Source organism: Nycticebus coucang, chromosome 2, assembly GCF_027406575.1.
Source record: "Nycticebus coucang isolate mNycCou1 chromosome 2, mNycCou1.pri, whole genome shotgun sequence".
In the NCBI taxonomy this organism is placed as follows: Eukaryota; Metazoa; Chordata; class Mammalia; order Primates; family Lorisidae; genus Nycticebus; species Nycticebus coucang.
The window spans coordinates 166,815,452-166,876,399 of NC_069781.1; the positions used below are offsets into that span (position 1 = coordinate 166,815,452).

Consider the following 60,948-nt stretch of genomic DNA (forward strand, 5'->3'; position numbering starts at 1 on the left):
AAGTATTATAAGAATGGAAATGCAAGTATCCAATGTACTCAATACTAATATGAAGCTGGTATATGATCTAATATACACCCACGAAGGAGAAAAACTCAATTCCCCTCAAATTGGGGTGGTGGCAGGAGGGGGATTGGTGTGCTCCCACCTAATGGCACAATGTAAGGGTATATGGCACACCTCCTGGGTGCAGACACAACTACAACAAAAACTTTACCTAACAAATGCAAACACTGTGATCTAATCATTTGTACCCTCATATTAATCTGGTAAAATAAATGTAAAATAATAATAACAACAATAGACTTGGCACCTGTAGCACAGTGGTAATGGCCCCAACCACATGCACTAAGGGTGGTGGGTTCAAACCCGGCCCACGCCTGCTAAACAACAATGACAACTGCAACAAAAGATAGCTGGGCGTTGTGGCGGGCACCTGTAGTCCCAGCTACTTGGGAGGCTGAGGCAAGAGAATGGCTTAAGCCCAAGAGTTTGAGGTTGCTGTGAGCTGTGATGCCACAGCACTCTACAGAAGGCGATATAGTGAGACTCCGTCCCAAAAAATAATAATAAATAATAGTAATAAAAAGAAAGCATTTAGCACAGCACAGGCAGTTTATCCTGGTTCTATCACTGCCAACTGATACTATTGCTTTTTTCCCTAATTAATTGATCAGAGGGGATGTCACCTGAGATCAGGTGTCCAGGACTCAGTTTACCACCCTGTCTCCATCCTGCTTTAACAGCATCCTGGGCAACCCAGCAGCCTCCCTAACCCTTAGTGTGTTTACCCATTAAACACAGGAGATGAACTTGAGAGTCACTGAGGATTCTTCCCAGGGTGTGTGATTTATTCGGCCCAGTGCCTACAAAGACGACCTTCAAAGAAAATGATGCCACATGTGTATTTGCCCTCCAGACATGTCGCTGAGCAAAGCCCACATGTGTGCTGGCCACACAGCCTTCCCAGAGAGAAGCCTGGGTTGGAAACTTCATTTGTACCATGATGGGCAGAACTTGCATACCTACAGCTGGGACTCACTTGGCATGTAGATTGTCTTAACCTAGGTGTTGTTGGGAGGACGACAAGATGGTTGATGTCCTTGTGTTTTAGGAGTTAGGAGCTGGCCCTGGAGATGACTGTGCCTTGGAGAAATGGAGATTGTTCCCAGGAAAGCCTTTCCCTTGAGGAGAGGCAAAGGGTTGCTTCTTCTCATGGGGTAGGTGCAATCTAAGGAGTTTTAACTCGTTTTGTAGGCTGTACCCCAACATTAAAATTTCAAGTCAAGCCAAGCGTCTCAGTACGAAATAACTGGAACTCCCTCCCAGGTTTGGGGTTTGAAAGGCCAGGCATGGTGGCTCATGCCTGTAATCCTAGTTCTCTGGGAGGCTGAGGTGGGTGGATTGCTTGAGCTCAGGAGTTCAAGACCAGCCTGAGCAAGAGTGAGACCCCATCTCTAAAAAATAAAAGTAAAATATAAACGTAATTTAGGTTTTGCAAGTCCCCAAGAAGAAGTAACTGGATTATGGAGGTTCCCACTGGGTGGCTACGGTTGACTGGGAGGGGTTGGTCGTAGCACTCAGGAGTAGTTACAGGAGAGGCCAGGGCAGTGGCCAAAGGCAAACTATTTCTGGACTAGATGACTTTTAGAAGCCCTGACACCAGGCAATGAGCCTTGTCAGGACATATCTCTTGGCCCTAAGCAGAAAGAATCCCTCTGGAAGCCAGAAAGGGGTCTCAGGGATGGCTAGGGAGGCTGGCAGTGCTGGGCTGAGCAGCCATCTTCGGGTCACAGGCCACAGAGACAGCATCACAGCCAAAGAAATAGTAGATGTGTCTGAGCTCAGGTGAGTCCCCCAGGAAGGTCCTGGGCAATGCTGGGCGTGCATCTGGATGGGGAGCTAACCCCTGCCGCTGGGTGCTTATACCTCTGAAATAGGGCACAGAGGTTAAAGCAAGATATAAACCAGTTTTCAAAAATGTGAAGCAACAGTTTTTTTAGTGAAGAAAAAATTTACTCCACTTACTAAGAAGATTTCTCCAGGAAGACCATTATGAACGAGGTACCAGCTTTTTTAGAAGGAAAATTAGGAGAGGCTCTTTCCTCTAAGACTTAGCATCTAAGGTTGAAACACGCGGGTTTGGATTGATTTGTCACAGATTTTATATTTATAAAGTGTCCAGCACACCTTGAAGCTATGTGAGGACACCCAGCGGTGCGTCTGGTTGCTGAGAGGTTGATGGTGATGCCAAGGGGGCGGTCATGGGGCTCCTCCCACCTCTGATGACAGGGTTCCTGTTGTTTTCATCCTGGCTTTGTCGTGACCTGACTTCATCAGGTGTGTCCGTGCAGGCAGGGACTAGCTGTGCCTTGTCCACTTGTGGGCTCTGCAGCGCCCATTCCTGGGCGTAGCATGCTCCTCAAATTATTCCACAATCTCACTGAATTGTCCCTGCAGCTTTGTGTAGGGAAACACTCAGGTGACAGGCACCGCAGCTGCATTGGTACCAGCTCTCCCTCCTCCCAGCCACCTCAAAGTGAGGCCTAGTGAGGACATATGCCACTCTGTCCTTGTCCCCTTGTCCGCCTGGCTCCATGGATCCCAGGACTGTCTGCATCAGTCACCTCACCCAGAGCCTTGCCTGTGGTCTAGCTGGCTTTCCCATTTCTCTCTCCCCTGGGTTCCTTCTTTCCACTCACATTGGTGGAGCAGGCAATTGGTCAACCAGTATCCTAGGTACTAGGGACAGAGCAAGTACGCAAGACAGGCAAGGACAGCACTCAAAAAGCTCTTCCTCGAGGTGTACAGAGGAAGACTGTGGTGTTTGCTTCTCAGAGAGTGAAGGTAAAGAAACTCAATTGCAAATTACCCAAAAGAAGTGGACACTCACTGCTGGGGTCCTCTGCCATCTATTCCTGCTTCCCAATAGTCCACATTTTCTTTCAGTGACTATCCTTTGCCCACACAGCCCAAGGACTTCTCATCCTCCCCCAGCTGTGGGGACAGCCCTTGATAGATTGACACTCATCAGTCCCAGCCACCAGGGCACAGTGATTGGCTAAGGGATAGGCACCAAATCCAATCAGGATCAACCAGACCAAAGGGGCTTTTGATGAGCCCCTGGGAAGAAACTTTCTTGATTATCTGTGACCTGCTGACTCTTCTGGGTGTTCAGAATGTGGACCTGGGTTTGGGGCACCTTTGACCCCTTTGCTGTGTTGAGCATGGCCAGACCGGGATGAACCCATAGCCAGAGGCTGGCAAGTGGAGCGAAGTCCAGAGCAGCAGATTCGTGCTCTGCCTGCATTGTGGCTGGGGCCTCAACCACCTCTGGACTTTTCAATTACCTGAGCCAACCCACTCCCTTTATTGTTCGTGGTAGTTTGGGTTGGGTGTTCTGTAAGATGTAATTGGGAGGATGCTACCTGACCTCACTAAAGAGAAATTTGCTTTCAGGTCCCAGGGCCAAGACTGAGGCAGCCTGGGTTCACAGGAAGAACCAGGCAGTTGGTTGGTGACCCAATTAGAAACTAACAGCCTTGCGTCCCCAGCCCAAGGGCAGTGGGAAGAGGACCTCAATGGGGACAGGAGAGCAGCAGGTCTGGCAAGAGAAGGAATGAAGCCTTGGGACCCTTATCCCCAGCCTGGGCAGGAGGCTGTCTGAATCCAACTCCCTCTGCCTGGGAAATGCAGCGTGAGGTCCACTTAAAGAAATCACAGCAGCTGCCACTTCAGTACAGGAAAGATGTGTGTAGGTGGGTGGGGAGGAGGCGGGTAATTATGCAGGAAAAGTCGTTTTCTTGCTATTCTTCTGGAAATGTGCATGGTGCAGAGAGAGGCGACAGGAAGGGGAAATGTGTGAATAGAAGGTATGCACTGTGCCTCTCCAAAGGTGGACAGGGAGAGGGCACAGGGCTCTGCACTCTTTTTTGATCACAACATCCTTCTAGAGGAGCATCTGGGACTCCATGGGACGCCCCAGCAGAGACTCGTCAATGTGGGACCTCATCCACGGGTTGATGGAGGATCACTGGGGATGGCTGAGCCCTCTTCTACAGTCTGGACATTTTAAGCTCTGGAGAAGGGAAAGGGGACATATGCCCAGCAGGGGAGGAGGGTGCAATGTGTCCCAGAGAGGGTGCTGGAATCTCTGCACGCCATCTCTTTGCCCCCTTGGGAATCCGTCCACGGATCCCACACACGCTGCCCCCAACTCTGAGAAGCAGCTCCGAGGTCGTGAACGTTGGATGTGGATAATCACGCAGCTATGAGTAAGCTGAACATTTCTCAGGGCTATTTCTGCATAATTATAAATATTTGAGAATATTAAACTCCCAGGTTACACAAGGAGGGTATTATTTGAACAATAGTTGGCAGCAGAGCTGGAAACGCAAATGTCTTTTCACGGCTCCCTTCCGCTGTACTGAGAATATTTTATAGGATTCAAAAGAAAGAAAAGTTTCAGTTGGGGAGGGGGGAGGAAAGTAACAACCTGGAAGCGAAGTCAATTGCTAATAGTTTCAAATAGCTTTAAACCAAGAAAGAGGAATGTGACCACTTTAGTTGATTGTGGTGAGTTTATGATGCATTTTTCTCTATGATTAGGAAAGCAATTACCACCCAACAACCTACCTGTGCCTCTGCTGTGATAAAATGTTCTTCTGATGGAGCTGACATGCCAGCGTGCTCCAAGCCTCTGGAAGCATTCTCATGTGTGGAGCTAGCTCCCTGGAGTGCAGTGGCAGCCCATGACTCACTCTCTCTAAGCCCTGTCTTGACGCAGGGGGGTCTTCATAGGGGACCAGTCCTTTTGAGCAGGGGCCCTGGCTCCACCCACACGATGCTCTGGGTGCACCTGTCCAACCTCCCACTCTCACATCTTTGGTCACCCCATCCTGTCCTCTCATCTACTGAAGTCCCATATCCCCTCACCTACTCCCCATTTGCTGTCCTCCCACCCAGAAGACAGGGCTGTCTGCCACATAGACACATCCTCATCCTCTCCTGTCCCCTTCTGCTTTGGTGCTGCTCCCTGTTGGCCACAGCTTCCCCGCAGCCCGTGGGGGTGCAGCCCATTCTCCAGACACCCCAGTATCCCTGGAGACCATTGCTCCTGTGCCTTTGAACAGTGCCCCACCGCCTGCCCTGCATGGTGTTCCCCTTCTGGCCCTTGCTCTCCAGGTCTTTCTCAGCTCACCCTTTCTTCAAAGATCTGCCCTAATTTCTGGCACTTCTGAAGGGTGAGAAAGACCGTCTCACTGTCCAGGTCACAAGCTTCCTTGGTGCTGTTCCATCCCCTGACACATCCAGTCTTCCACATGTAGCACTACACAGTCTGGGCCATAAGGGTGACACTGCTGACACACCTAGCACGTGTGTCTCCCTCACCCTTGGCCCCCGGAAGCCTCTGGTCTGAAGACCCAAAGATTTTATGTCCTTTCATTCCCGCTGGGACCCTACAGCCATCCCACTGCTTCCCTCTCCAGCCCCTGAACCCTGGCCATGGTCCCCATCACTCTCCAAGAGGCTGCCTGGTCATCCCTCCCCACAACTCCTGTTCCCTGACCTCCACCCCTGTCCTATGTCCCCAGTTCCTAGGGTCACAGTGAGATGCCACTGGTGAAGACGGGTGAATGTGTAAAGCCAGACTTCATTCCTCACCCCAACCCCCAACGCCTGAGAGGCAGGCGTCTGGCAGGTGGGGGCACCTCCTCTGAGCCCCTCCTGATAGCTGGCGCTCCACCTTCTCAGTGGATGGTGAAAGTTTCTGAGCACCAGGATCCAACATTGAGTTAGAAGCCCAAAATCTCATAAAAAGGTGGGACGAAAAGGGGATCCATTGGGAAGGCTGCCCTCCCTGTACGACGCGTCCCGCTGCCGCCTATCCAGTTCGCTGAACTTGGGTAGGGGGGCGGACAGAGGATCAGAAATCCAGTGGACAAACCCAGGGGTACCGGTTAGGTCTGGAGTTCTCCCGCCAGACGCCCATGGGCTGCCTCAGTGGGGCAGCACGGGCCCCGGGCGCCCCCTGGAGGCAGCACAGACCGAGGAAGGCGCTGGCATTAAGAACTTCTGCTGGTCAGCTAGAAAAATTATCCCCCATAAAAATGGCCGGAGGGAAAGAACAGAACATTCTAAATGAAACACAAATGCACAATAAAACGTCCTGCTGATGTTTATACAAGCTGTTGCAAGCCTGTTACATGCAGCAGCCCCTATAAATCAAACAGGGCTACTGGGGAGGAGCAGATTGTTCCCATTCTACAGATAAGTAAACTGAGGTGCAGAGTGCCTAAGTGACTTGTTCAAGGCCACACAGTAAGTGGTAGGGCCAGTATCTGACCCAGCAGCCTTGACCAGGGTCTTTGGTCTTCTTTACCACACAAGACCAGTTCTCAGCATATGAAAAATATACACTCGGGTTAAAACCCAAAGTATAAATTACAACACTTCATTCAGTAAATGGAGGGAATCCCGGGTGAGTGCTTTCTGTATCCACTGATGAGCTAAGCAGGATCCTGGGTGCTCTTCCATTCCTGTTTCCTTCCAGGTCTGGGGTCTCACTGTCTCTATGGACTGAAGAGGTACTCAGAATTTGAAGCAAGTGCTTTTGTGGCCCTGTCTGTTGGCCAGGGTAGCAGTTTACATGGCCTCCTTTCCTCCAGAGACGGAAGCCCAGGTCAGAGGGAGGTGGCCCCAGGGAGGCAAACCCGATTCTCCCCAGTGCCTGTTTCTGTCCTTCTTGCTATGGCCCAAAGGTCATTCCCTTCCCCACTGGTCTGGTCTCATGACATCTCTTGGAAGTCAGGTAACTCACTCTGAAAACCTCTTGTGTTTACATGGTGGTGAGCTGCTGTTCTGTGCTGAAAAACTTCTGTTGATTCTTGTGTCCAGCTGGGCTCCTTTGAGTTCACCTTAAGAGGGGCTCAACTTGATTTTGAGATGAGTAAAAACTGGAACAGAGCCTGGAACAGAAGGTCGGCTGAGAATAGGGCCCACTCCAGGGGCCAGCTGGTCACTCCAGGGCTCTCCCAGAGTCACATGGTCTCTCCCTGACCTTGATCTTTCCTCCTTTCAGACCAGACCAGCTGCTAACTGTCTCATCACCGGAGTTCTTCATTCATGTTCCCAAGGCAGCTCATCTATTTTTGCCCAGGGCACATGATATATCTCTGGATTGTCTGCCTTGGGTCCTAGTTCCCTCATGGTCTGATCAGTGGGGACAAGAAGGGAAGACACCAAGGTGGCGGGCACAAGGCTGTCCCTTCCACCAGTGCCATGGGTGATGCACATACCACTATTAGACTGTCTACTACAGTCCCAGATTCTTTCTTCCTGCTTATTCATGCTTGAGTTTTATTTGTTGACCTTTGTTATTGTTGCCTAGAGGTTTTTAACCAGCCTGGTTCATTATGGAAGCCCCTACCCACAAGTTAAGCATTTAAGAGCATAAATTATTTGGAAAATAATAAAGATAATACATTGTCTGATTTAGATGCAATTGGAGATCATAGAAAATATATCTGAACATAGACTGGCAGGGGAGGGTCACTCAAATAAACTATCATTTCTTCCTCCCTCGTTAGACTCACCTTTCATTTTTAAAAATGGCAGGGGGGACCCTATTTAATAAACACCATCCATTAGATTAGATCAGCATTCTCCAAATATTGCATTTCTTCTAGAAACAGTATCTCCTCCTGTCATAGGAGAGTGTGTGGTCAGAAGAAAATTGAATAAAGCCCTTTAATCAGCCGCAGTAGTATTCGAATCATTTAATTTAGGATCTGACAACCACAGATTACTGTATTTTCAGGCCAATTTTAGCCGACCAGGACAGCTGGGTCAGTCCAACTCATGCTTAATAAATCACCCCGTTGCCTGTCCGTGGCAAGTTTGGAGAAGAGGTTTTTCTAGGACTTTTCAAAAATAATCAAAAACAATGTCCCACATTGTGTGTGTGTGACATGAATTCGTTGACATGCTCCCTTTCCATGTCTGTGTGGCTATGGAGTAAAGCCTTGGGCTGGACACAGCCAGGACACAAGGCAGGGAGCTGTCACTTCCACAGGCTTGCTCTTTATTCCTGGCTGCAAGTTCTCATGGCCAAGAAAGCAAGTCAAATCAAATTAGATACCAGACATGCACTGTCTTCTGGCAGCTCATGCTCTGCTGCCTCAGACTGTTCAACACTTGCTGAAACCCTTTCACTGGAAAGAAAGAAAGAGCAGCTTCAAAAAATAACACCCACTGCACACCCCTGATGTGGCCTCTATCAGACTCACATTAAATTACCACTGAAGGCTCAGTAAAGAGCAAAATGCAAGACTCTTCTTTCAGAAACAGTCTAACATCAGCTGCATCTGAGCCGCTTGCAGACATCTCCTTCGACCTCCAGCATGTGTGGCTAGGCTGAGAAAAACCCAGGGGACTTCATTTTATCCCTCCTGCAAATGACAGTCATGTGTTTGTACCAGGGGGGATGCTGTTAGGCTGCCTGTCCATTTTCCTCCATCTAGTCCAAGGAAACAAAATGGCAGGAAGGCGGATAGGGGTACAGCTGTGCCCATGAGCTTTTGGAGGGCATGTTGCATTCTTGGAGTACCCCATATGTGAGTGGCATTAAGAAAGGAAAAATCCAGTTCATGCAAGGAATTATAAATGTTGACAAAATTCAAGTTTTTAGAGTTTCTGTGTTGATGTGAGAATAGAACCATCAATGGTCAAGTTTACAAAGGGGACGGTGTCCTTGCAAGGACCCAGCAAAATCTCTGGGAGGGAGCTAGGTGTGGGAGCCTTGCCAAGTCTCCTGGGAACTGTATAGTCGTGGGCAACTGGGTCTGGGGCTGTTCACTTGTCTCCTGGCTCTGGGCACCCTTCGCTTTGCAAATGGACCCTTGGTTCTTGCTGCCCCCTAAACTTGAGCTCACAAAAACAAGGCCATCTGGTCATAACACTTGACCTAGTAGGTTGAGGGCCATTATCAATGAAGGAGACCCCTTCTGGCTCCTTCACGAGGGTTCTTGAGAGCCGGAGTGGCTCATGCAACCTTGTAGAAATCCTGGTCAGCCACAGGGCCACTGTCCCACAAGTAGGCCACAGACCCTACCCAGCACCTCCTCAGAGGGCATCTGAACAACTCTCCCTACTTAAGAATGGGGGATGGTGGGCGGCGCCTGTGGCTCAAGGAGTAGGGCGCAGGTCCCATATGCCGGAGGTGGAGTTTCAAACCCAGCCCCGGCCAAAAAAAAATCACAAAAAAAAAAAAAAAAAGAATGGGGGATGGTAATGGTGATTTGGGGGAGGGTTCCATCTTAGTCAATTTGGGCTGCTATAACAAAATAGCATTGACTGGGCAGCTTATGCACAACAGAAATTTATTTCTCACAGTTCTAACGGCTGGGAAGGCCATGATCAAGGTATAAGTGGATTTGGTGTCTGGTGAGGACCTGCTTTCTGGTTCACAGATGGTGCCTTCTCTCTGAATCCTCCCATGGTGGAAAGGGCAAGCTGGCTCTCTGGGGTCTCTTTTATAGGCGCTAATCCCATTCATGAGGGCTCCACTCCATGACCTAATCACCTCCCCAAGATCCCCAACTCCTGATACTGCCACAATGGTGATTAGGGTTCAACATGTGAATTTTGCAGGGACACAAACATTCAGTCCATAGCAGCTGCTGAGACCCCTCAACCCCCTCATTGGCACCACCTCCTCACCTTACTCTCAACCCTAAACTTGACTTCTCCAGTGAACCTTGACTCTGCTGCTTAATCCTATGTACTCTTGGGCCCTTTTCTCAATATCTGATCCTTAGACATGGAACAGGGAGAACAAAAGCCCTTCTCTCTCAGGGGTTGTTGTGAAAATTAAATGAGTTAAAGAGTTTAAGAGCAGGCCACGTGGAGACGGAGTTAGAGATTGCGGGGGAAACTTGGAGCCCAGGCACACGGAGGATGACTGCAGATACCAGGTCAGGGAGTAGGCAAACAATTCTTTCACCTTGAAACCTCAGCATTTAAGATCCTTAAAATCGAGGGGAGGCGGAGCAAGATGGCAGCCGAGTAACAGCTTCCTTGCATCTGGGCACCGTGAGTCGGGGGAGATAGGACTCCAGGCATCTCTGGCTGGTGGGAACTGCCTATCATCACTCCTATGAGGCTACAGGGAGTCAGCAAGAGACTTCTGGACCCCAAGAGGAGGACTAAAACAGTGGAAAACCGGCAAGTGGTCGCGTGTGTTCAATCCGTCTAAACCCGCCCACAACTGTAAGTTCAGTAGCAGCGAGACTGCAAACCAGAAAGGCCTTACCTGTGAACTGTTTTGATGTCCTTGGACTTGGCACTGAGTTGAACTGCCTTGGGGAAGGCCTGAGCGGGAGTGCGGAGAACTTTGGCCGTTGTCTAGGGCCCCAGTCTGAGCCGCTGAGCCAGACGGAGCTAATAGTGTTTGGCGGTGGGTCACACGGCTCCATTGTCAGTGATCTGCCCCGGCAAGCTCCGCCCTCAGGGTCGCAGAGCTAGAAACGGGTGGGAGCTGGTAACCCAGCAACCAAGTAGCCTAAGGGTGGGGTCTGAGCCGCCTTGCAGCCCTAACCCTCAGGGGCAGAGTGAGACCTGTTTTGGCACCCTGGGTAAGTGGATAGCCACTTAAGCAGTGATTCCAGCGAGAAAGCTGGGAAAGCTTCTGCTCAGCAAGTTTACAAGTTCAAAGTGCCTTTTAAGTGGGCTGAAGAGAGATTTAGGGTGTCTACCTGCTGGGGTTTGAGAAATCAGCTGCCTCTAGTCGTATCAGAACTGTGACTAACATCTCATACCCCATAAGACCACGTGTTGCCCAGACAATATTCAATAACATATACAAACTGCTTTGTTTTTGGTTGTGTATTTTTTTCTTTTTTTTTTTTTTGTTTGTTTGTTTATTTTGACGTTGTTGATGTTCTTTTGTTTTTTAATTTCAATCTTTTCCGTACAGATCCCTTTTTCTTTCTCAATTTTTCTAGTTTAATTATAATTTCCCATTGCTGCCTTTTTTAATAACTACAACTTCATTTTTGCTAGTGTTTCTACCGCTATCATTTGGTTTTTCACCCCATTGTATCCCCGTAAAGTTTTCTGTTTGCTTGTTTTGGTTTGATTTATAGCATTTTTGTCTTTCCTCTCTACTTGGTGGAGGTGGGGTACTGTGTCTGATCAGGTTAGCAAAGAGCTGCTGACCTCAAGGGAACCACCCAACTGGGGCACCCCCAGAAGGTGGGGTTTTTTAAAGTTGGGTCAAAGTACCCTACTGTACACCTATATTGCCCTGTCTCCCTCTTTCTGTGCCTCTCTTCTTTTTGTCAATATTCCTTATCCCCACCCCCTCTCCTTTCTCTATCTTTCTTTTTTTTTTCTTTCTTATCACTCGGTCCTCCTTTCTTTCATCCCTTTTTTGCTCTTCAATCTTCTCACCCTTCTGGTCCTGTAACCCTTAGTCCACAGGCACAAGATCTTAAAGAGCAAGAGGAAGTGAAAGGAAAATTACGGCAAGGAAACAGATAAAAGAAATCACTCATGAGGAAGAATCAGCAGAAAACTCCAGGCAACATGAAGAACCAGTCCAGAACAACCCCGCCAAGGGACCATGAGGTAGCTACTGCAGAGGATTCCACCTATACAGAAATGTTAGGAATGACAGAAAGGGAATTTAGAATACACATGTTGAAAACAATGAAAGAAATGATGGAAACAATGAAGGAAACTGCTAATAAAGTGGAAAATAACCAAAAGGAAATCCAAAAACAGAATCAAATCAGAGATGAACGATATGAAGAATATAAAAAGGATATAGCAGAGCTGAAGGAAATGAAACAGTCAATCAGGGAACTTAAAGATGCAATGGAAAGTATCAGCAACAGGTTAGACCATGCAGAAGAAAGAATTTCAGAGGTAGAAGACAAAGTTTTTGAGATAACTCAGATAGTAAAAGAGGCAGAAAAGAAGAGAGAGAAAGCAGAACGTTCACTATCAGAATTATGGGACTTTATGAAGCGTTCCAACATACGAGTTATAGGAATTCCAGAAGGGGAAGAAGAATGCCCCAGAGGAATGGAAGCCATACTAGAGAATATTATAAAAGAAAATTTCCCAAACATCACCAAAGATTCTGACACACTGCTTTCAGAGGGATATCGGACCCCAGGTCGCCTCAACTCTAACCGAGCTTCTCCAAGACACATTGTGATGAACCTGTCCAAAGTCAAGACAAAAGAAAAGATTCTGCAAGCTGCCAGGAGTAAGCGCCAGTTGACCTACAGGGGCAAATCCATCAGAGTGACCGCAGACTTCTCTAATGAAACTTTCCAAGCAAGAAGACAATGGTCATCTACCTTTAATCTACTTAAACAGAACAATTTTCAGCCCAGAATTCTGTACCCTGCTAAGCTAAGCTTCAAAATTGATGGAGAAATCAAATCATTTATGGATATACAAACATTGAGGAAATTCGCCACAACAAGACCAGCTCTACAGGAAATACTTCAACCTGTTCTGCACACTGACCACCACAATGGATCAGCAGCAAAGTAAGAACTCAGAAATCAAAGGACAGAGCCTAACCTCCACACTGATGCAAAAGATAAAACTAAGCAATGGACTCTCACCAAATAAGACGAATAGAATACTACCACACTTATCAATTATCTCCATAAATGTTAATGGCTTGAATTCCCCACTGAAGAGACATAGATTGGCTGACTGGATTAAAAAACACAAGCCATCCATTTGCTGTCTGCAAGAAACACACCTGGCTTCAAAAGACAAATTAAAGCTCCGAGTCAAGGGATGGAAGACAATTTTTCAGGCAAATGGAATTCAGAAGAAAAGAGGAGTTGCAATCTTATTTTCAGATACATGTGGATTTAAAGCAACTAAAGTCAAAAAAGACAAAGATGGTCACTTTATATTGGTCAAGGGAAAACTACAACAAGAAGACATTTCAATTCTAAATATTTATGCACCCAATTTAAATGCTCCCAGATTCTTGAAGCAGACCTTACTCAGTCTGAGCAATATGATATCTGATAATACCATCATAACAGGGGACTTTAACACACCTCTTACAGAGTTGGACAGATCCTCTAAACAGAAATTAAACAAAGATATAAGAGATTTAAATGAGACCCTAGAACAACTATGCTTGATAGACGCATATAGAACACTCCACCCTAAAGATAAAGAATATACATTCTTCTCATCACCCCATGGAACATTCTCCAAAACTGATCATATCCTGGGACACAAAACAAATATCAACAGAATCAAAAGAATTGAAATTTTACCTTGTATCTTTTCAGACCATAAGGCACTAAAGGTGGAACTCAACTCTAACAGAAATGCTCGACCCCACCCAAAGGCATGGAAATTAAACAATCTTCTGTTGAATAACAGATGGGTGAAGGAAGAAATAAAACAGGAAATCATTAACTTCCTTGAGCATAACAACAATGAAGACACAAGCTACCAAAACCTGTGGGATACTGCAAAAGCAGTTTTGAGAGGAAAATTCATCGCTTTAGATGCCTACATTCGAAAAACAGAAAGAGAGCACATCAACAGTCTCACAAGAGATCTTATGGAATTGGAAAAAGAAGAACAATCTAAGCCTAAACTCAGTAGAAGAAAAGAAATATCCAAAATCAAATCAGAGATCAATGAAATTGAAAACAAAAGAATCATTCAGAAAATTAATGAAACAAGGAGTTGGTTTTTTGAAAAAATAAATAAAATAGATAAACCATTGGCCAGACTTACTAGAAATAGAAAAGTAAAATCTCTAGTAACCTCAATCAGAAATGATAAAGGGGAAATAACAACTGATCCCACAGAGATACAAGAGATCATCTCTGAATACTACCAGAAACTCTATGCCCAGAAATTTGACAATGTGAAGGAAATGGATCAATATTTGGAATCACATCCTCTCCCTAGACTTAGCCAGGAAGAAATAGAGCTCCTGAACAGACCAATTTCAAGCACTGAGATCGAAGAAACAATAAAAAAGCTTCCAACTAAAAAATGCCCTGGTCCAGATGGCTTCACTCCAGAATTCTATCAAACCTTCAAGGAAGAGCTTATTCCTGTACTGCAGAAATTATTCCAAAAAATTGAGGAAGAAGGAATCTTCCCCAACACATTCTATGAAGCAAACATCACCCTGATACCAAAACCAGGAAAAGACCCAAACAAAAAGGAGAATTTCAGACCAATCTCACTCATGAATATAGATGGAAAAATTCTCAACAAAATCCTAGCCAATAGATTACAGCTTATCATCAAAAAAGTCATTCATCATGATCAAGTAGGCTTCATCCCAGGGATGCAAGGCTGGTTTAACATACGCAAGTCTATAAACGTTATCCACCATATTAACAGAGGCAAAAATAAAGATCACATGATCCTCTCAATAGATGCAGAAAAAGCATTTGATAAAATCCAGCATCCTTTTCTAATTAGAACACTGAAGAGTATAGGCATAGGTGGCACATTTCTAAAACTGATTGAAGCTATCTATGACAAACCCACAGCCAATATTTTACTGAATGGAGTTAAACTGAAAGCTTTTCCTCTTAGAACTGGAACCAGACAAGGTTGTCCTCTGTCACCTTTACTATTCAACATAGTGCTGGAAGTTCTAGCCAATACAATTAGGCAAGACAAGGAAATAAAGGGAATCCAAATGGGAGCAGAGGAGGTCAAACTCTCCCTCTTTGCTGACGACATGATCTTATACTTAGAGAACCCTAAAGACTCAACCACAAGACTCCTAGAAGTCATCAAAAAATACAGTAATGTTTCAGGATATAAAATCAATGTCCACAAGTCAGTAGCCTTTGTATACACCAATAACAGTCAAGATGAGAAGCTAATTAAGGACACAACTCCCTTCACCATAGTTTCAAAGAAAATGAAATACCTAGGAATATACCTAACGAAGGAGGTGAAGGACCTCTATAAAGAAAACTATGAAATCCTCAGAAAGGAAATAGCAGAGGATATTAACAAATGGAAGAACATACCATGCTCATGGATGGGAAAAATCAACATTGTTAAAATGTCTATACTTCCCAAAGCAATCTACCTATTCAATGCCATTCCTATCAAAGTACCTACATCGTACTTTCAAGATTTGGAAAAAATGATTTTGCGTTTTGTATGGAACCAGAAAAAAACCCGTATAGCTAAGGCAGTTCTTTCTAACAAAAATAAAGCTGGGGGCATCAGCATACCAGATTTTAGTCTGTACTACAAAGCCATAGTGGTCAAGACAGCATGGTACTGGCACAAAAACAGAGACATAGACACTTGGAATCAAATTGAACACCAAGAAATGAAACTAACATCTTACAACCACCTAATCTTCGATAAACCAAACAAGAACTTACCTTGGGGGAAAAACTCCCTATTCAATAAATGGTGTTGGGAGAACTGGATGTCTACATGTAAAAGACTGAAACTGGACCCACACCTTTCCCCACTCACAAAAATTGATTCAAGATGGATAAAGGACTTAAATTTAAGGCATGAAACAATAAAAATCCTCAAAGAAAGCATAGGCAAAACACTGGAAGATATTGGCCTGGGGGAAGACTTCATGAAGAGGACTGCCATGGCAATTGCAACAACAACAAAAATAAACAAATGGGACTTCATTAAACTGAAAAGCTTTTGTACAGCTAAGGAGACAATAACCAAAGCAAAGAGACAACCCACACAATGGGAAAGGATATTTGCATATTTTCAATCAGACAAAAGCTTGATAACCAGGATCTATAGAGAACTCAAATTAATCCACATGAAAAAAGCCAACAATCCCTTATATCAATGGGCAAGAGACATGAATAGAACTTTCTCTAAAGACGACAGACGAATGGCTAACAAACACATGAAAAAATGTTCATCATCTCTATATATTAGAGAAATGCAAATCAAAACATCCCTGAGATATCATCTAACCCCAGTGAGAATGGCCCATATCACAAAATCTCAAAACTGCAGATGCTGGCGTGGATGTGGAGAGAAGAGAACACTTTTACACTGCTGGTGGGACTGCAAACTAGTACAACCTTTCTGGAAGGAAGTATGGAGAAACCTCAAAGCACTCAACCTAGACCTCCCATTCGATCCCGCAATCCCATTACTGGGCATCTACCCAGAAGGAAAGAAATCCTTTTATCATAAGGACACTTGTACTAGACTGTTTATTGCAGCTCAATTTACAATCGCCAAAATGTGGCAACAGCCTAAATGCCCACCAACCCAGGAATGGATTAACAAGCTGTGGTATATGTATACCATGGAATACTATTCAGCCATTAAAAAAAAATGAAGACTTTACATCCTTCGTATTAACCTGGATGGAAGTGGAAGACATTATTCTTAGTAAAGCATCACATGAATGGAGAAGCATGAATCCTATGTACTCAATTTTGATATGAGGACAATTAATGACAATTAAGGTCATGGGGGGGAAGCAGAAAGAGGGATGGAGGGAGGGGGTGGGGCCTTAGTGTGTGTCACACTTTATGGGGGCAAGACATGATTGCAAGAGGGACTTTACCTAACAATTGTAATCAGTGTAACTGGCTTATTGTACCCTCAATGAATCCCCAACAATAAAAAAATAATAATAATAAAAAAAAAAAAAAAAAAAGAGTTTAAGAGCATAAATTATTTGGAAAATAATAAAGATAATACATCATTTGACTTAGATGTAATTGGAAATCATAGAAAATATATTTGAACATAGATTGGAGGTATGATCTTGTTCTGGAAAGATGATCATATTTTGAAATGGCACAAGAATAAAGTACGTTTCTCTTTTTTCTTTTCTTTCTTTTTTTTTTTTTTTTTTGAGACAGAGTCTCACTATGTCACCCTTGGTAGAGTGCCGTATTATCACAGCTCACAGCAACCTCAAACTCTTGGGCTTAAGTGATTCTCTAGCCTCAGCCTCCCAAGTAGCTGGGACCACAGGCGCCTGCCACAATGCCCGGCTATTTTTTTTGTTGTAGTTGTCATTGTTGTTTAGCAGGCCTGGACCAGGTTCAAACCTGCCAGCCCCAATGTATGTGGCTGGCGCTCTAACCACGGGGCTACAGGCACTGAGCCGAGAATAAAGTACATTTCTATAAGGAAAAAAAATTAAGGCCGGGTACAGTGGCTCGTGCCTGTAATCCTATCACTCTGTTTGAGCTCAGGAGTTTGAGACCAGCCTGTGCAAGTGAAAGACCCCATCTCTACTTAAAAAAAAAAAAAAAAAAAGGTAGAAAAACTAGCCAGGCACTGTAGCAGATGCCTGTAGTCCCAGCTACTCAGGAGACTGAGGCAAGAGGATCACTTGAGCCTAAGAGTTTGAGGTTGCTATGAGCTACGATGCCACTGCACTCTACCAAGGGCGACAAAGTGAGACTCTGTCTCATAAATTAAAAAAATAAAAATAAAAAGATGAAGATTCACAAAATAAGCTCTATACTTTGGTTACTTATGTACCTGTTACCACTTTTAAAAATCTACAGACAGTCAACATGGATGAGAACTAACTGATGATTGTGAGATACGTCAAATAAAGTTATAAAATTACCAGTAAATAAAGAAAGAAAGAAATTTACCCTGCAGTTACTCTTTCCTCGCCTCTCAATGGAGTGCAAGCTAAGTCCCCTGATGATGACTTCTTCATTCCTTGGCTCAGTGGTAACTTTCGGTTTCTTTTTGCTGATGTCTTTTTATTCCTCCAGAAGGCTTCTCTTTTCCTAAGACAGGGTTTCACTCTGTTGCCCAGGCTAGAGGACAGTGGCATCATCATACCCAGGAGGCTTTCTTGATCAGGCTCTAAGATGATTCCACTCTGCCTCTCTCATGTCATCAGTGGTGTCTTGCCCACTGGAAACATACACGCATCCTTTGCCCTCCTGATCTCTGGGCACACGGGCAAATCCCAGTGTGGCGATCCTCCTTGCTGTACCGCAAAATCATCTAGCCAGCCAGTCTCCCAGCATTAAGATTCCTCTGGCATGAGTCACTCCAGTTCACTGTGTCCCTGAGGCTCCAAAGGACATGGCTTGAGCTTTTTAAGCGGTACCACAGAGGCCTCTCCCCTCCTCTTCTGGGGAGGGGACATTCACAGCACCCACTCTCCAAATATGCCCACACAGCCGAGCATCTGCACATGCCCAGTAAATGCAACACCACAGGTTTCTCATCTTGCCTCCCAGGGCCCAGGCAGAGGCTCTGTGACTACTGAGCCTGGACTCACTGCCCTGCGACAGGGTTAATGAGAGGCCAAACAGGGATTCCACTTCAGAATGTGCCTTTTTGGTCTTTGCCAACTACCTCCAGGGTGACGATGGTCCCCTGCTGAGACGGGTGAGAAATATGCCCCAGTTAGGCCCAGGAATGTGAGGTATGGCAATGTCCCAAGCAGGCACCCAACAACTCCCACACTGGCTACCCTGCTAGATATTTTGCCCCTTGAAGGACTTACTCATTGAATCCATTGAGAGAAGAATTAGAGGCCCCTGGCTCACTGTGACCAAAGGGACGGCGTAAGTGTCAGGTCTAGAGGCAGAATGAAAACCATGTCCCAGGAAATAGAAGAGGGGGCTGGGAGAGGAAGGCCATGGGTATGGTGGGGGAGGGGGACCCTCAAGTCAGAGCTGCCTTGAGGAAGAACCCAGGGTCCAAGGGTAGTCCCGAGCCCCAAAACACTGTCTGCTGGGGGTGGGGCCTGTATCCTATCCTCAGAGTGGCCCAGGAGGAGACAGATGGTGTGGGAAGGCAAGGCAGTGCCCTAGGAACAGCCACACCAGCAAGCCTATCTCAGATGATTAAATGGCAGCAGATAAATTTAACTAAACGTGAGTAATGGGGACACAAAGGGGAAGTGAAGAGAAATAGAATATTTTAGCAACATAAGGAAATGAGAAGAAAATGACTTTGCAAGGAAATGTCAAACTTCTGTGCCTGGAGGAGATGTAATCTGGTCACTGCAGGCTCAGGAGAGCAGGGGAGTCTGCGGTTATTTCAAGCAAATCTTAATTCACTTTAATTTAATAACATAAGACCAAATACCTTTGGGGCAATGGCAAGGGACAGAACTTGGAGTCAGAGAGTACCAGCTGTGTTAATGAAGTATTTCTTGTTTGGTGTGCTTATATCCATCCATCCATCCAATCCATCCATCCATCCATCCATCCATCCATCCATCCATCCATCCATCCATCCAGGGAGTGAATGTTAAGGCCTCCCTTGGCCAACAGGAGATATTAGCCAGTTAGGGAGACAGACAAGGGAACAGAAATCTGCAATGTAGGCCACACCCTGGGCCTAACACTTGCTGGTGTTCAATACAAGTTTGTGGAACAAATGCATGCTAAAAGGGTGGTTCTAGGAAGATGCCAGAGAGGGGTGAACATTAATCTTGGTCTTGAAGGATGAATAAATTCACAATGTAGGCAAGTAGGTTAAGAGCAGTCCAGGCTGGGCCAGGCAGGTGGTTCGTGCCTATAACCCCAGCACTTCTATAGATCAAAGTGGGAGGATCACTTGAGGCCAGTAGTTCCAGTCTGAGCAACATAGCAAGACCCTGTTTCTACAAAAAAAAAAAAAAAATAGTGGGGCATGGTAACATGGTCTTGTCATCCCAGCTACTTGGGAGGCTGAAGGAGAAGCCTTGCTTGAGCCCAAGATTTCAAGGCTACAGGAAGCTGTGATTGTGCCACTGCACTTCAGCCTGGGCAACAGAGTAAGAGCAAGACCCTGTCACTTAAACAAACAAAAAAGAGCAGTCCATGTAAAAGAGACTGCATGTGACAAGGACAATACAGAATAATAGGAAGGCAGGAAGTCTGCCTAGACTGTGAAGAAAAGCACCCCACACACATTCACCTAAAGTAATCGCTAAAGTCTCTAAACCAGCCTGGTGCCTACTCAGTCTCCAAGGCTCACCTCCAGGCAAACTTTTGGCTAGCTTCGGCTGGGTGGATCACCCCATGTGGTTCTCCAATATGGTTCTGCCACCGATCTTGTCACTGACCAACCCCAGACCCATGCTGGGTTGGCTTGTTGGCATGCAGGCGCATCTCCCACTGAGGCTGAGATGGCCCTATGATGCCCCGGCTTCCCACACTAGAGGCTGTGCTGCCTAAGGGATTGCATTCCAAGGAGGGGCAAAGCCTATCCAGAGAAGTGCCTCCAGAAGCTGAGGTCTAAATCAACATTTGCTGGGGGGTTCTGGCCCAGTGAAGGGTGTTTCAGTCCATATCACATTGGAGTTTTGAGTTCTAGCAGGACTCTGGAATTGCCCTGAGGGACAGTCAGCCCCTCTAAGTACCCACGACCCTAGCTGGAAGGGTTGGGACGGTTGGTGTTGAACCAGGGCAACAAAGCCAGAGAAGCGGGACCCAGGCGGAGAAAGCAGAATGGCTGGAGAGGTGAAGCGGGGTCCAGGCTCAGGATAGTGACAAGCAGTACAGGGGCCCCCGCCCTTAAGTCACCTCTCAGGACCCACCTGAGAGCCGAATACACCGCCCCGGGAAATGACGGAACTGCAGGTTCTCTGAATGTCCGCTAGAGGGCAACAGAGGCCACACCAGCCGGCGGGTCGCCATGGTAACCGTGGAGCCGTTGCTGCGCTGTCCGCAGACCTGGGCAGGGAGGGGCAGAGAACGCCCCAGGAGCGGCGTTTCGGATGCTGGCGGGTCTGTGGCTATCAGCTCCTGGCAGGCGGCGAGCCCGGGCAAAGGTCCAGTTAGAGACGAAGAACACAGCTGACTTTACCTTCGCATTTTCTCACCTCTGCGCAGGTCACATCTTCACAAGTTAAACCAGGCTTAGCAGTTGTGGGAGAAAAATAAAATGGTGCTTTGGATCAGCCTGAACAGCTCTTTCTTTTCACAGATGAAATAGAATCCAGAGAGGGAGAGACATTTGTCGGAGATCACACAACAGCAGACCTGGAAATACAGCTGAAGAGAAAGTGGGAAAGGAAGGCTGAAAACAATACAAATGACCAGAGCCCAGTGTAGCAATTTTATTATTTTTTAAATTTCAGATTAATATGAGAGTACAGATGATTAGGTTACATTGTTTGCATTTGTTAGGCAAAGTTACATTGTGCCAACCAGGTGAGAGCTTACTCAAATACAAACATCATTCATTGAATAAATATAATGTGACCTGTAATCCTAGCACTCTGGGAGGCTGAGGCAGGTGGATTGCCTGAGCTCAGAAGTTCGAGACCAGTCTGAGCAAGAGCGAGACCCCATCTCTACTAAAAATGAAAAATGAAGCAAGATTATTTGAGCCCAAGAGTTTGAGGTTGCTGTGAGCTATGATGCTATGACACTCTACCAAGAGCAACAAAGTGAGACTCTTCTAAAAAAAAACAAAAAAAGAAAAGAAAAGAAAAGAAAAATTAGCTGGGTCTTGTACATGGCCTTGCCAGCACCTGTAGTCCCAAATATTTGGGAGGCTGAGGCAGAGGAACACTTGAGCCCAAGAGTTTAAGGTTGCTGTGAGCTATGATGCTACAGCACTCTACCCAGAGCAACAGAGTTAAGATTCTGTTTCAAAATAAAAAGTTCTGGAGCCAGATAGTGGTGATGGTTGGGCAACATCATGAATGGGTTTAATGCCACTGAATTTTACACTTTCAAGTGATTAAAATGGTAAAAGATACTCTTCCTGGACTGACTCTCCAGCTGGGAAAACTCTAGGGAAAAGTTACAGTGGTTAGATAACTGTTTCTCTGATTAAAAAAGAGAGAGATTGCAGGGCATGGGGGCTCACGTCTGAAATCCTAGCACTCTGGGAGGCGGAGGTGGTTTGATTGCTTGAGTGCAAGAGTTCCAGACCAGCCTGAGCGAGAGTGAGGCCCCATCTCTACTAAAAATGGAAAAACTAGCCAGGCTTTGTGGTCAGTGCCTGTAGTCCCAGCTACTTGGAGGCTGAGACAAGAGGATTGCTCAAATTCAGGAATTTGAAGTTACTGTGAGCCATGATATCATGACACTCTAGATCTTCACAGGGTGACAAGGCGACAGAGTGAGACTTTGTCTCAATTTAAATAAATTAATAAACAACATGTGAGAATAATCTTGTTTAATTTCTAGTCCCTCATTCTTCCTCTGCCCTGTTTCTTTATCTTGTCCTTGGCTCATTTTTGTCTCATTTTGTACACTTTTTGGTCTCTAAGCAGAGTCCTTTGTTTAGCTGCAAAAGCCCCCAGATGTCATTTACATCTTGGAGGGTCTAGTGGGCTCAATATCATCCCCCAAACCGACCACATCCTCATCTCAGAGGCACAGAGGTATCTGGGGAAAGCCTCCCTTGGGTAGACATTTTTTCATGACTCTAAGCTGATGAAGAAAGCCTGAGATAGAAGAGACCAGTCCACAAAGTCCAGGCAAAGATGGGATGGTTGGGTGCTCTGGGGGGCCATTCATCAACTGACAAACAAGGAGATATGAACAAGGGACAAGTGGCTGGCTGGAGGAGGGCCTCTCTGGGACAGCCAGGTGGCTGACCAAGAACCCAAAGTGAAGTCTCCTGACTGCTGGCCATTGTTACCTGCAGGGACTACATTACCCCTGAAGTGATGCCACATGGCTCTGGCCTGAATTGCTGTGGCTGAGATGACTCAAGAGTGTGTGGAGGTCTTCAGTGGCCCAGGGTGGCAGGAGAACACCAGAGACCTTTTGTGAGGAAACCCAGAGCGGCAGGAACTCAGAAAACTTGAGGGTGGCTGGAATGGTGAGTAATGGTCAGGAATCTAATCAAGATCAAACCCAATGTCATCACAAGGTGTCTGTAACGAGCTCCCAGATGCTCACACCTCCCTGTATATGGACGAGAGACTGAGGGTCTAGTTTTGTTTTGTTTTTTAATCTGCCCCCATATATCTGAATGAGAAACTTTCGTTAGACTGAACTAATGGCAAATGGTACAGTTTTCCACACAATACATTGCACATGATAGAATAGTACTCAGCAGTAAAAGGGAATCAACTGGTGATCTACACAGTGACTTAGGTGAACTTCAAGGGCATTATTCTGAGTTTAAAAATAATACAATCTCAAATGCTTAATACTGTATGATTTTACTGTATGATTTTACTCATTCTAGAAATGACAAAAATATAGACATGGAGACTAGATCAATGGTTGTCATTGGCTAGAGAAGGAGGCAGGAAGGGCATCACTATGGGTAGCACAAAGGAATTTCTTTGTGATAATCTAGAAATTTTGTACCTTGAATGTAATATTGGTTATATAAATACATACATGTAATAAGGCACCACAGAATTATACACAAGACTTTTTTGTTTTTGTTTTTGAGACAGAGTCTTACTGTGTCGCCCCGGGTAGAGTGCTGTGGCATCACAGCTCACAGCAACCTCAAACTCTTGGGCTTAAGCCATTCTCTTGCCTCAGCCTCCCAAGTAGCTGGGACTACAGGTGCCTGCCACAATGCCCAGTTATTTTTTGGTTGTAGTTGTCATTGTTGTTTGGCAGGCCTGGGCTGGGTTCGAACCCGCCAGCTCCAGTGTATGTGGCTGGTGCCCTAGCCGCTGAGCTATAAGAACCAAACCATACACAAAGACTTCTTTTAAGATTTTTTTTTTTTGAGATAGAGTCTCACTATGTCACCATAGCATCACAGCTCAAGTAATTCTTTTGCCTCAGCCTCCCAAGTAGCTGAGACTAGAGGCACCCACCACAACGCCTGGCTATTTTTGTTGTTGTTGTTGTTGTTGTTGTTGCAGTTGTCATTGTTGTTTAGCAGGCCTGGGCTGGCCTTGAACTGATCAGCTGCAGTGTATGTGGCTGGCACCCTACTCACTGAGCTACAGCGCACCGAGCCCACAAAGACATTTTTTCAAAAGGCATATTTGCAAAATAGGTAAAAGCTGAATAAGATCTGTAGACTACTTAAGTTATTGTGCCAATGTCGACTTCCTGATTTTGATAATATGCTGGAGTTATATAAGATGTCACCACGGGGGAAGCAGGGTCATGAGTCCATGGGACCTCTCTGTACTTCTTTTGCAGCTTCCCATGAATCTATAATGAACTTAAGATAAAAAGTGTAATTAAACTGTACTTGTGAGCCAGCTTTATTTTGTTGTGATTATTTTGAGTTTGAGTATGGTTAGTATAATGGAAATATCTATCATCCAGTACTCTTTGGTTGCAAGAGCAAGAGAACCCATTCTAAAATGGCATAGAACATGACAGGAAGAAATTATTGGTGCATGTAATTAAACTGAAACATCAGGGCAAGAGCTGCTTGCAGGGCCAGTTAACTCAGGACTGACACAGAGAGAACTCTCTCTCTCCCCCACACTCTTCCCTCCCTTCTTCTCTCTTATCTTTCTTCCATCCACCATCTCTTCCTCCCTTTCCTCTCTCTCAGCTTGCAGTCTGAACTCATCTCTGTGTGTTGGCCTCAAATTCTCACAGCTTTGCTACAAACCAAGGGGAAAAGCTTCCTTTAAGCATCTGCCTAGAGAATCCCAGGGAAGAATCTAATTGTCCTAGATTTGGGTAACATGAAGGGCTGTGACTAGTGGCATCACCAGCACTTCACAGAGGAAGGAGAAGACCGTCCCCAAAGCAAGAGGGTGTATTACTGAGAGGGATCTTGGGAGCACGGGGGAGGGAAGATGCCAAATACAACATATAAAATGGGTAAATGCGTGAATTAATTAAGGGAAAATTAGTTCCTGAATTGTTAGGGTGTAAGTAAACAATATGCAGCTAGGCATGGTGGCTCATGCCTGTAATCCTAGAACTCTGGGAGGCCAAGGGAAGAGGATTGCTTGAGGCCAGGAATTCAAGACTCACCTGAGAAATACTGAGAACCTGTTTCTACCAAAAAAAAACAAAACAAAAAAACAAATTAGCTGGGAGTAGAAGCACCCATCTGTAGTCCCAGAGGAAGAAGGATCATTTGCACACAGGCATTTAAGGTTGCTGTGAGCTGAGATGACACCATTGCTCTAGTCTGGGTGGCAGAGCAAGATTCTGTCTCAAAAAAAGAAAAAGAAAGCAATTTGTTGATGCAATTTAAGGTGCTGGTGTGGTGGCCTGTGGACACAGTGTTGGTCATCAGACAAGCCTCAGAGCCAGCCAGCCAGCCTGTCAACTGAAGGCCTATGGGGGGACTGCAAAAGGACATGAGAGCCCTGGACAAGAACGTGCTGATCCTACAGTCATAGACAGGCCAGAAGGGACCCTGGGAGACCCTCAGGGAGGAGATCACCAGGGACTGAATTGTAACATGGGACAAAGCTCTTGTGGACAAAGGCCAACTGGATCCTGGATCTGATATCTGGTAGCTCATTGACCTTTGGCAAGTTTCTTCAATTCAACCTACTTCCTCACGTGCAAAATAGGGGTGAGAATATCTACCTCACAGGTTGTTAAACGCAGTTGAGATAACGTATGATAATTTCCCAGCCTGGTCTTGGCAGGCAAGAAGTGCCAAATTAAAGTTCCTATTATTTCTGCCACACGGATGACTTTAGAGCAGTAGTGGGTTTCAGAAGACAGCAGGTGGCGCTAGAGCCCAGCGATCTGGAAACCGACGCCCTAGGTCCAGACAAAGCAAGCGCTTGTCTCATTTTTAGGAAGGGTATCCAGGTGCAGGAGCTCGCTTTCCCGGGGTCACCGCGAGGTGGACTCGCAGCTCAGTCACAGACCTACAAGAGAGGGCCAAAGCTACTCAGCCCCGTCTGAGTGCCCGAGTGTTGTTTCCTTGTCCAAGGACCCGGGTTCCCTGATGCTGCAGGAATTGCCGATTCTCTGCCTTAGCACTCAGGATCTGCGCGAGCTACGTTCGCTGGGTCCCATCTTTTCTTGAAAGTTTTCGTGGTGGGGACGACGCCTGTGGCTCAAAGGGATAGGGCACCAACCCCATATGCCGGAAGTGGCGGGTTCAAACCCAGCCCCGGCCAAAAACTGCAAAAAAAAGAAAGTAAGTTTTCGTGGAACCCAGAGGGTGGGACATTTTCATGAACATATTGAATGATTGGAACCTGGATGTTCTTGTGTCAAGGGGGAAGTCCCGGCCAGAAGGCTGGACGGACGCGAACCGAATGGAGAATTGAAGGTCCAGCGCAACAAGAAAGTCATTGGCGTTGATGACAGGTCCATTCGGCTCTGCCTGGCAGGGACAGCGTCCCCCTGAGTCCTCCTCATCCTCTGCTCCACAAGCCGTGTGGCGCCCCATTACCCCCGGGACACCGGGTGTGAAGAGGCTTTGGGGCACCACTGAAGCACCAGAGGCCTCCACCAGTCTCCTTGGTCCAGTCCCTGCGCTCTGGGCCTGGACCGCACTTGCCGAGTTGCTATCTCAGCCTCAGAACTCTCAATCCGGAGCAGACGCCCAGGCCGTTGTCATGGAGACAAGCAAAGAGGTGCGGCGTGTGCTGGAAGATTGTTAGCGCCCCGCCGGGTGCCTGCGGCGTCGCAGGGAACTTGCGCTTGTGCACCCTTGGCAACAGAATGGCCACACACTGTCCCCACCTTCGGGGTCCCGCGTCTAGCGACTCGACAACAACGTCCCGGACAGAGTTGGGCTGACCCTGACCTCTGCCTCCCTGTGGCACAGCCGGGCTAGGCAGCGCCCACTTCCCTGCAACCAGCCAGGTGCTTCTCACCTCTGGCCCAGAGCGGGGACTTGAAGGAGAGAGGGGAGGGCTGTGCCTTGGACCTGGGGACAGCCGTCTGGGAGGCGGGTGTCTGTCCTCTCGAATTCACAAGGACCATGCCCCCATTGCTCAGGGGTGCGGCTTCCTCCCCTTGGCCCAGAGCCTGGGTGCAGTGGACCTCAGAGAGAACCCTAGACCTTAGGGAACTAAGGGTAGTTCAAGTTCAGGGCGGCATTTCAGACCTGTGGAGAGAAACGGATGAATCCCCGAGTGTGTGCATCCATATGTGTCCCCATCTACGCAGAAATCTGAAGTAATCGCTAGAGTACTGTAAATGAAAGAGCACGTAGTAAGAACAAGAGTCAGGCACACTAGGGCAGACAAGATGTGGCTGGTCTGCTTGGTTTAGGTCCTGCCTGACCTTCCCCCGCTGTCTCCCAATCTTTTGTAAATTTAGCTCTCACCCTAAAAGATGCATATCTTGAGTAGTTTAGGTGGATTGATTCAGGAGATTAAGTTTGTTGGTTTTTTTTTTTTTTTTTTTTTGAGACTCAAGCTGTCACCCTGGGTAGAGTGCCTTGACATCACAGCTCACAGCAACCGCCAACTCCTGGGCTTAAGCGAGTCTCTTGCCTCAGCCTCCCAAGTTGCCCAACACCCAGATATTTTTTGATTGTGGTTGTCATTGTTGTTTGGCAGACCCGGGCTGGATTCGAACCTGCCAGCTCTGGTGTATGTGGCTGGTGCCTTAGCTACTTGAACTACAGGTACCTAGCCAGCAGATTAACTTTTGAATTGGAATGTTGTGATAGGTTACTGAGTTATGCTGATTATTATTTGGAATAGGGGTTGGTGTGGTCTTTTCTCTGAACTTTAATGTATAAAAGTGTAATTTTGGAAATGGAAGAACAGAACAGTCTTGGAGAGGCTACTGTCACTGTTCTCCAGAATCCCAGACCTTCTGACAAAGTTTGGGGGACCTATCCCCATCTCTGCATATTGGCTGATAGTGACAGACAGCCAGCCCCTCTGTCCAGTAACAGGAAGAGAGGAGGTATTCCCCTCCTCCAAAACAGTGCAGTTGGTCTCCTGTCCCATAGCAACCCCAGGTTTTAGAAATAATGTCTTTCAACAGCTTGAGGCTGTCTCAAAAAAAAAAAAAAAAAAAAAGAATAAATAGAAATAATGTCTTTGAAATGGACAACTTAATTGCTTTTTCAACCTTATGTAAACAATAAAGTATCTCCCAGGTTTTAGAAATAATGTCTTTGAAATGGACAACTTAATTACTTTTTCAACCTTATATAAACAATAAAGCATCTTCACATCATTTTGCCCTTTTATTGCTCTTGAGTGCTGAAGACTTTGCATACTCAGCTCCAGTCTGATTCACATTTACCTTGTTATAGTGCTCTGCTTTTTTTTTTTTCTTTTCAATTTTTTCTAGACAAGTGTTCCTCAGCTCTACCTTCTGTTCACTGATTTTCTCTTTGGCTATGTCTGATCTACTGTTAACACTCTGCGTTAAGTTTTTTGTTTTGTTTTTACTAAATCATAACTGTGTACATTGATGCATTTATGGAGTTCAGTGTACTGATTTGATATACAATATAAAATGCTTACATTGAACTGATTAACACATCCATCACGATTATACTCTTTTCTTAATAGTTTTGAAATGTACCATTGCATCATGCACATTAGGTGAAGTCCCCCCCAAATACCTTCCCTCCTCACACCTCCCCCTCCCCTTCCCTTCTACTTTCTGGATTGTAGTTATGTTTTACCATTCGTATGAATGCATAGGTGATTATATATTGATTTCATAGTAGTATTGAGTACATTGGATGTTTTTTACCCCATTCTTGAGGTACTTTACTAAGAAGAATTTGTTCCAACTCCTTCCAGGTAAACATAAAAGATGTGAAGTCTCCATCTTTTTACGGCTGCATAGTATTCCATGGTGTACATATACCACGATTTGTTAATCCATTCATGGGTCGATGGGCACTTGGGCTGTTTCCATGTCTTGGCAATTATGAATTGGGCAGCAATATACATTCTGGTACAAATGTCTTTGTTGTAAAATAATTTTTGATCATCTGGGTATATACCTAGTAGAGGAATTGCAGGATTGAACGGTAGGTCTGCTTTTAGTTGCTTGAGTATTCTCCAAACTTCTTTCCAAAAAGGTCATATTAGCTCGCATTCCCACCAGTAGTGAAGAAGGGTTCCCTTCTCTCTGCATCCACGCCATCTGCATTAAGTTTTTAACTTACAGTTTTTCATTTGTTAAAACTCTACTTGATTCTTATTCAATTCTGTTTGATAGCATTTTATTCTTTACTCATTTGTTCAATCCCTACTTTATTCAAATAATTTTTGAAACATTTTAGATATATTATTATAAATTCTGTGTCTGACAACTCCCTGTATTTCAGGTTGTTATAAATCCAATTATGCTATTTTTCTCTACTGTCTTCATTCATGGTTCCTTGTTTTCTACATGTTTAGTGATTCATGACTATGAGCTTGTATTTCTTGGGATCATATTTGGGGAAGTCCTTTGATGCCTAGCTTAAGGTAAGTTCTTCCAGGCAAGATTTGTGTTTGACTCTGCCAGATGCCTTGAAGCACTGTTGGCTTGGAACCAATTTAAACTAAATTTTCAGCTTACGGTTTTTAGACCACCCATGAACTGTGAATACAAGCCGCAATTCCACATAGGAACCAGCTTGTGGTTAAAAATTCTCAGGGAAAATACGCCAGACCCCACCCCGTTGCAATTTTTATCAGGGGCTGGGGAATGTCTCTTATTAGATAACCTAATATGGATGGCACCTGGTTTTACCCCCCGGCTTATGAAAAACAAAGCTCAAGTTTGCCTCATTTGGCAAATGATTTCCAGGTGAAAGCTGGTTTTCAATGTTCCACCTAATACTCTAAGTAAATTACAAATTTTATTTTGGTTTTGATTTCTCTGTATTCCTTATCAGTATTCCAGCTCAACAATGCATGATTCAAACATATTTTATCCAACATTAAAGTTGCTGAGCTACACTACCAGAAGAAGAAATGCATTTGCAAGATCCTTAGAGGAAACCCATGGATACCTGACTTGGGAGATCTGACTGCGTTTTAACTTCTTCCAATCTCTTCAGTTCTCTGGCTGTTGTCAACTGCACAATCTCCCTTGGAGAATGGGAGCTACAGCCTACTCATTTTCCAATGCATCTACTACCTGCACAATTAGTGGAAGTTCAAGTTGTTCTCTTTACACTCAGCATTGTTTTCTAACCCCCTTTTCCCTTGCTATGAGAGGCATTGGGTGGTTTATAAAACCTTCCTCTCTTCTGGGTACTCTCAGTGTCTGAGTGCTTCTCAGGGATGGGTGTGGAACACAACATTCCCTAACAGGTGAAGGGCTTGCGGTTCTAAGAAATTCTTCCCTTTCCCCCCTCACGCTACTCTTCTTATACAACCTGATACAGGGGTGGCTTTGAGGTGATGGTTACTAGCAGTAGGGCAAATTCAGTACCTGGCTTTGTTTTGTAAGATCTGAGGGTGTCTAGCACCAAACGTTTTGAAAGGTTCTGGCATAGAACCGAGGTGAGGAGAGGAGGCCAGTCCAGGGACAAGGACAGACTTTAATAGAGGAGAAAAAGAGAATGGAGACTGACCAGGTGTCAGCTCAGCTCTATACAGTTGTAAAAGGCTTTTATTAACCTCATCAGTATAGCCGAAATGGGGAAGTGAGCCCAGAAATATCACCAGGGGCCTGTCACAAGGCCTGGTTATTTTTTTGTTGTAGTTGTCCTTGTTTAGCTGGCCCAGGCCAGGTTCAAACCTGCCAGCCTCGGTGTATGTGGCTGGTGCCCTAACCATTGAGCTACGTGCGGAGCCTCAAGGAACTTTTTTAATGTAGCTGGAGTGTGGGAGAGGCAGGGAAGTAATCTTTTCTACAGAGTGAAAGATGCTGTGTCTGAGACTGATTTTAGAATTACTGCCTTGCACAAAAGGTGTTAATCTTACAGGAAGGCCTTATCTCTAGTGCCAGCCAGGACCAGGGTAGGAGATCCTGGTGCTTCTCAGAACACTGACCCTAAAGCATTTCAGGAGGGTAGGGAGGGGTTGCTGTGACCATGCCTTGTGGTTTCTGACCTGCTTTTTATCACTAGCTGTCCTCCCAGGATGGCTATACTCTTGTCAGTGTCATGAGGATTTACAAGAGTATGGAAGGGGGTTGCTATAATCATGCAGTCTGGTTGCTAGCCCGCTTTCTTTCTCTACTTGTCTCCCAAATAGCTTTTGTGAGAGTTCTGAGGACTTCTTCCCCACACAAACATCCTTACAATCATAGCGAAACCTTAACTAGATAATCACGGAAGGTGTGTGGGGAAGCTGAGCAGACTAGATCAGCTGTACTGCTTCAGCTTAGCTTTTCTCAGGCCCCATCTTGCAGGCTACTTTTCTAGCTTCAAGAGCATTCTAATTTATATTTCTAAATTACATCCTCTACTAATTCCAGAGCATTATATTCCGGAATCAGTAAAATAAATCATTGTGGCTTTTTTTTTTTTTAACATTCATCCTTTCATACAGCAAAGTAACATTAGGAACATTTAGCTGCAGTCATTTTTTACCATGTCAGTATGGGATACTCTAATGTTAGGACATCAAGTCTAAGTCTAGGAAATTTAGATCGATTATTTGTGATATATAATACATCATTACATAAACCTAATAGCTCTATCTAAAAGTTCATCCTGTCTTTGTGTTGAAATTTTTCATCACTTATGGCTAGTCCTATAACAGAGGGAATGGCCAAAAAAAAAAAAAAAAAGGGTAGAAATGTTCACCGTTTCTTTAAAACTTCCTCCCTCTTTTGGGGAATTGAAACCTGCATCCCAGACTCAGCCAGTTGTTCTGCAGGGGAGGTTCTTTTATTCTTTGTACCACAGAACAAAGTTCAAGGGAAAGGTCTAGCATTGGGGCAGGTGAGGTGGGCAGAGATCATGGTATTGTTCAACTGTGGTTACACAGAAATCCCCCGAAGCAAAAGCTTTTGTGTTTCTGGTTATGATTAGGACAATGGCATTTTAGACTGGGAGTCTCCATCCTTTCCATTTAAACTCCTCTCTTTCCCTTACCTCAACTACTACCTCCGCCTTGTGGTGCGGCCTGGGGACAAATGCCCAGCTTTAGGTAAATCCCAATGACAAAATCCTAAACAATGGGATACCAAGTAATGAAATAATGTGGCAATAGTACAGTTCACTCTTGCACACTGATCTCGAAGCCCCGATTTATCCTACGTTTTTTTCTCTCCTGTAGTATCATTAAATAGTTCTTGGTAGGTGCAGTCTGGAGAGTCACAGTATGTCAAAACCGTTGGTAGTAACCCATGGGTGACAATGGCTTAAAAGAGGCGACAGAGGAAGATTGTCTCTTGAGGAAGATGCAACATTCCCCACTCCCTAACCTTGCCTCACTCCCTTCCTGTCTCATTCCTATAGCTGAAGACAGGACCTGGTATTGTCTTGTTGATATATTTACGTTTTTATTGTCTGGCTTGTCGACAGGAGCATATGCTGGCTCCCCGAAAGTGGGATCTCTTTGAAAGCGATGTCTTTCTTGGCCAATCCACCCGTGTATCCCGCGCCTAGCAACGGCCGGGTCGCAGAGGAGGCGCTCAGGGACTGCACGCGGACCACACGCGCACACGAACACCGAAGGCTCACAGGACTCCGCGCTCACTGCGGACTCCGGCTGCGCCCTCGGAGCCGCCTCTGCAGGGGCGCGCGCGGGGGCCTCTGGGAAGTGTAGTCCGCGCGCCCGCCGCGGCCCCGGGGTTTTGGCAGCGAGGCTCGGTGCGCAGGCGCACTTCCGGCTCTGGCCCGCTGCTGCGGCCATTGTCCGGCCCCCGTGCGGCTGAGACCGCTTTGGGCAGCCCGTCAGCGGGTCAGAATCTGAGAGAACGAAGCCTGCGGCGGGGGCGGGAGTATCCGAAAAGGACCTGAGTGGGCTGGAGGTCGCAAACTCCGGAGCTCCCGGAGGCGGAGATTCGAGTGAGCGGATCCGGGCGGCACCTCCGACGGGTTGGGCTGGTGTTCGCCGGGCCTCGCCCATCTCCCTGCGGGCGGGACTGGGCGTGGTCGAGGGGGTGCCCGGGAGGAGGCCGAGCGGCCGGCCTGGGCGGGGTCCGCGGTGCTTCCCGCCGGTCCCCGCTGGGGCAGCGGTTGAGGGGCGGAGGCGGGGCCGGCGGTCGCTGCCTGTTGAGTGGGCCCTGTCCTCTCTCCCCAGCCCCTGTCCGGGAGCCGGACCCTGGCGGAGCGAGAATGCCTCCGAGGCCTCCGACGGCGGCGCCCCAGGTGAGCAGCGCGTCCCTTCCATCCATCCCACCCACCCCCCGTGGGGGTGTTTGGAGCAGTCATTGTTCTACGCGTGGCGAGTCCAGTTCTTGGCTCCATCGCCTCGGAGCCTCCTAGCCGTGCGAAACCCCGAGGTGTCCAGAGCCGGGGGAGCGAGGTGCCCAAAGGGGGTGCTGCACTGAGGCGTAGACGGGAACTGGGGGCCGTGCGGTCTTGGGAGAGGAGTTAAGGTTAGATGCGTTTGGAAGTTCAGAGTTGCCACGCTGATTCCTTGAACTCTTGTCAATAAGGAATGGAAAGGGTGGGGTGACAGAATGGAAACCTGTGGCGGAGTTGGTAACCTAAGTAAGTGAGGAGAGAGGAGTCCCATCTTCTGGTCCAGGCCCGTAGAGACCGTAAAAGGATGAAGAAACCTGGTCAGAACATGTCAGGGAAGAGGCTGGAGGTGGGTTTTCTGAAGCTAGGAGGCTATAAAACAAAACCAGGGCTGACTTGCCCCAAGCTTTTCACGTCCTTTTTAGCCTTAACAAAGGGATGATGGTGCGCACCACCCCCAGAAGTCTAGTCTTCACTCTAATTAATATGAAGCTCATTTGTGAAGCCATTCTTGTGGCAGAAGGTCCATTTTCTAGAAGCATCACAACTCTAAGGTTATCCTCTGATTTACACTGAGTATATTGGTGAAAATATGTATAACAAGATCCAGAAGGTCTCTGGATCCTTCAATTCACACTCTCTTTAGAATTAAGAAAAATGACAGAATGTAGTTCCTAGTTGTGCGAAATGTTCAAGACTAATTCGTATAAAAACACCAACTAGTAATGTCCTCTAAAAGAATTTCATAGCAAATGAAGCACACAATGTTATAATGCTTTTTTTCTTCTTTTCTGTTTTACAGGAGTGAGCTTTAAAGTAATACAAATAACAATATTACAGGAGTGAGCTTTAAAGTAATACAAGTAACAATACTAGAACAAGACAGTTATTTGCTTTTTGAGGAGAGCCACAGCAAACATACAAAATGTTTCCTCAATAGCCTGGGAGAATTAGTATGACTTAACACCTCATTAAGGTCTATGGTACTTTCCAAAGAGGGGAGGGGTGCCTTTTTAATGGTGACCTTAGATACATGTTCTGAGCAATGAATTTTAGGGACTTCACTTTTACTTTTTATTTATTTTTTATTTTTTTGAGACAGTCTCACTTTGTCACCCTGGGTAGAATGCCATGGCGTCATAGCTCACAGCAACCTCAAACTCTTGGGCTCAAGCAATTCTCTTGCTTCAGCCTCCCAAGTAGCTGGGACTACAAGCACCTGCCACAACACCCGGCTATTTTTAGAGACGAGGTCTTGCTCTGACTCAGGCTGGTCTCAAACCCATCAGCTCAGGCAATCCACCGCCTTGGCCTCCCAAATGCTAGGATTACAGGCATTAAACTTCACTTTGAAAGCTGTATTCTCACAGTACTCTGGCTCAGTTATATTCTCATGGAATGGCCTGACAGTCCACTTGGGTCATCTCAGGGTGTGGATGATGGCCAGGGATGAAGGACAGAACAGAGCATTGGCTCTTTTTAGGCAGAAATTTCCCTTTGTTTCAGTGGTTCCCCTTCTCTGAGCATGGCCTTCGGGGAATGCAAAGATGAGTAATGAGTCACATGACTACTTCTCCAGAAAGTTAATTTGGTGGGGGTAGACAGCTTTATACAGAAGTATAGAGTAAGGTGCTTTCAAGTGTTGTTGCAGAGGTCCAGAAGCTTCTGTGAGTTCAGAGAGGGGCCAGAAAGTTTTTTGCCTTGGGAAATAGTCAGTGGAGATGTCACCTTTGAGGAAGAGTACAGTTTGTTTTTTTTTGTTTGTTTGTTTGTTTTGAGGGGAAGGGTGGGGGAGGGGGGGAGACAAGATTCTCACTCTGTGGCCCTGGGTAGAGTGCCATGGCATCGTCATAGCTCACAGCAACCTCAGACTTTTGGGCTTGAGCAGTCCTCTTACCTCAGCCTCCCAAGTAGCTGAGACTCTAGGTACCCACTACTACAACCAGCCAGCCTTTGGGGTTTTTTGTTTGTTTGTTTGTTTGTTTGTTTTCTATTTGTGGTAGAGATGTGGTCGCTCTTGCCCAGGATGGTCTTAAACTCCTGAGCTCAAGCAGTCTATCCACCTCAGCTTCCCAGAGTGCTAGGATTATAGGCATGAGCCACCTCATCTGGCCTAAGGTGAAAAAGAAGGGGAAAGAGATAGAAGTGATGGACTTTGTAAGTCAAGGGAGTTGGGAGGGGAGAAGATGAGGAGGCCATATTCATTAAAATCATTGTCCTGTGTGATAGCAGCTGGTGGCTGCAGGCATTGCATAGATAAGAATAGAAGGAGTTGGGCGGCGCCTGTGGCTCAGTCGGTAAGGCGCCGGCCCCATATACCGAGGGTGACGGGTTCAAACCCGGCCCCGGCCAAACTGCAACCAAAAAATAGCCGGGCGTTGTGGCGGGCGCCTGTAGTCCCAGCTACTCGGGAGGCTGAGGCAAGAGAATCGCTTAAGCCCAGGAGTTGGAGGTTGCTGTGAGCTGTGTGAGGCCACGGCACTCTACTGAGGGCCATAAAGTGAGACCCTGTCTCTACAAAAAAAAAAAAAAAAGAATAGAAGGAGTTTAGATTTTGTTCTTCTTGACTTTGTAGTTCCTTCATCTGTTCATTCTGCCGATAGTCATTGAGCCCTATGATGTGTTAGGCACTTTCCTAGGCAGTTGGGATACTTTAGTGAACAAAATTTGTAGAGGACTCTACTCTCAAAGACTTTACATTCTGGAAAGGGGAGAAGAATTCAATAAATAAGTAAATTATATGGTATCCTAGAAGGCAGCAGTACCTCAAGAGAGAAAAAAGGCAGAGAAAGGTAAAGGGGATGGAGTGGGGAAGTAGGGACTTGTGATAGGGGAATAGTTTTAAATGTCGCGGTCAGGATAAGCCTTATCCTTATTGAGATGGTGTCATCTGAGCAGACCTGAGAAAGGTGAGGGAGTTAATGCTGAAGATGTGTGGGGGAAACATCTGGATATAGAGGGAACAGTCTAATGCAGGAGGTGTGTCTGCCATATTGAAGAAGCTGCAAGGAGGCCAGTGTAGCTTGAACTAATGATTTTGGGCAGGAAACTAGTGTGACTTCTCAGAATTAAAGATTGCTATGAATGATGAATTGTAGGAGAAAGAGTTTGATAGTTGGAGCTCCTATGGAGAAGTGTTTTGATGGGAGGGGCCTTCTCCCTTTGCATAGTTAAGATATTCTCCAAGTGGCTTCCCCTCAAGTGGGACTGGGAGCAGAAGTGGAAGAGGCAGGCTGCCTCCCCCCTTAGCATTGTTAAGATAGTAAAATTCTTAGTAGTACTTTTATTTGTGTAAACACTCTGCATCCTTGTTCACCTTTTCATGACATATACACTGCATTTTAAGTTGGGGAACAAAAGGTGTTTGCCATTCTTAAAATGGAAACCACCACCTGTGGTGTGGTGGCTCTTTCCTAGCCCTCTGGGAAGCTGAGCTGGGCGAATTGCCTAAGCTTAGGAGTTCAAAACCAGCCTGAGCAAGAGTGAGACCCCGTTTCTACTAAAAACAGAAAAACTAGCTGGGTGTTTTTGTGGGCGCCTATAGTCCCAGCTACTCTGGAGGCTGAGGCAAGAGGATCATTTGAGCCCAGTAGTCTGAAGTTGCTATGAGCTGGGCTGACACCATGGTACTCTACCTAGGGCAACAGAGTGAGACTGTCTCAAAAAAAAAAAAAGTTTAAAATCACCAGAACAATAAGAAATTAAGGGAGCTTTCTGAGAAAAAACCTGCATATAAAGACCAGGTTTCTTGGTGTCTTACCGTGATGGCAAGGAAATGGGGAGGATTCAGGCCTGGTCTTCATTGATTCCAGATCCTGAGAGCTCTGTGGTCAGATCGTCAGGATGAACAGAACCAGCAAAGCCTGGCTTAGGTCACCCAAACTCAGACAAGATGCTCCTGGGCCAGCAGGGGGGAGCCAAGCCACTTGCTGAATCAGGTCGGGATGTTTGTGGTCAAGGATGTTTGCATTTCCTCTTTCTGGAGGTTCCCTTTCTGTGCTGTTTGCTGAGCTGACTGGAGCTGGTCCTTAAGCCTCAGCTCACACCTACCTTCCAACCAGATAAGGTTAGATATCTCTCCTGTGCATTCCCATGGCACCTGTGCACGCCTGTCACAGCACCACTCTTACATAATATGGAGTGGTGTGTTTATCCAGCCATCTCTGTACCAGGCTTATCCTGTAGGGCAAAGCCTCCTTTCAACCCTTTGCTCCAGAGAAATAAAAAGTTAAGCAGGTCTCATATAAATGACCATTCATAGCCACTTAAGCCCAAGCAGTAATTTTATACTTTCTTTCTGCTTCTACTATAGCAAAATTTGTGTTTTCCAGGTACAAGGACCCTAATTTTCTTTTCTTTTTTTTTTTTTAAGAGACAGAGTCTCACATTGTCGCCCTCGGAAGAGTGCCGTGGTGTCATAGCTCACAGCAACCTCCACCTCTTGGGCTTAGGTGATTCTCTTGCCTCAGCCTCCCAAGTAGCTGGGACTACAGGCACCGGCCACAGCATCTGGCTATTTTTTGTTGTTGTTGTTGCAGTTTGTCCAGGGCCGGGTTCAAACCTGACCACCCTCAGTATATGGGGCCGGCGCCCTACTCACTGAGCCACAGGCACTGCCCAGGACCCTAATTTTCTGATAAAATAATTACATGAAACAGTGTGACTTGCACTGAACACCTTTAAGAAATTTATCTTCTTTTTTTTTTTTTTTTAGAGACTTAGTTTGTCACCCTTGGTAGAGTGCTGTAGCGTCACAGATCACAGCAACCTCCAACTCTTGAGCTTAGGCGATTATCTTGCCTCAGCCTCCTGAGTAGCTGGGACTACAGGCACTCGCCACAACTCCTGGCTATTTTTTGGTTGCAGTTTGGCCTGGACCAGGTTCAAACCTGCGGCTGGCACCATAACCACTGTGCTACGGGTGCCAAGCCTAAGAAATTTATCTGTAGGACAATGTTAGGGTGTCAAAACCTGTTCCATTAAGACCTGTTTCAAAACTATGATTCTTTTCCTGACTTTTTGTCTTGTGTTACTCTTATTTTATTAGAATGTATCTTATTAAAGTATGTGAGCATATACATAGTATTACAAACTTTTTAAAGCTATGATATCTTTTTTCAATTTTTAAAAATTGGAGTAAAATACATTTAACATAAAACTTGGACTCTTAACTGCTTTTAAGAGTTGATAGTAATAAATACACTCATAGGTTGTACAGCCACCAGCAGCATCCATCTTCAGAACTCTTTTCATCCTGTAAAACTGAAACTCTAATCCATTAAGCAGTAACTCTCCCATCTCCCCTCCCCCTAGTCCCTGGTAACCACCATTCTACTTTCTGTCTCTGATTTTGACTCATATATCTTATATAAGTAGAATCACACAGTATTTTTCTTTTTGAGACTGGCTTATTTCACTTATCTTCAAGGTTCATCTAAGTTACAGCATTTGGCAGAATTTCCTTTCTTTTTAAGGCTAAATAAAATGCCTTGTAATAAAAGCTTTTTTTTTTTTTTTTTTTTTTTTTTTTTTTTTTTTTTTTTTTTTGTAGAGACAGAGTCTCACTTTATGGCCCTCGGTAGAGTGCCGTGGCCTCACACAGCTCACAGCAACCTCCAACTCCTGGGCTTAAGCGATTCTCTTGCCTCAGCCTCCCGAGTAGCTGGGACTACAGGCGCCCGCCACAACGCCCGGCTATTTTTTGGTTGCAGTTCGGCCGAGGCCGGGTTTGAACCCGCCACCCTCGGTATATGGGGCCGGCGCCTTACCGACTGAGCCACAGGCGCCGCCCAATAAAAGCTTTTTTAAGGCTGAGTTCAAGTCCATTGTATGTATATACCACATTTTGCTTACCCAGTGATCATTGATGAATAATGCTGCTACAATGTTAAACATGAACATGAGGCACCTCTGTGGGACCTTGCTTTCATTTTTTTTTAGGTGTATACTCAAAAGTGAAATTACTGGATCATATGGTAATTCTATTTTTAATTTATTTTGAGGAACTACCGTACTGTTTCCCATAGATACTGTACCATTTTATAGCTCTACTAACAGTGCACAAAGGGTTCCCATGTCTCCACATCCTTACCAACACTTGTTATTTTCTGGATTTTTGATAGTAGCCATCTACTGGGTGTGAGGCAGAATCTCGTTACAGTTTTAATTTTAATTTCTCTAATGACTGGTAATGTTGAGCTTCTTTTCCTGTGCACTTTGGCCATTTGTATGTTTCTGTACAGAATTTTTTTTTTTTTTTTTTTTTAGAGACAGAGTCTCACTTTGTCTCCCTCAGCTGTGGCATCACAGCTCACAGCAAGTTCCATCTCTTGGGCTTATGCGATTCTCTTGCCTCAGCCTCCCATGTAGGTGGGACTACGGGCACCTGCCACAATGCCCAGTTAACTGTACAGAAATTTTTATGCAAGTCTTTTACCCACTTTTGAATTGTTTTTTTGTTGTCGTGTTTTAGGAGTTCTTTTTTTTTTCTGCAGTTTTTGGCCGGGTCTGGTTTTGAACCCGCCACCTCCAGTATATGGGGCTAGCACCCTACTCCTTTGAGCCACAGGCACTGCCCATGTTTTAGGAGTTCTTGATGTATTCTGGAAATTCATCTCATAATATTATAGATTTATTATGATCCATCTGCCTTAGAATCTCTGTATTCATTTTAATGAATTTCCTTTTCTCCCTCTCTATGCATGTTTTGTCCCTTAAACATTTTTAATTATAGTATATTTTAAATTTCATATCATTTTATTAGGATTTTTCTTTTTTAAAAGCAGTTTTAATGACTGTATTATATTGCTTTGCATAAATGTACCAAAATTCACTTAGCCATTTCAACCAATATCCATTGGTTGTTTCTAAATTTTTGCTACCATAAATAATAATAGAATAAAATCCTATTTGGTTACAGTACATAATTCTTTCAAAATATAATTGAACAGGCTGGGTGCCTATAGCTCTGAGGCAAGGGCACCAGCCACATACATTGGAGCTAGCGGGTTTGAACCCAGCCCAGGGCTGCCAAACAACAATGACAATTACAACCAGCCAATTACAAAATAGCCAGGTGTTGTAGCAGGCACCTCTAGTCCCAGTTACTTGGGAGGTTGCTGTGAGCTGTGACGTCACAGCACTCTACCGAGTGTGACATAGATTCTGTCTCGGAAAAAAAAAAAAAAAGGGCAGCACCTGTGGCTCAGTGGGTAGGGCACCAGCCCCATATAACGAGGGTGGTGGGTTCGAACCTGGCCCTGGCCAAACTGCAACAACAACAAAAAAAATTGCTGGGCATTGTGGTGGGTGCCTGTAGTCCCAGCTACTCAGGAGGCTAAGGCAAAAGAATCACCTAAGCCCAGGAGTTGAAGGTTGCTGTACCAAGGGTGATAAAGTAAGACTCTGTCTCAAAAAAACACACAATTGAACATTTTTTAAAGAGATCTCTTTAATAGGTTTTTTTTTTTTTTTTTTTTTTTTTTTTAGAGAGACAGAGTCTCACTGTACCACCCTCGGGTAGAGTGCCATGGCGTCACAGGGCTCACAGCAACCCCCAACTCTTGGGTTTACGTGATTCTCTTCCCTCAGCCTCCCGAGCAGCTAGGACTACAGGTGCCCGCCACAACGCCCGGCTATTTTTTGGTTGTTGTTGCAGTTTGGCCGGGGCTGGGTTTGAACCCGCCACAACGCCCGGCTATTTTTTGGTTGTTGTTGCAGTTTGGCCGGGGCTGGGTTTGAACCCGCCACCCTCGGCATATGGGGCTGGCGCCCTACTCACTGAGCCACAGGCGCCACCCATCTTTAATAGGTTTTAATGTCATGCTTATTACCCTTAATTTGTCAAACATGCAAATTGCTTTTTTTTCTGTCTTTGTAAAGAATTTACCTATAAAATGTTTAGACTCAGAATTTTAACAGAGAGAATGACCTGGGAATAATTTTCTCTATTTTCTGCTCAATTACCAAGATTTTCACTTTTTTGTGTGTCAACATTGTTAATCTCTAATTTTAAAATTATCCTCTCCATTAAGGTTTTTCACATTTCTTAAAACACTGTTATGTACTTTACTGTTTTCTTTATCCCCTTATCCTTAAATTCATTTTTTAAAATTTCTTTTTACTAGATTTATCAGAGATTTTTCTATTTGGCTGATTCCTAAGAGGAACTAGCATTTAGATTTGGCTGTTAATGCCATTGTTTTTTGCTTTATTCCTGCTTTTTCTAATTAAATAATTTAATTCACTAACCCATATTTTTTTTAGCCTCAAAATGACTGCCTAGTTTCCTTCCATAAGAATTACCCAGAATCTATTCAGTCACTTACAGGATATTTTTGGAATGCTTGCCCTGTGCCAGGCCAGGGTTCTTAACCAGGGTCATGCTTCAGAATGAGCAGGAAGTGGTACCTGCTTCCTGTGGGGAGGTGATAAGTGAGGAATGTAGTGAGAGGCTGTACGTAAATGACCCAGGTCTGTGCACAGTTGGCAATGATAATCCAGTAAATCTTAGCTGTTGCTCTTTTATAGTGAATCACTTACGGAGCTTTTATAAGATGGCTTGGCAGAGCCCTGTGTGCACAGGCAATTTAGAAAAGTCTGTCTTCCAGGTAATTCTGGACAATCTTAATGTGCTTTGTGTTGGAGATACTGAAATGAAAAGGAATTTGAGAAATTCTTGAGGAAGAAAAAGATGAATGGATGGCTACAGTTCTGAGAGGGAGATACTGACTATCTGGTAAAAGGGGACAAGGAAGATCTGGAAAAGCTTCAGAACGGGTTGTATAAACACTAGGAAGCGCAAAAGCAAATGATACTATCAGGGCAGAGTCCACCCAAAGCAATGCTGTCCAAAAGAAACACAAGTTACAAACATGTTTAAATTTTCTAGTAGCCACTGCCTAAAAGAAACACAAGTTACAAATATGTTTCAATTTTCTAGGAGTCACTGTCCAAAAGAAACACAAGTTAAAATATGTTTCAGTTTTCTAGTAAAATTAATTTTAAGGGTACATCTATTTAACCCAAGTAGTATCATTTCTACATATAATCAAGATTTTTAAATTACTAATGAGATATTTTACATTCTTTTTTTGATACTGTTTCAAACCTGGTGTGTATTTTATACTTACCACACATGCCAATTTGGACTAGCCCCATTGCAAATTTGTCTCCCTCCCCCCAGTATTTAAAACCAATTTATAATTGAGGAACACCTAAACTCTTAATTAAAAAACACAAGTGGGGTGGTGCCTGTGGCTCAATGGGGTAGGGCGCCTGTCCCATATGCCAGAGGTAGTGGGTTCAAGCCCAGCCCTGGCCAAAAACCACAGGAAAAAAAAAACACAAGTGAATAGCCACAGGTGGCTTGTGGCTGCCACATTCTCTGCATGATCTAGATGGCAATTACCTGGCTTAATGCCATCATAGGCAAGGGAGGATTTGAGTTGATTTAAAGGATGAAGAGGCTGGCCTCAATTCATTAGACATTTCTGAGGCTTTTGGTGACTGCAAGGCATAAAGGGAAAATGAAGATCTACAGATGAGATCCAGGTTTCCAGCTCGGGATGCCGTGGATGGTGTTGGAGTGAGGATGGCTGTGTATGTGTGCAAAAGTTGACAGTAATAACGCTGCCTCCCTGTGTACTGAGTTGTTAGGGATACTGTCAGCTCTCAGCTTGGCAAACTGTTGTTGGTCTGGTCTCAGAGGACACTGAGTATTTGAGTGAAAACATACTGTATATCCCAGTAAACTCCATTTTCCTAATTAGGCAAACTAATTTGGGTTTTAGAGGTAACAGTTTTTACAAATTAGATTTTTTTTTTTCTCAGCAGCTGCCATTCTCTGGTTTTCTGCTTTTGCAGTATCAAAGTTACAAGGTTTCCTGAGTTAAAATTTTAGCCAATTTCTCCTGTGGAATTGGCATATGTTGAGAGTTGGAGGTATTTGCACATGTTCTCCTTTCTTGAAGTTCCCTTTCACCTGGTCTGCTATTAAAAACTCTTACTTTTCCGGGCGGCGCCTGTGGCTCAGTGAGTAGGGCGCCGGCCCCATATACCGAGGGTGGTGGGTTCAAACCCAGCCCCGGCCGAACTGCAACAACAAAAAAATAGCCGGGCGTTGTGGTGGGCGCCTGTAGTCCCAGCTGCTCGGGAGGCTGAGGCAAGAGAATCACATAAGCCCAAGAGCTGGAGGTTGCTGTGAGCCATGTGACGCCACGGCACTCTACCGAGGGCAGTAAAGTAAGACTCTGTCTCTACAAAAAAAAACCTCTTACTTTTCCCGTTCAGGGAAACCCATGTTATTGATGAGTAATTGGACTTCCAGGAGGTGTAAGATTGGCTGAAGGACATTATTTACTCTAGTGGTGGAGATTTTCAGAGGCTCATGGAATTGAGTTTTCTCAACTTAGCACATGCCATTCCTGGTTCCTTGTTTTAGCTCCATCATTTGACTGAGGTCCTTTTTATGTCAGCCTGAGGAAAGGGAACATCCAATACTTCTTGGTAACTTTGCTTGTTTCTAAAAGGGGTCAATGATGAGATCCTGTTTAATCTACAAGAAGGCTAAGCAGCCAGCTAAAAGATGTTACAGGATCAGTTATTACAGTCCAAGGTGGGGCCTGCAGCATGGGGAATGCCCTCATGGGATGTGACTTAGAGTGGCTAACTCATACCACAGAACTGAGAGTGCCTCTTGCCTACGTAATCTTGCACACATTCGTCTTTTATGTACCACACTGGTTCTAAAGACTTGAAGGTGCCTGAGCCAACGTCCTGACCCTCTCGGAGCATAGTTTGGTAGAAGTAATCAAGAGATAACAGGCAGCAAAATGTCATAGAATTTTATGAGCTGTGCTGGAGGAAGGCCCAGGGAGGGGCGCTGCTGGGATGTGAAACTGGGGGTAGGAATGGAGTCCCAGAAGAGAGAGCTTGATTGAGCTTTGGTGAAGAGTGAGCCTGAGCCAGGCAGAAGGGGAAAGGCTGAGCATTTGAAGCACCATGCATAGAGGCAAAAAGAGAATGCTTTGGTTGCTGAAACTTCTAAACAGGCAGATTTTGGTGTACGAGGGGAGGAGAAGCCACAGCTGAGGTTGTGAAGAGTCAGGGGGACTAGGTCATGAAGGGCTATGAAGCTCACACTAAGGAATCTAATTTTTAATCTCAAGACATATTTATGGGCACCCATTATTTACATTCTTTTTTTGATACTGTTTCAAACCTGGTGTGTATTTTATACTTACCACACATGCCAATTTGGAGCGAGTGCAGAGCCTGCCTTGAAGTCTTCCTTCCTCTCCCAGTCTTTCCTGCTTGAGTACCCGCAGCTACCTCACCTTACTGTGTGTTATTTCATGTTGTGTGCTAATAAATAACACTTTTTAAAATAATCTGAAACTTATTCAAGGACTGCCGTGTTTTTCTTTTGCATCTTTAATCTGCCACAGTGTACATAGTAAAGCCAGTCGTCTGATCTAGTTAGTCCGATCCCTGCCCTTGGTGAGAAAAATGGCTTGTTTCAATTCTGCTCGGCACCTGCAGAAACACAGCCGCAGTGCTGAGCGGGAATATGGTACAGGGAAGCCAGTGTATGGATGTGGTCATGTACCTTACTCCCTAAGAGAAGAGGCCACTCCTGTCTTCTCTAAAATTCAAATCTCACCTATCTCTTTAAGGCTTAACTCAGTCAGGAAACATGTTTGGTATGGGTCAGGCATTTGCTGGTCAATGGGTATTTTAGAGTGAAAAAAAATATATCATCCCTGCCTTCATAATGCTTACTGTCTAATGAGGGAAACAAATATTTAGTAGATTATTAGTTTTATTTGAATAATGGTGGGTGTGCAGAAAGGTTTAATATACTTGACAGGGGGATTCACCTTTGATGGGGAATCAGAAAACTTCACTGAAGATCCAACAGCTTAAGTATGCAGTGGAGTTAGCTAAAAGAATTACTGGTGGGGGCTGGGCAGAGAATGGTACCCTTGAGGAAGTTGATGAGTCCAGTTCAGCTGTCCCTAAGCTAGCAGGGATGAAGTAAACCTCTGTGAAACTGTTCCCACTAACTCACCTCTGTTTTCTTTCTTTTTTTCTTTTTTTGAAACAGAGTCTCACTATATTGCCCTCAGTAGACTGATATGGCGTCACAGCTCACAGCAACCTAAAACTCTTGGGCTTAAGCAGTTCTCTTGCCTCAGCCTTCCAAGGAGCTGGGACTACAGGTGCCCGCCACAACACCCGGCTATTTTTTGGTTGTAGTTGTTGTTGTTTGGCAGCCCAGGACTGGGTTCGAACCTGCCAGCTCCGATGTATGTGGCTGGTGCCCTAGCCGCTGAGCTACACAGGCACCAAGCCTCACCTGGGTTTTCAGTGTCTTTTTGCACTAATTTTCATCACCATACTTAATTATATACTTTCTGGGATAGAAGTCTAGCCGAGACCAAAGGAGATATTTCAAGGAAGGCATGGTCATAGGTGTCTCATGACTTAACAAGGCCAAGTCAATCAGCCCACCAGCTCAAATCTGAAAGTTGGGAGGCAGTGGGGCACCTCAGCCTTCCATGGGCTGGAGGCAGAAGTGATTAGAATAGAGCAAAAAACAAGAAAGACCTTTGACCTAGCCATTCCAATTCTAGCTAGCTAGCTAGCCTAGAGAAATCCTAGCCTATTTGCACAAAGCATATTTATTGCAGTAATGTTTATAATAGCAAAACGCTGGAAATAAACTAAATATATATTAATAGGGACTTGTCCATTTATTCATTCACCAAGTATTTTATTTTAAGCATCTACTATGTGCCAGGCATTGTTCTAGGCACTGGCCATGTAACTATGATCAAGATAGGTAAAGTCCCCATTCTCATGGATTTTACAGTAGGGAGACAAAAAGTAAACTAACAAGCTAATCTCAGAAAATTGTTAGAAGTACAAGTGGCTTTGGCTTAGCGCCTATCGCTCAAATGGCTAAGGCGCCAGCCACATACACCAGAGCTGGTGGGTTTGAATCCAGCCTGGACCTGCCAAACAACAATGACAACTACAACCAAAAAATAGCCGGGTATCGTGGTGGGCGCCTGCCTATAGTCCCAAGTACTTGGGAGGCCGAGGCAAGAGAATTGCTTAAGCCCAGGAGTTGGAGGTTGCTGTGAGTTGTGATGCCACGGCACTCTACCCAGGGCGACAGCTTGAAGCTTTGTCTGAAAAAAAAAAAAAAGGAAGTACAAATGGCCTTTCTATCTTAATCTGTTTTGTTCTTGAATTCATGTGGCAAGAATTTGGACATTGGGCGGCGCCTGTGGCTCAGTGAGTAGGGCGCCGGCCCCATATACCGAGGGTGGCGGGTTCAAACCCGGCCCTGGCCAAACTGCAACAAAAAAATAGCCGGGTGCTGTGGCGGGCGCCTGTAGTCCCAGCTGCTCGGGAGGCTGAGGCAAGAGAATTGCGTAAGCCCAAGAGTTAGAGGTTGCTGTGAGCCGTGTGACACCAAAGCCCTCTACTGGAGGGCAGTACAGTGAGACTCTGTCTCTACAAAAAAAAATAAAGAATTTGGACATTAAAAGGTACCTGGGCTAGGAGGAAAATTAAACAAGGTAATGTAATGGAGAGTAAATTAGAGAGAGGTGCTAAGATAACATTTTCAAGAAGGTCATGCTTGGGCGGCACCTGTGGCTCAGTGAGTAGGGCGCCTACCCTATATACCTGGGGGGGGTGGGTTCAAACCCAGTCCTGGCCAAACTGCAACAAAAAATAGCCGGACATTGTGGCGGATGCCTGTGGTCCCAGCTACTGGGGAGGCTGAAGCAAGAGAATCACCTAAGCCCAGGAGCTGGAGGTTGCTGTGAGCTGTGATGGCACAGCACTCTACCAAGGACAATAAAGTGAGACTCTGTCACTACAAAAAAAAAAGAGAGAAGGTCATGCTTGAGATGACAACAGAGTAACTAGTAGCTAGTTGTCAGCCATGAAGAGATCTAGGGGGTTAGAGGATAACAAGAAAAAGAGCCAGGGTGGGAACAGGCTTGATGTAGTCAGAAACACCAAGATAAGCATGCTATAGCCCCGTGAGCAATGGGGGAATTTTAGTTTTATTCTCAATATAGTGGGGTTCTGTTAATTTTATGCAGTAGGTAGGTACCTTATGATAGAACTTTACTATGGATTACCATGAAACAGTTCAAAGCAATAAGATAAAATTATATATATATTATATTATATATATATATAATTATAGAAAAATCTCCAAGATATATAAGTAAATGTAAGAAGTAAGTTGTAGAACAATACGTATGGTATTTCATAAAATAGGATTCTCTGTTGGAGGTGTGGTTTTGTGTGTGTGTGTGTGTGTGTGTTAAACATAGACAAGGGGCTCTGAATGAGAGATTATTTCCGGGGAATAAAGTGGGATTGGTTATGGTGGTAAAGAGGGCCATCACTTTTTACTGCCCCAATGTATTTGGATTTTGTAATAAAGGAAATGAACAAGCCCGAAGGAATTGGTGATTGTATAAAATGGCTTGGCTTTGAAGGAATCCCAGAACATAACTAAGTGGGAATATAGCTTTGCAGAACAGATTACCCCCCATAACTTTCCTGCCTGACACACTAGATCCATTAAAAAATTATGTAAATATGGCCAGGCGCAGTGGCTCACATCTGTACTCCTAGCACTCTGGGAGGCTGAGGTGTGTGGATCCCTTGAGCTCATGAGTTTGAGACCACCCTGAGCAAAAGCAAGACCCTGTTTCTACTAAGAATGAAAAACTGAGGCAAAAGGATCACTTGAGCCCAAGAGTTTGAGGTTGCTGTGAGCTGTGATGCCACGGCACTCTACCAAGGGTGACAAAGTAACACTCTCAAAAAAAAAAGAAAAAATTCTATAAACAACTGGTGTCTGTAACCCAACAGTACCCCCTCAGGCTAACAAATATGTGATCACTGCTTCTGTTATAATCCTACTATGTTCCCAGTATCGCCATGGGAATGTTTATAGGGTTGATCCCTAGTTGAGCAGGAATGTGATCCTACAGGAATCAGTGACATTCAAAGATGTGTCTGTGGACTTCACCCAGGAAGAATGGCACCACATCAACACTGCTCAGAGGAGCTTATACAGGGATGTGATGCTGGAGAACTACAGCCACCTGGTTTCCATTGGTAAGGACCACTTTTCTGAGCGTCTTGCCTGTTGGTGGGTCTTGCAATGCTTATAGCTTAGGTAACCGACAGGGTGTTCAGGGGTCAGAGCTTATTAATCTCATTGGGACCCAGCTTTAAGGGTTTTGAGCCTGTTCTTAATGTTAAAGGTCTTTATTTTACAGAACTGGAGATAGTCAATTTGATTGCATGACTCCTTAAGTTGCACCTTTTTTTTCCTTCAGAGTTCCTGAGGATCAAGGACTAGTACTGACTTGTCCTTAGGAGGGTTCTTTGTCCACTTGCACAAACAACCAAATCTTGTGTATTTACCCATGAGCAGGATATCAAGTTCCCAAGCCAGAGGTGATCTTCAAATTGGAGCAAGGAGAAGAGCCATGGATATCAGAGGGAGAAATCCAAAAGCCTTTCTGTCCAGGTAAATGAGTGAGACTCAGGCATATAGGAGTGAACGCAGTTATTGTCACAACTTAGGAAGAGGGAAGCTCCCTCCAGAAGCTGGCTTGGGAGCCCTGGGACCTGCATAGGAAGCTGAAGCCATCTCCTCAGTTACACCTCTTTATGTCTCTCTTATTCAAAAGGGTATTCCTCTCTGTTAGTAGGTTTTAGAGGCAAAGGGACCCCTTTTTTCTTTCTAAAAGTAACCTTTGCTCTATCCTGGAAATACTATCTCTGCCTATCCAGTATAACCCTACCTGTTGGATTCTTTTCTCCTCTGCTGACGTCCAAGTCCCTTCATTAATTAGAGATCCCTTTTCTCCTCATTCAGAAGTGAATTGAACTCTATGTCTCTTCCTCGTTTTGTCTTGTTGCATTCACTGTCACATGCTCCAGACTTACAAGAAATGCCCACAGTTTTGATTCTCCCTCCCTTTATAACCTGTCTTCATATGCCTAGAACAACACCCACCTGGGAGCAACATCTTCCTTCCGTCCCACATTATGCCAATTGACTCATGCCCCCTCCATGGTTCCTGTATTATCTCTCCTAGTCTCCTGGCTTGCTAAGTGCTCCTTGGCTTTAGGTCTTTGGCTTTTCTTGCTTCCTACCCCACCAACACTGAAAAGTATTTCTATACAGACTAACACCTCAAGTGAAACTACCTTAAGGAATCTGCCCTCCAGGCTCCTAGATTTTCTCTATTACCTCCCTAAAAGGGTGCCTGCCTTTTGATTGTTGCAGCTCCTTATTCTATACAGTAGACTCAGAAATCTCAGAAAAAAGTACCCTGGTCACTTTTCCTTTCATCTCATGGGACCTCGCCACTTGAAATTTCACACAGTTTATATTGACTATGTAAAATCTAAATTCATCATCTTTCAGCCTCCACCAGCACATTTTACTACCTTGCCCATTTCCCTTTTCTACCCTTGTCTGTTAGAATCCACTGGATTTCTAATCCCTTAGGCCAGATACCATAATCAGTTTATTCTTTTTTCATTCAATGCAGGTTATTTTTTTCTTTTGAGAAGTAACTTAGATTTTTATTGCCTTTTACCTTCTACTGGTAACACCCTAACCAGGCCCTGGATTTAGGTCACTATAATTATCAGTTGGAATTTCTTCACTTTGTTGTTTCTTTATAGTCCATATTAAATTTTTTTAAATTACAGAATTATTGAGATATAATTCACATGCCATAAGATTCATCCCTTTGAGGTATACAGGTTAGTGTTTTTTTTTTAATATATTCAGAGAGTTGTACAAATATTACCACACTCTAATTTCAGAACATTTGCATCAATGCAAAAGAAACTTCATATCCATTAACAGTTATTCCCCATTCCTCACTTCTCTCAGCCCCTGGCAACCACTAATCTACTTTATATCTCTGTGGACTTGGCTATCTGGACAGCTTGTATAAATGGAATCACATATGGCTTCTTTCACTGTACATAATGGTTTTTTGTTTTTGTTTTTTTGAGACAGAGCCTCAAGCTGTCACCCTAGGTAGAGTGCCGTGGCATCACAGCTCACAGCAACCTCCAACTCCTGAGCTCAAGCGAGTCTCCTGCCTCTACCTCCCAAGTAACTGGGACTACAGGTGCCCGCCACAACGCCCGGCTGTTTTTTGGTTGTTTGGTGGCCTGGGCTAGATTTAAACCCACCAGCTCAGGTGTATGTGGCTGGCGCCTTAGCCATTTGAGCCACAGGCGCCGAGCCACTGTGCATAATGTGTTTAAGGTTCATTCATTTGTAGCATGTAGCGGCTCTTCATTCCTTTTTATTCTATTGCATCTATTGCACATCTTGTTTAACCATTCATCAGTTGATGGCTCCCCCTGGATTTTAATGCTTTATCTTCATAAAACCTCTGATAAAACCTTATGTTACTCCCTATACTTCATTATAGGAAATAGAAACTCCCTTGATTTAAAAAAGTCCTTTGTCATACCTTGTAGTGTTATCTTATTTTTCCTCCAAAAAACAAGCTCCCCTTAGGTAAAACTTCTTTTAATATTCTCTGTAAGTGGCATATATTTCTCCCTCATTAGATAATATGTTCTACCTATCTAAAGCTATCTGTTCTTGAAGTTCAAGATCTACATAAGCCTTTAAACCTAATGAAAACTAATATAGTTATATATTTATTCCCTGATTATAAATACCATTTACATTATCTCCACTATACAAACTCTGATGGTTTTGCATTTTCTTTAGTTGTCAATAGACTGAGTCTTGCTTCTATTCTTCTTTCCGGCTCCTGGAAGAAGAGTCTATTTATTATAGTATTTCTTTTTATTACTAGTAAAATTATTATAGTATTTCTATACAGGCAGTCCCTGAGTTAGAAACATGTGACTTACGTACAACTCGCACTTACAAACATGAGCTATTACAGGTAAAAGTAAATGTACCTGTTGGAACTTACATATAAATTTAACAAAAGAACAAACCTACAGAACATATCTTGTTTGTAACCTGGGGACTGCCTGTATATTCTGTCTGTGTTGCAGAGGATATAAAAAACAGTCTGAAATTACTTGATTGATATTATGAAATCTGGCTGGGGAAATAACTTCCTCATTCATTATTTCTAATGTCCCACTGAAGATAATCATTCTCTGCTTTCAGAAGTTTAGAGTTGATTCTTGTGACAGGGTAGGAATTTGGGGGTTTAAGGCCCTTCTGTTGTATTTTTTCCCCTCCCAACATTTTATTATGAAAATTTTCAAATGTATAGAACAGTTGAAAAAATTACATAGCCAACACCACATACTTACGACCAAGATTATCACATTTTTGTCATTATTTTGTTATATTTGTTTTATCATGTTCTCTTCATCTGTATCTATCAGTCCATCTTTTGATGCATTTCCAAGTAAGTTCCAGACATGAGGACATTTCATCTCTACACACTTTAGTATGCATATCACTAACTAGAGTTCAGTATTTGTTTACAGTTCTGTGTTTTAAGGAAATGTTATATACAATGTAATGTGCAACTCTTATATGTACCTTCCAGTTGCTTTCAACAAATGCACTGATGCATTGAATCCAAATTCCTGTCAATATCTTTTTCACTCAAGAAAGCTCCTTGCCCTTGGTTTTTAAAAGTTCACATTCTTAGAACCTAGAAATTAATTAATTCTCTGCTATTGGTATTCTGAGGTAAAAATGGGGACTTAGAGATCAATTTATTAGGCAGATTGAAATCAATTCTTCTTGGTCAAGAGAGATGATTAGTGTAGAGCCAGGGCTCAGATGCACCAAAAGCACTAGTTATAAGGGCAAAGATGATTTGCCTCCTGAAATACTACTTTTTCTTAGTTTATAAAGTGTAGCACTTGATCTCTCAAGTATATCAAATCATTTTGGTTAGCTCACTGGGTGTAGATTTTCTTTGCAATATTTGGAAACTTGGAACCTTAAAGACTGGAATTTAAGTAAATTACTAAATGGATGTGTTAGAAAGATAGATTCATGGTGGTTTATGAAAGAACAGGAGACAGAGTAGATAGGATCCTGCAAGATAGAATATGATATTCCATTTATATTTATGTTTAACACTCAGGCTCACTTACTCCCTTATTCCCTAACCACCCCTCCTCTAGGAGGGCTTTCCTCATTCTTTGGACTTAGGACACTCTCTGGATTTGCAGTCTTCACTGTCACCTCTCTTAACTCTTTCTTTCTTCCATTTTGAGTCTTTTCGCCAGGATAGATGACTAATTTCAAAGCAGAGCCTTGTATAATTTGTATATTTTTCATTTCCTAATTCCTACTATAGCAGTTTGCTTCAACAGGAAGGAATACAGACTTTTGCACTTTGGATTTCTTTCAGACTGGAAGACCAGGCCTGAAGCCAAATCATCATATCTGCCGCAGAATGTATCAGAAGTATCCCATAGCACAGATAATTTCTCATGTGCCACATTAGAAGACTCCTGCGATGTTAACAGCCAGTTAGAGAGGCACCAGGAAAAGTGGAAGAAACATCTGGAGCCAGAGACACCCACCCAGAAGAAAATAGTCACACTACAAGAAAGCTTTGAGCAAAATAAATTTGGTGAAAACTCTAAGTTGAACACAGATCTGATTACACAACTGAACATTCCTTTGAGAGTAGGGCTTAGTGAATGTGAGACTCTTGGAAGCAATTCAGGACATAATTCAGACTTAGTTAATCAGAACAATATCCTTCCAAAAAAGAAACCCTATAAATGTAATAAATGTAGAAAAGCCTTTATTCATAGATCATCACTTACTAAACATGAGAAAACTCACAAAGGAGAGGGAGCTTTCCCCAATGGTACAGATCAGGGAATTTATCCTGGAAAGAAACACCATGAATGTACTGACTGTGGGAAAACCTTCCTGTGGAAGACACAGCTTACTGAGCATCAGAGGATTCACACTGGGGAGAAACCCTTTGAATGCAATGTCTGTGGAAAGGCCTTCAGGCATAGCTCATCCCTTGGTCAACATGAGAATGCTCACACAGGAGAGAAACCCTATCAGTGTAGTCTCTGTGGGAAAGCTTTCCAGCGCAGCTCTTCCCTTGTTCAACACCAGAGAATTCACACTGGAGAGAAGCCCTATCGATGTAATCTATGTGGGAGGTCCTTTAGGCATGGCACATCCCTCACTCAGCATGAGGTCACACACAGCGGAGAGAAGCCCTTCCAATGTAAAGAATGTGGGAAAGCCTTCAGTCGATGTTCTTCCCTTGTCCAACATGAGAGGACTCATACTGGAGAGAAACCTTTCGAATGTAGCATATGTGGGAGGGCTTTTGGTCAGAGCCCATCCCTTTACAAACATATGAGGATTCATAAGAGAGGTAAACCTTACCAAAGCAATAACTACAGCATAGATTTTAAGCATAGCTCATCTCTTAAGCAAGATGAAGGCACTGTCACTGAAGTAAAATCCTATCATTGTGATGACTGTGGGGAAGATTTCAGTCACATTACAGACTTTACTGACCATCAGAGGATCCATTCTGGAGAGAACCCCTATGATTGTGAACAGGCCTTTAGTCAACAACCTATTTCTCATCCTGGAGAGAAACCATATCAATGTAATGTATGTGGAAAAGCTTTCAAAAGGAGTACAAGTTTCATAGAGCATCACAGAATTCATACTGGAGAAAAACCCTATGAGTGTAATGAGTGTGGAGAAGCTTTCAGTAGACGTTCATCACTTACTCAACATGAGAGGACCCACACTGGAGAAAAACCCTATGAATGTATAGACTGTGGGAAAGCCTTCAGTCAAAGTTCATCTCTAATTCAGCATGAGAGAACTCATACCGGAGAGAAACCCTACGAATGTAATGAATGTGGACGAGCCTTCCGAAAGAAAACCAACCTGCATGATCATCAGAGAATTCATACTGGAGAAAAACCCTATTCTTGTAAGGAATGTGGGAAAAACTTTAGCCGAAGCTCAGCTCTTACTAAACACCAGAGAATTCATACACGAAATAAATTTTAGGAACCCTGAAATGAAGGAATGTGTAGAATGCTTTAGCTAAAATATTGTTCTGATTTGAAGTCAGAAGATTTTTAATGGAGAGAAAGCTTGAGAATGTGATGAGCTATGTGTGTGTTGTGTGTGGAGAAAAACTATGCCAGTCAACAATTTAATTTAATAAAAGCCACATTCTCATTACAGACTGTTGTAAAACAACTACAAATACCCTATGTAGCCAGTTAAAAATGGTATGCCTATATATTGGCCTTTATAAAGCATCTGACTATATGCAGGAGATCACCACATTTCAATAGCTTGACTTGTAATTCCCATTGTTGTCAGCCTTTTAAAACAATAAAACTCCTGCAAAATAACCAACACTTATTTCTAAAATTGTTTGACAACTGCAGCTCTTACATTAATCTCACCAAGGAAACTGATTCCACCTCCAGGAATTTACCATTCAAAGAATTAGGTCAACTAGCCTATTTCTTTGTAGGCTTCATTGCACAGATGAAGATACTAAAACCAAAGATGTAAAGTGGTTTGCACAGTGTGATACATGTAACTTACCATGGCAAAACTGGGTTGAGCATTCAGGTTTCCCAGATCTTTGGCCCCATGGTCTTGCCATTGAAAAGGTATTTTGGAATTCAGAGGACTTTAAAATTATTATTTTTTTGAGACAGTCTCATTCTGCCACCCCATGTAGAGTGCAGTAGTGTCATTGTAGCTTACTGCAACCTCAAACTCCTGAGCTCAAGTGATCCTTCTGTCTTAGCCTCCCAAGTAGCTGGGAATACAGGAATGCACCATAGCACGCAGCTAATTTTTCTATTTTTAGTAGAGATAGGGGTCTCACGTTTCCTTGGGCTGTTCTCCAACTCCTAACCTCAACAGTCTTCCTGCCTGTCCCTCCCAGAGTAGTAGGTTTACAGGCATAAGACGCCATGCCCAGCCTAAAGTAAATTTTAAGTTATGTCAGATACCCAAACATTTAATGAGCACTTATGGGTTGGAGCCTTCTGGAATTCCTAAAAACATGAGAGGCAGCAACATGTATGCAAATTTGTCACTATTTATAGTAACTTCTTGGAAGCTTGCAACCAAATAACAGAAACTGTAGATAAACTACTGGTAACATTTTCCCTTTCCCAATTGTAATTATACTTTCAGCTAATATATGTCAGAACTAATCTTCTGATTGTGCTTTTTCTGGCATGCCCATGTAAAAGCACTGCCCCAAACTTTCTGTATCAGTGGGGAAATGACACAAAACTAAGTGGAAAATGTTTCCCATTTAATACTACTATAGAAAAGTCCAATTATCATTGCCATCAATTTTGTCAGAGAAACACTATATATTTGGCTTGTTTTGTGTGCAAAGGTAATATTTCACCATTATATAAAAAAAAAGTCAGCTTATTTTAGCTCTCTTCTGCCTTTCCATTAGTAAAGCATGAGCTAAGCTTCAGTGGCATGCTCCATCCCCTCATGCCCCCCATGGACTATCCTAAAGGAATTTTCAGAACCTCTGTTGTTTCATCACATTGCAGAGAAATTTGGAAGCTATTGTGGATACTGGCCCCCTTTATACAAGAGCCTCTCCCCTCAAGACAGGCAAAGGTTTCTGGCCCTAATTATGAATCATGGAGTGAAATGGTATCAGTGGTGCTGATGGTGAACCTTTGCTATTGGCTTCTTTTCATGCCACATAGTGGCATCCATTACCCTTCTCTCATCCTGCGTGGCATGAGGCACCTCCCAAGCATTCTTCCTCATTCTTTGCCAGGAAGAATGTACATGGAGCTGAAATGTGGTATGTGTGCCAGTGAGCCTATACTTGTGAAGCCATGAAGCAAGATGGGCTATTTCATAGCAGATCTTCCAGAACATACCCTTCCAAGATATTAACCACTAAAAAAAAAAATCTTGTTTATGATGCTCCAAGCTTAGCTCTCACACAGTGCCAAGGCCATGCTTATGTTGTCTGATATATAGTTGACAATGGGTAATTCTACTCAGACCCTCCCCTACTGATTGGCTGGGATGATGGTCAGAAACTCATTTTGCTGCTGGTTGTTTGGGGATCTCCATAATGGACTACATGCAGGAATGGCACAAATTGTAACCAATTGAGTCTTGCTCCACTGTTATGGAGGTTTATAAAAACTTGACCTAAAGGGACCACTGGGGTGTGTGTGTGTGTGTGTGTGTGTGTGTGTGGCCTGGATCCAGCCAGCACATTTTCACTGACAAGGAGGGAGCCCAGGATGTATGTGTGGCTGATTGAGCAGACATACACCTTGCACTTACACATACCCTTTGGAAGCTACAGAAAATGCATGCTTGTAACATCATCATATCCTTTCAATAAATAGCCTTCTGAGTTAAATGGGAGTCAGTTTGTCTTTTTCAATTTTTAGAACTTGGATAAGATTTAAGAATAGCACATGAAGAAGGAAGGATTAACTACTAAACACGTCATAGCCAGGTGAGTTGATAACAGTTACCATTTATTGAATGCTTACTACTTAAAAGACATTATTCTAAGTGTTTCATTGCATTGAATCCTTACAACTCTTACTTAGAGGTGGTGGTGTTGCTCTTGTCTTTGTGTGCACAGCTTTTCCTCCCACTTCTCTTGTAACAGTTCCTGCTGGTCTGTTACAAGAACAGAAGTCAGGTTGTCCCCAGGGTTTGGTGATATTTTTCTACAGGCAGGATTGTGACCCAGTTCAGCCAATTGGAGTCCTTTTCCAGAATTTTTTCAAAGTAGAGCTGGCAGGAAAACTATATTTTAGTGGTTGCTAGGCTGGAAATATAAAGACCTAAAGCTTCTTGGGAGTCCACTTTCTTACCAGAGATGGAAGGTCTGTTGTATAGGAGAAGATGAGGCTGACATGTTGGTGTTCTCATTTCTATTCCCTGGAGTACTAGGACCTACTCCAATTTCTGAAACTCCTTAGGATTCAATGAGCTCCCAACTACTAGTCCAACAATTCTTCCTTTTCATGTAAACTAATTTTTATGTTTCTGTTGCTCACATTAAAGAAACCTAATACACATCTTACATCCTTATTTTATAATGGGAGAGGAGAGTCTCAAGAGGTATGTTAACTCACCCAAGATAGTATTTCCCCTGGCAGATTCAGGCTTCAAACTGGGATTGTCTGACTCTACAGGAATAGCTTTTTCTTTCTTTTTTTTTTTTTTTGTAGAGACAGAGTCTCATTGTACCGCCCTCAGGTAGAGTGCCGTGGCATCACACGGCTCACAGCAACCTCTTAACTCTTGGGCTTACACGATTCTCTTGCCTCAGCCTCCCGAGCAGCTGGGACTACAGGCGCCCGCCACAACGCCCGGCTATTTTTTGGTTGCAGTTTGGCCGGGGCTGGGTTTGAACCCGCCACCCTCGGCATATGGGGCTGGCGCCCTACTCACTGAGCCACAGGTGCCGCCCCAGGAATAGCTTTTAACTCTGATGTCTCTAGATTGTGTTTTGTTCAAAAAGCTGCATATATTTCAGTGGCATTTGGAGATGAGTGGTTGAGGGTACAAAAAGTTGAGACTGAGTAGAGTCAAAATGGTAAAGAGCTTTGAAATGTTTGTCCCTAATTATTTAAATAAATCAGATCCCCTATATTCACCCACAACCTTCACACCTCAATATACCATTATTTACATTTGTCCATACTGTAGATAAAATACTGTATCATACTTTTAGAAAACTTTGTCACAAATACTTTTCACGTTGCTACACTGTCTCGATCTCTTTAACAAGTCCTCTTGAGACAATAGTTGGATTGTTTTTGGTGTAGGTTTTATAATAATGATATTGAATACTTTCATAAGCACTCCACCTTTTTTCCTATTGAATTTTTATTCAGGATGAGATTAAATAAAATAACCAAAATTAGGCTTGGTGCCCATAGCTCAGTGTTTAGGGCACCAGCCACATACACCAGGACTGGCAGGTTCAAACTGGCCTGGGCCTGCTAAACAACAATGACAACTACAACAAAAACAATAGCTAGGTGTTGTGACAGTCACCTGTAGTCCCAGCTACTTGGGAGGCTTGAGGTTGCTGTAAGCTGTGACACCACGGCACTCTACAAAAAAACCCCACAAAATTAGATAACTGGGTTGGCATATATAGTTTGGTATAACCAGCTGGTGTGGGACTTGCTATGGCAGTGCAGACAGTACAGGAATAATAGTCTTAACATTGCAAAAGGAAGGTAGGAGAAAACCAGTCTCCCACTAATGCCTCATGATGCCTGGGGAATGGCCCTAAGGCAGATGTTATATCTGCTAGAGCATCATTAAAGATAAGAAGATACTTCTGCACTTATTAATGGTGGTGATGTTTGGATCTTTATAGCTGCCATGGGCTTTTATAAATAGTAACTAAGCTGATTAAGTCCTACTCGTGTTTTAAAATGTAAATGGTACCTTGGGAAAGGTTTTGCTGACTGTCCCACTTCAATTAAATTGGTCTTTTAAATTTCATAGATTGCTGCTAATGTCCTTCATGTTACCACAGTTTGTACTTGTGCTTATTTGATAATTCTTTTTCTTTGCACTAGATTGTGAGTTCCAGGAAGGCAGAGTCCATGTCTGTTCCTCTGCTTATCACAGTGTCAGACACATAGTAGGTACTTAAGATAATCTCTTAAGTGAGCAGTTGAGTGAAGACCTTTAGTGATAGACTGGCTCATAAATGGAAAGACACTGAAGTCAGAATATTGCTAAATAAAACCATGTGATTTATTTCATACCAACTAGGCTGTCAAAAATTTAGAAATCTACCAAAAGAGACTGGGCGCTTTAAACTCAGTGGTTAGGGTGCCGGGCACAAGCTCCAGGGGTGGTGGGTTCAAACCCCACCTGGGCCTGCTAAACAAAAACAAAAAAATAGTCAGGCATTGTGGCAGGCACCTGTGGCCCCAGCTACTAGGGAGGCTGAGGCAAGAGAATCGCTTGAGCCCAAGAGTTTGAGGTTGCTGTGAGCTGTGATGCCACGCCATGGCACTCTACGAAGGGTGACAAAGTGAGACTCTGTCTCAAAAAAAAAGAAAGAAAAAAATTTAGCAAAGAGAAAATGAGAACTTTTATACACCGGTGGTGAGAGGACAAATTGATAATCATTTGTCAAAACAAAGGCCAGGCGCAGTGGCTCACACCTGTCATCCTAGCACTCTGGGAGGCCGAGGTGGGTAGATTGCCTGAGCTCAGGAGTTCGAGACCAGCCTAAGCAAGAGCGACCCTGTCTCTAAAAATAGCCGGCATTGTGGCAGGCACCTGTAGTCCCAGCTACTCAGGAGGCTGAGGCAAGAGAATCACTAGAGCCCAAAGTCTGAGATTGCTGTGAGCTATGATGCCACGGCATTCTACTGGGAGTGACAAAGTAAGACTGTCTCAAAAAGAACAAAAAAAAAAGTCTAGCTCTGCCTATCCCACTCCTATATCCATGGGGCTAAATATGTCTCAAGGGAAACAGAACCATGATGATTAGTCCCACTCTAATTTCTGTGTGCTGACCTTTAGCATTTTTGTTTTCCCTAGTCCAGTCATTGACTGGACTATCCTAAGGTTCTTTTATAACTTCTCTCTAACCTCCAGCGCTGCGCCACTCCTCACGCAGCTAGCGACCTTATTCCTACTTAAGGGAGAATAATAAAAGCAATCAAGATAACTCCTCACCACTATAAATCTCATCCTTCCACTCTTCTCTACCCTTCTGTTACTATGGTTGACATTTTGGTTTTTTTTTTGTTTTTGTTTTTTTTAGAGACAGAGTCTCACTTTGTCACCCTTGGTAGAGTGCTGTGGTGTCACACAGCTCACAGCAACCTCCAACTCTTGGGCTTAGGCGATTCTCTTGCCTCAGCCTCCCTAGTAGCTGGGACTACAGGCACCCACCACAGCACCTGGCTATTTTTTTTTTTTTTTGTAGAGACAGAGTCTCACTGTACCACCCTCGGGTGGAGTGCCATGGCGTCACACGGCTCACAGCAACCTCTAACTCTTGGGCTTACGCGATTCTCTTGCCTCAGCCTCCCGAGCAGCTGGGTACCTGGCTATTTTTTTGTTGCAGTTTGGCCAGGGCCGGGTTTGAATCCGCCACCCTTGGTATTTGGGGCTGGTGCCCTACTCACTGAGCCACAGGTGCCGCCCAACATTTTGTTTTCTTATCTAACACCAATTCCTCCTTTTGTGTAGTAGATTCCATTTTTTCTGTAGAGACAGAGTCTCACTGTACCACCCTCGGGTAGAGTGCCATGATGTCACAGGACTCACAGCAACCTCTAACTCCCGGGCTTACATGATTCTCTTGCCTCAGCCTCCCCAGTAGCTGGGACTACAGGCACCCACCACAGCACCTGGCTATGTTTTTGTTGCAGTTTGGCCAGGGCTGGGTTCGAACCCACCACCCTTGGTATTTGGGGCTGGCGCCCTACTCACTGAGCCACAGGTGCCGCCCAACATTTTATTTTCTTATCTAACACCAATTCCTCCTTTTGTGTAGTAGATTCCATTTTTTCTGTAGAGACAGAGTCTCACTGTACCGCCCTCGGGTAGAGTGCCATGATGTCACAGGACTCACAGCAACCTCTAACTCCCGGGCTTACATGATTCTCTTGCCTCAGCCTCCCAAGCAGCTGGGACTACAGGCGCCCGCCACAACGCCCGGCTATTTTTCTGTTGCAGTT

The 60,948-nt window shown here is 44.4% G+C and overlaps 1 protein-coding gene across 1 annotated transcript; it reads left to right on the forward strand.

Annotated features, from left to right (window-relative positions):
* Positions 1–32,692: 32,692 nt before the first annotated feature.
* ZFP90 (ZFP90 zinc finger protein) lies at positions 32,693–56,616 on the forward strand. The gene is made up of 5 exons (XM_053604955.1): positions 32,693–32,757; positions 32,993–33,060; positions 48,186–48,312; positions 48,635–48,730; positions 52,599–56,616. The coding sequence occupies exons 2-5, from the start codon at positions 33,028–33,030 to the stop codon at positions 54,251–54,253; spliced, it is 1,911 nt and encodes a 636-aa protein (XP_053460930.1). The 5' UTR covers positions 32,693–32,757; positions 32,993–33,027; the 3' UTR covers positions 54,254–56,616.
* Positions 56,617–60,948: the final 4,332 nt, after the last annotated feature.

Coding starts and splice junctions, on each gene's coding strand:
- ZFP90 (XM_053604955.1), top strand. CDS start 33,028: ATGCCTCCGAGGCCTCCGACGGCGGCGCCCCAG. Junction 33,061..48,185: donor CTCCGACGGCGGCGCCCCAG/GTGAGCAGCGCG, acceptor GTGATCCTACAG/GAATCAGTGACATTCAAAGA. Junction 48,313..48,634: donor CAGCCACCTGGTTTCCATTG/GTAAGGACCACT, acceptor ACCCATGAGCAG/GATATCAAGTTCCCAAGCCA.